Here is a 72,089-nt window from a genome sequence, read left to right as displayed (position 1 = left end):
GAAGGGGAGGAGACCGCAATGGCCTGGTGAGCCCTTCTGTTGCTGCTTTCTTGGCCTTGTTGGGGCAGGATGATTGCTCTTCAGCTGGTGCCAGGCTCTCAGCTGCTTGATGACCCTGCATGCCACATCTGAAGCACTTGATGTGGGCTCTGACTTGAGCAGTGGGGGAGCTGGTGAGGAGAGCTGTGGTTGGCTGCCATCCAAACTGGTGCCTTTCCTGGCTCCAGCTTCTTCCACAGCTGTAGATTGAGGTCTAGTGCTGTGGCCATTCGGTACCATTTATGGATCCATTTGGGGACCCTTCAATAGATGCAGGCTTGGAGCAGCTCTTGCTCCAATCCCTCTTTGATGTGGCAAACCAGTAGCCATTCCAGCTACTGCCTCAGCTTGCCAGCAACCCCACAGAAATCCCAAATATACTCTTTTGCCGGTTGGCCCTTTTGCTTCAGTCTTGAATCTCTGCCTCAGCTTGCAGGGTGTGGGACTCATTCTCAAATCTGCCACTTGACGCCTCCAGGAAAGTATTGATGTTTCCCAGCTCCAGGGCATCCTAATCATGGAGTCTTTTTCACCCACTCTACAACTTCTCCCTCAAGATTAGCAGCTACCGCATTCAGCATCACTACTTCCATCATATAGGTTAGAGCAATGTGGTCCAGGTGAGCCCACACCTGGTGTCAGGCCTGTAGCTATGTTCCTTTTGAATCTTTGGCCTACCACACTTCTATTATTCTACTATGCTGTTTCTATAGTGGGGAATTGGGAGGGGGGATAGTACGGAGTAGAATGTTATGTAGCCAAAATAAAATTCCTTTCTAGATTGCCAAGGTCATCCTTTGTCTTGGAACCTGGGCACCTGACTGAAACTGGATGAGTGGAATTGACAGCATGGCAGTAGAAGATTGGACCATGTGATGGATTGGTGAGTGTGGGGCCAAGATCATGAACTTTAACTTGTGTGGGAACTTGGGAAAACTGAGAAGCTCCAGATTTGGGTTTTCCCAGGTGTGCTAGCATGGCTCTCTTAATAAATTGGAACCTTGAGCAATACTTGGCCTTGGACTCTGATTTAATTTTGGATGCTCTCTGGAATGCTGACAACTGGTTCAGGAAAAACACTAACTTCTCCGGGTCCCTGTGAAAGGCAGCTCTCAATGGTGGAGGAGGAAGGGGTGCCCATTACCCATGAAACCAAACGAGGCCAGGGCAGTAAGGCTACGGCTGATATCCGGGCCACCCAGGTGGGAACTGAGGGTGTTGTATTGGGCTTATCACTCACTCTTGCTGCTGGGGGCTCTGCCTTAGGAATTATGAAACAAGGGATTGTTCTACAGTATCCTTCCTCCTGAATAGAGTGGGCAGTTTGGGATAAAAGTCCAGAGATAATACATCACTGCTTATATACCCCTAAGTACATATGTACCACCATTTTTCTTTTAATATCCCTTTGAAATGAGGGAGTTTAATTTCCAGGGAAACCTACAAGGGAATGCACAACTAGACATGGGCTCAAACGAGTTTGAGGTGGCTGGGGTATCCGGGCTGCAGTCTCCATCTGCAGCTCAAATCTGTGGACCAGCTCCACTCATCGAATTTCCATGTTGTTGAACCTCTCCCTCAATTGCTTGACCGACGGGCTCTGGATAGTGGCTAGGTTCCCCCTGCTTATTCCACTCAGTTGTCCATTTCTCTCTCCAACATAGGAGGGAGTCAGTTAGCACCCGAGGGGATGTCAAGGAACTCCGCTTCGGCAGCTTTTGGCATCCTCCAATGCCAGGCATCACCCTCTGCTCAGTAAAGGCTCCCATGGCTAGGACTTCTTCCCGCACCACTTATCTTTCAGTTCTCTATGCTCAGAACTTTGGCCTGGCAGTTGCCGGAGGGACTTCCTCCCCAGCTTGAACAGTCAGTTGTGCTCCACTAGCCAGGGCTGTGCTAGGCTTTGCGGGTGTCTCCCCTTTCTTTTCCATTTCAAAAACTTCCAAGACTTCTCCGTCCTCCCATGGTGGCTGGGTGGGCAGCCAGATCTCAGTATCAGAGGGTTGCTTTCTTCTCTCCAAAGCAAAATTTAGCAGAGTTGGTGTAATGTCAAGGTTCTCCTGTGCGCTGCTTGGAGAGTCCAAGCATGGGTTAACGTAGTCTAACTGCCCTAGGAGTGAGTGAGTTTTTTTCTTGACCACGCCTCCCTTTGCCTCGTGTAATTCAGTTTTAAAAACTCAGTCTGCCTGTTTGGACTGCAGCAGGGGAGCTCCTCAGTTTTAGGACAGTTACACTGGACTCCCCATAGAAAACAGCAAGAAATAATACTTTTATTGACACGCCTGAAGTACCTTATTCAATCCTTGAGTGCTGAGAGGTCTGCCAGACTTCCCTCGACCACTGTAGGTGAGCGGAGCACTCGGGCTGTGGGGTTCGTCCGGCGGCTGCCAGTGAGCTAACGGGGAGGCGGGAGATCCTACCTCCTCCATCTTGGCCCCTGCAGCGAGTCTTGCTGGCCGGGAGGATCGCTGAAGCTCTCCGGACGCAGCGGAAACCACCAAATTTGCCCAGCAACAGCGGCGGCCATTTGAAAGTGTTTCGCACGCTTTTCGCCGCAAACCCGGCCGCTCGGAAGGAAGGAGGCTGCGCGTGCAGCGGCGGCCCTTTCCCAATGCCGCGCGGCAGTTACAGTGAGCGGAGCCGCGTGGAGGACATCAATCGAGCCCTCAGCACTCGCAAGGGGAGAAGGGGAGACCTGGTCCGGAGAGCCGGCGAGGTCTGCCTCGATTCTTCAACAAGGCAGTAGAGACGGTAGCAGCGTGGAGAGGGCTTGTCCTTTCGGCTTCCCTCTAGCTGCTGGCTTAATAAAAGGGCATTTCTGGACCAGCTGGCCTCCGTCCTTCTTATCACTCCTCTTCAGTCCTCGAATGGTTTGTCTGTCCCTACTGAGTCCAGCTGGCTGGGATGGCAGACAAAGGGTTGGGGGCGCAAGAAGTGCAGGCTGGGCCCTCCTCAAAGCAGAGCAGGCTAGATCTCTCCCCTAACGGGAGTAAGGAACACAAAAGTGGAGCTAGGAGAGCATCCCCAGGCCCCTCAGGGGGCACTGACAAGGCCAAAGAGGGACCTCGCAAACAAAAGGCCCCACAGCCCCACAGGCATGATAGGTCTCCTGTACATGTGGAGCCATTGCCAACACCAAACCTGGTTCAAGGGGAAGGGGAACCCGGGTCCCCCCCAAGGGACAGGTTGGCCCTATCGATTGGGGAGATCTCCAGGGAATCCTCCCCTAATGCTTCCTGGGGGTACCCAGACTCTCCCAGTTCGTCAGTAAGGGAGGAGTTGGGACCTTTTCAGGGTACGCTTCCTGAGGAAGAGGAAAACTTGCAAGGGGGCTGGAGACGGTCGGCCCCATCTACATCCCGCCCTAGGGAGGACAAGGGCCCGGCCCTGTCCGCTGAGATGTGGGAGGTGATTGCACAGGCCATATCCCAGGGCATTTCCGAAGGCCTAAAGCAAAAGGAGACTCGAGTCACTGGCGTGCCCAAGTCTAAGCCTTCTACGGCTCAGGCAAGGGACCAGGCGCCACCCTCTCCGGGCACCTCAGTGGCTACTGAGGAGTTGGTCTGGGAAGAGGGCGAAATTGATGACTTTGAGTTGTCAGAGGACGAGGATCTTCCTCCAGACAAACCTGCCTTTACGGGTTTGTTCAAACCCTTCTTGTTTAAATCCATTCTCCACAAGGCCAAAGCGGCCACCGATTTGGGCCCTGCCCCCAAGGGGGCCTCTGTCACTCCTCCGGCCGCTAAAGACCACAAAGAGGGATTGTTTAAGGAACCTGCACCTACTGTTGATCTAATTTCGGTGCCAGATTTATTTATGGATGTGGTCCAAAGACAGTGGGTACAGCCAGGTACCCTCACCAATCCAAGCGGTGGGGATAAATCTGTACGCTGTGGAAAGTAGGATGGAGGAGGTACTTAAATTGCCAGAGGTAGATGCCCTGGTGGTATCATTAACCTCTAATTCAAACTTGCCAGCTGATCTTCTTGAAGGGCTCAAGGCCGAGAATAAGAGATCCGAGAAGGCATGCCACAAAACACACCAGGCGGCTGCCTGGGCTGTCAGAGCATCCACCTCCACCTCCTTTTTCACTAGGGCATCCCTACTGTGGCTACGCCAACTGAGATCTAAACCCCCTTCTGGGGGATCTCGTTGGAAACATGACATCAATAAAATTATCACCGCAGTCGAATACTCAGCCGACACCTCCTTGAATGCGGCTAAGTTCGCGTCCAGAGCTCTGGCGTCGAATGTCACATCTCGTCGTCTGCTGTGGCTCCGCCACTGGCAGGCAGACATGAAGGCGAAATGGAAGCTCGCTTCCGCTCCCTTCAAAGGGGGACAGCTATTCGAGGAGGCCCTGGATAAGTTTGTCATCGAAACAAAGGACAAATGGAAGATTCTTCCAGCCACCCTTAAAAAGGGTGAACGTAAGGGCTCTGGGTCCTTTCGGAAGCAATCTTACAGAGTGCAGGAACCTTCCCAGCCATCCACTTCTTCTACTTACCAGAGGTCCTACTCCCAGTCTGGAGATAGAGGCCAGGATAGGAATTTCTACGGATCAAGGGGGAGGCAACAACAGCAGCATTCCTTTCGGAAGCCCTTTCGTGGCGGAACTAACTCCTGCCAATTCCGTCGGGGGAAGTGACCATCACAGCATCCCTCCCATAGGGGGTCAGCTTCAGTTGTATGCCGACAGGTGGGAGGAGATAACGTCAGACAGGTGGGTCCTCAACACTGTCAGGAAAGGTCTAGTACTGGACTTCCTGGCCTTTCCCCCACAGACATTCATCCGGTGTCCGACTCCAAGGAACCCCCTGAAAAGGGAACTCATGCAGAAGGAGATCCTCCATCTGTACCAAATAAGGGCCATAGAGCCAGTGCCAAGGGAGCAGGAAAAGAGGGGATTCTACTCCATTCTTTTCTTGGTCTCCAAGGCCTCGGGGGTGGAGAGCTATCCTGGATCTGAAACGTTTGAACCAGTATCTGGCCTACAAACAGTTCAAGATGCGGTCTCTCCACTCCATCCTAGACTGCATAAGACAGGGAGATCTGCTCACCTCCATAGATTTGAGGGAGGCCTATCTGCACATTCCCATTCACGCAGCGCACAGAGTGCATCTTTGCCAACGGTTCAGGTCAGTGGCGATCGTCAAGCTCTCCCAGTTACTAGGCATCATGATATCGTGCCTAAAGGTGGTTCCCTGGGCAAGATTACATGCCAGGGAACTACAGTGATTCCTCCTCCCAATGCAGAGGGTGAAGACCAGCAACTCACCACGGCGCGTTCAGTTACCAACGAAGGTGATACGCTCCCTACATTGGTGGCGGTCAAAGGCTGTTCTGAAGGGTTGCCTATTCAAAGAACCCGACAGAATCGTGGTAACAACAGATACCAGCCTGAAAGGTTGAACGACACCTGGCGTCCATAAGAGCAGATCACATATCAGGAACCAGCAACCAGGAAGCGGATTGGCTGAGTTGGCAAACGATCGACCACTCAGAGTGGCAGCTGCACCTGTTTCAGCAGATTGTGAGGAGGTTCGACAAACCGCAAGTAGACCTTTTAGCCACACATCAACACACATCTACCCCGCTTCTCTCATTACAAATCACCGCTGGCGGAGGGGACGGATGCGCTGAGGAGCAAATGGCCCTCGGGACTGCTGTACGCATTTCCCCCTCTTCCGCTCATCCCGCACATAGTAGCCAAGCTGCTGACAGAGAGGGCCGAAGTGATCCTTGTAGCACCTCACTGGCCCAGGAGATCCTGGTACGTGGACCTTGTCAGCCTCTCCATTCAAAGACCGTGGAGGATTCCTCAGGAGCAGATCTCCCTCATACAGGGGTCCATCAGTCATCCAGATCCCCAGTGGCTTCAACTAGCCATTTGGCACTTGAGGGCGAGCTCCTGGGGAACCAGAGTCTTTCGGACAAGGTCATCAAAACGATCCAGGCTTCCAGACGGCCTTCCACTAATAGAATATATGAGGCCACGTGGACCGCGTTTTCAACCTCGTGTCAAAAGAGTGGCGTACAAGACATTTCCGCTTCTGTGCCACAATTACTGGACTTTCTCCAGGATGGTCTGGACAGTGGTCTTGCGCCCAACATGCTCCGCAGACAGGTGGCAGCCCTGTCCACCATTCTCACCTGTAACTCTTCTAGACCATTGAGTCAGCATCCGCAGGTCGCTTCCTGAAGGGCGCGGTGAACATCTGTCCTCAGGTGGTTCATCATTACCCGTCCTGGAACCTACCTTTTGTTCTGAAGGCTCTAACAGGGGCTCCTTTCGAACCTCTACGGAAGGCAAGCCTCCATCACCTGACTATTAAGACTGCCTTTCTTATAGCCATCACTTCGGCGCGCAGAATATCAGAACTAGCCGCGCTGTCCGTGAGGGAAGACTTATGCATTGTACATACTGACAGGGTCATCTTGAGACTCGACCCCACGTTTCTACCAAAAATTAACACTCACTTCCACAGATCCCAGGAAGTGATTCTTCCTAACTTTTGTCCCAGTCCAGTTCATTCTAAAGAAAAGACGTGGCATAAGCTGGATGTAAGGAGGGCAGTTCATATTTACGTCAAAAGAACCAAGGAATTTCGCCGTTCTGAGTCCTTCTTTGTCTCATTTCACCCTGGGTCGCTTGGTCGCAAGGTATCGTCTCACACGATTGGGCGTTGGTTGCGGCCCTGCATCAAGCTTGCCTACGAACATCAGGGCAAGGTTGCGTCGCGCCGGGTGACAGCGCACTCAACAAGGAGTGCAGCTACCTCAGCGGCATGGGTGGCCCATGCTTCCATCATTGACATTTGCAGAATGGTCATGTGGGCGTTGCCCACGGCATTCATCAAAAACTACAAAATTGATACCTTTGCCTTGGTGGAAGCCTCTTTTGGAAGACGGATTTTGCAAAAGATTGTGGAGGCTCTGGACTCTCTGAATTCTGCCCGCCCTGGGACACAATAGCTTGGGTATGTCCCATGCTTGGACTCTCCAAGCAGTGCACAGGAGAAAGACCGTTGGCTTACCTCAACGGTCGTTTTCTGAGCGCTGCGGGAGAGTCCAACCCCTCCCAGGGCCTGAGGTACGGCCAGGACTATGACCTTGCAGGAACTACGGAACGGCCGTCCAGTATGACTTCTTCGTTTTTAAAACTGAATTACACGAGGCAAAGGGAGACGTGGTCAAGAAAAAACCTCACTCAGTCCTAAGGCAGTTAGACTGCGTTAACCCATGCTTGGACTCTCCCGCAGCCCCCAGAGAACGACCATTCAGGTAAGCCAACGGTCTTTCTGACTAACAAGCCCAAGCAAATCAGAACTCCGAGACTCAGATCTCTCTCAAAGAATTTATTTATTGGGCACATCATATCAGCACGATTAAATATAAAAAACAATTCTGAATATTTCCCATGGTTTCAGTATAGTTAAAATAGTAAATCCCTCCCCAAGTGCCAGACTTGCACAAATTCTCTAGTGTTTTTGAACTTGGTTTGGTCTTAGACCCCACAAATCTGGATGCTTTCAACAGAAAGCAACATAGGACATTCTGACTGTTGCTAAATACAAAGGCAAAAAGCAGAGAAATATAGAATACAGTAACTAGATCTGTATTAAACAAGTGATTCAGATTTCCTATTTGATGATAGAGGATTGAAACTGAAACACCAGCAATATCATCAGCAATGAAATGATGTCTGATTTAGATATACAGTACTTCCTTCAGATCTTTACAGAGTGAAAATTGCAGTTAGAACTAATAAAAAACATTATGTCTCCGTCTCATTCCAAAGATTCCCAATATGTGTATTTCAGGGTAATAAATTATGCTCGGTTTTTCACCCTTCTATGCAAGTTGAAGATTTTCCTCTAGGCCAGTGATGGCTAACCTTTTTGTCATTGCATGCCAAAAGCATGCACACCCATAATGCAATGCATGCATGACCCACCCCCTGCGCTCCCCTCCCCCCACTCATGCACATGCAACCCATGTTCCCCCTCCCCCCACATGCATGCGCACCCCCTGCATGCACCCCATCCCCCCGCATGTGTGCATGACACCCCATGCTCCCCCTGCACATGTACCCATGACCCCCCTGGGCACCCCCTGCCCCCCACAACTCACAGCAGAGACCTGAAAACTAGCTGGTGGAGCTGATCTGGGGCGACGGCTCACAGAGGGCACTCTGTTTGCCATCACAGCTCTAGCCTCTAGGAATAAAAAGGTGTCCATTACCTTTATATCATTTAGGGACCAGAAAAGAAATGCTGCTTAAGAGTTGTGAAACCTGGTTTGTAAGTGTAACTTGAAAATTTTGGGGAGCAAAGACTAATGTTTGTATACCTCCTTACTTACCTTAGAGAGAAAGCAAGTAGTTTTAGTCAATAAAAAATAAATTAAAAGAATAAAAAAATACTGTTTTCTCTGTTTTCTTTTGGAAATAAGGCGAACTTTGTGGGTATTAGACTTCTAGCAGCTCAGTTTCTAAATGACTGATTAGGAAGAACAGAAATGATTATCTCTGAAGAAGCAAATATTTTATTCTTATTGGGAGAAGTACTGTAAATGACATAGTAACAGCATTATAGATACCTCCTTGCAAAGTCTATGCAAGAAGCTTTTCTCTTTGAAGGGAGAATTATAAGCCACATGAATTTTGCATTTCTGTCTCTCCCCCCCACTTACCCTTAACTCTTCTCAATTTCTATTGCTTTTTAGTATAAAAGCTGACTTTTCGCCACAAATTAAGCCACCTTCCTGAAATATTTTGAGCCACATTACACTCTGAAGTTTCAGTCTCTTCTTGGAAACTGGGAGTGACTTTTGCACAATTTTGGCAGACAGACAATGGGCATTGAGTTTTGAAGTACCTTTCCTGTCCGAACCTTCCAACTGTTGACACATTTTAAACCCATCCCCTTTGCAAGTTTTATATTTATTGTATAAATATAAAGTTTTATATTTATTGTATAAAACTTCAATTTGTGATGAAGATGTGCGCCCAAAATATCTTCTTCCAACGAGTTCCATGAAAATATAGAAGAAATCTATCTAATAAAATAATAAGTCACTGGGGAGGAAGGACAAAACATGATAATGGCAACAATTGGTTATTCTATTTTTGTGACTACAATTTTCAGGACTCATTGGGGAAAATATTTTACTAGACAAAGACATTCTATAGTAAAAAGCTTATGGTTTGCTCTTATAAAGAAGCTTTATAAATATTGGCAAAGTGCCAAGCCGTATATGGAATATATATATTTTAGGCAACATCCTTATTCTGTTTTAGTTTAAGCTAAAAATTTAGTTTTGAATTTGGAGAAATTCAAAAAGTTCTTTAGATTATGGGATATCTTCCTAGTCACTACAAGTCGAACTTCTATTTTGCTCCCCTTGCCATGTTGTGTCTATTGTCAGTCCCCTGTATATTTATAGGCAGCCAGAACAGATAATTATAAACCAGCACTAGCTAAGACCACATGCCAAATAGCTTTCTGTATGCAGCCTGCTCTATACTTAACAATTTAAAGTGCTCTGAAGATTTTACATAATTTAACTTTTTCCAGAACTTCAAATTCTTTGGGTGATGACCCCTCATTTTAGAGATTTTGAGAAAGACATAGTCCTATCAATCTGCATGAAATACACTCTTTCTATTATGTTTCCCTATAGTGTTTATTAATCCATCAATTTTCCATTAAGGTAGGAGGCCAAACACTCATGCCAGTGTTTTTACAAAACACTTCATTGTGCACATATCCCCATTTGCCTCCTCTTGCAGATACCTATGGTGGCAACACGTCTTCTGTTACATATGCACCTTTATTAGCCCTAATCCATCCATTTCATGTTTTCCAAATTTGTTGGCAGGCTGAAAACTATGTCCATTTTATACCTTTGAATTGAGCTTTTCTTTGGGCATTGTTTTGCTTATTTTAACAGAAATCTCTGTTTTGATGTAGAAAGTGCAAGTCCCTGATTACCAATTAATGGTCTTTTTTTTAGTTTCAATTGTTTTTGTATTTTGTTTCTTGGTATATTATAAGTAATCATGTTGGACACTCAAATAAATGCCTTGAATAAATGTTTCATAAGGCAGTCTAGTTTATTATGTCACATACTACCTGTTGGCATACATTTTATGTCATATTGTGTTATATTAAACATGTTCTTTTGTGTATCTTTCAACTTCTGCACTACTTTTGCATTCCTGTCTAATTGTGACAACTGTTTATCAGCATAGGTAGTAAACTATTTCTTCTTTGAAAAGGTTGGTATGTTCTACTGAATATAGTAGAAATTTATCCAAATGTTCTCCAACCTACTTAAGTTTGGTTTAGACTTTCTTCTAGGCAATCTTTTGCCTGAGGTAGATTGACTTTCTTTAGTTCCTGATTTTCAGATTATTTGGGAAGAAATGGAATTAATTACTAAATACAGCGATGGCGAACCTTTTTTGGCTTGCGTGCCACAAGTGGGGGGAGCGCAAGGGGGGTCGTGTGCAGGCGTGCCACACCCATAATGCAATGCATGACCCCCCCAGTGTTCATGCGCGCACAACAGGCGTGACCCCCCATTTTTACATGCTTTTTTCGCCCTCCCCAGGCTCCAGAGGCTTTATAGGAGCCTGGGGAGGGCGAAAAGAGCCTTCCCCGCCCCCCGGAGGCCCTCCGGAGGCTTCAGGGATCATCTGGAGGCTTCCCTGAAGCCTTCGGAATGCTTAAAATGACTCTCCAAGCAAACCGGAAGTCACTTCTGGTTTGCTCGGAGGGTCGTTTTGAGCGCTCTGAAGGCTTCAGGGACCGTCCGGAGGCTTCCCTGACACCTTCGGAGCGCTTAAAACGACTCTCCGAGCAAACCGGAAGTGACTTCCTGTTTACTCGGAGGGTTGTTTTGAGCGCTCCGGAGGGTTCAGGTCCTCCGGGAGGGGCGGGGGGCTCTTTTCGCCCTCCCCAGGCTCCTATAAAGCCTCTGGAGCCTGGGGAGGGCGAAAAATGGCTTTTAAAAATGGCGAACTCAGCTGGCCAGCGCGCGCATGCGCGCTAGCCAGCTGACAGGGCAGCACCTCGCGTGCCCTGACAAATGGCTACGCGTGCCACCTGTGGCACACGTGCCATAGGTTCGCCATCACTGACTAAATATGTCTTCTTAAACTTCTTTTTCAAGCCTACTAACTTGCCATTAAATTCAGTTATCTTTGAAGGTTTTCACTATTGCAGAAAGAAGAAAGAGACATTGTCACCAGCAAAACATAGGTAATTAAAATATTCAACACGGACCTTTATTTCTACCTTGGACCATTTCATCTTTTTGAATGTCTACAATACAGTACATAATTTGTAGTAAAAGCATAACAACAAAAATGCATATCTTTAATCGTTACTTTCAGCATTATATATAGGAGTCCAAGCTGATATGTTGTACAATTACTGTTACAATTAAAAAAATCAAAAAAATTTGAACTGTGTTAAAAACATCACAAATTAAAACAATGTTTACTGCTACCTTTCGGCAGCATAAAATTAAAAGCTATTTGTCAAGAAGGTACAATTGGGGTAAGATACTATGTATGGAGTATTTTAAGATACATTCTTGCTTTTTTACTGATAGCTACATTCTCCCCCCAAATCAAAGACTATATATTGTTCTCAATATTAATCCTTAAATCTATTTTCAATGCTACCTTTGACCGTTCTTTGTTTCCAATAAAATAATGAAACCATCGTGTTTCCCCCAAAATATGACCTACCCTGAAAACAAGCCCTAGCCTGATTTTTTGGGATGGGCCTAATATATTCCAAATTAAGCCTAAGTGAAGGGGGTGGGTGTGGCCAGCAAAGGAGACATCCTTTCCTTCTCTGATCACCTCATGGAGGCTCAGTCCCTTAATCACGGCCCTGTGGATCAGCTGAGCCAGCAAGGGCTGGTAGCTGTTTCTCATTGTGTCTCTCTGGTTGCCTGGAGGTGTTTCTGGCGCACTCTTGCCAGCCCTGGCTCTTTTAACACCATAATCGCAGGAAAATCCCTCCCATTACAGTTTGATTTTGCTTTGTGAAGCTTTGTGCCAAGAAAGTTCTGTGCTGTTTTCTTCTCTCCCCCCACCCCTCCAGCTGTCCACCTCAGCTTTCTTCTGACCTAGGCTTCCCAAGAGCATGCAGCATACTTTTTATCCGACAAAAAAACCCTTCATTTACTGTGAATTCTGCTCATTCACATCCAATAAAGTCTTCCAAGGGAGGATTTACAGTCACATACCTTATCTGGCTTGGAGAGCTGACAGGCCAATATCTATAAAACTTGGCAAGGAGTCTCAGTCACGAACCAATTCAGTGTACTGTCTCCTTCAAACTCCACTCCCTTTTCATTCCCTCTGGGAGGGCCATTTATCATCCACCTGTGGCTTTACTCCCAAGTCAACCCGTTCTTTAGCTGTTCTCTTCATCTGGCAACTCTGTACATGTGCCACTGGGAACAGACTCCAGCTGTTCATATGCCCCACTGATGTCTGCCTTTGAAGGCAGCTGATAACTGGCATATGGCTCTGTCCCCCTCTCTGCCTCTGACACAGAGCCCTCATCAGAGCCTTCCCCAAACTCTAGCGCTGGCCCATGTTCCTCCCCAACCTCCTCACTGTCTGAATCTACTACCAGCTCTGCTGGCAGACCACAACATTTCATAGGATTGCAAGGCTGGAGGCTTGAGAGAGAGGATTTTTGGTATGTGCATCTGTCCAGGGATCCTCAAGGAAAGGATGATTGGCAGGAAAATGGAGGAGGGATTTTCCTGCCGATTGCCCTTTCTTTGGGGAGCCCTGCAGACAAATATCCCAAAAATGCTCCCTCCGAAGCCTCCAGCCTTCCAATCCTGTGCAGGGAAGGCGAAGATTTATTCCAAAGCTGCGGCAGTGTCGCACTGGGATACCTCCGCAGGTAACATTTCTGAAATGTTAACTTTTAACTCACAGGAAAATCTCTCCCATCATCATAGTTAGAGTTTGCTTTCCGTGAAGCTTTGTGCTGAGAAAGGTCTGTGCTTCCTCCCCACCCCCTCCACCTGTCCATCTCAGACAACCTTCTGCCAGGGGTTGCGATCGAACTTCCAACCCCAACAGACCCGGTGGGCACAAGCTTCTCCTACCCAGAAAGGGGAAGGAGCTTTTGGGAGAGTTCTGGGAGATGAAATCCACAACTCTTAAAGTGGCTAAGTGATGTTATAACCTCATAGGGGCTTTTCAGTCAGCTAGGTTGATCCTGCCTGGTACCGGATGAGTCATCCCAATTGAAAACCTCCAGAGTGCTACTGGCCTGCCTGGCCCCTTGACAAGCTGCCGCTGGCTGTGCAACACAGACATGAGGCTGCCTCAGTCACCTTTCGTGTCTGCCTCACCTGCAGCGGCTCTGCAGCCACCTTGCCTTCTACCCAGCCCAGCCTACTGCCAATCCCGGCTGTTCCTCAGCAGTTTCCACTACCTCTCACTGAAGCTACCTCACACAGAGGCGGCAAGAGAGCTGCAGTGCGCCAGAGTCTGAAGAGCACCAGGTTCAGTGCAGCTGTACCCCAGTGCCGGCAACACCATGTACACATTCAGGCCAGTGCTCAGCAGGCCAAAGGTGGTGGCAAGCAAGATGGCACAGGTGACATGGCTCCACTTTCGTCTGGTCACGAAGGGGCCCAGGAACAGCCCAGCAGGGTGGCCGAGAGCAGTGCTGCTGGGGGGGGGGGGCGAAGAACCCCTGCGAGGCCAGCAGCAGAATGGGCAGCTGTGGCCAGCATGGCACCCACCACAGCTAAGAAGTGTCCCAGCGGCAGCTGGGCCAGCAGGCAGGGCGGGTAGAAGCTGTGGCGTGTCGAAAACCTGGCCTGTTGCAGTTGCAAGCAAGCAGACAGTGGTATGGAGAGGGCTGCGCTCCCACTCCTGTTGGCCCCCGCACTCGCAGCCTCCTGCATGTCAAAAAAATAAGACACCCCCCCCAAATCACCCAAGTGCTTATTTTGAAGCCCAAAAGAAAATAAGATCTGATCTTATTTCGGGGAAAACATGGCAATGAGGAAAATACAGTATTTGACACCGAAACAACAGTCTTCTCCAAGACCTAAGTCTTCTTCCTGTAAATTATAAATAATGAAAATGACAAATTATGCATTTTGGCTGAGGTTTTTGAAAAAACCAGAAAAATATAATGTATTCAAACTACGGCTGGGAGAAGGGGAACACAGGTATTTCAATTTTTTTTCAAGTGAAGAAACTGTTAACTTTTAAATAATCCAGAAACCCTGATCAATAGGGAATGTTCTAGTGATATAAAACTAACTGCATTCAAGTGAAATTTTCAGTTTTAGTTTTTAAGTCTCCCACAGAACCTGCTTGAAAAATGTAGAAAGTCAACACCCCACCACAATCCTAGAGGATGAAATATTTTGGGGAATATTAAAAAGACAGAATAGAATATTTTTCCTAAATAACAATTTAAAAAAATCTTAAGGGAGTCAGAAACCAACATCAATTTCTCTGCCCCAAGCAAAAACTGAGGAGGCCAGATTTTAGAAATGCAGATTTGGTAATCCACTCAGAAAGACTGCTAAAACAGAAACTCCAGATAAGCAATTAGGTTGACAAGATTAACTCAAACACCTAGGATTTGCATTTCCCCTTCTGCCTATAAAGCCAGCCATAACCCCATAGGAATCTGAAAACAGGCATTAGAATATTAAAGGACATGTTCTTGCACAGGAAGATTTTGTCAGCTGTAGCAGAATCACATGCTGTTGGTGGTTTTGCTTTATCAATAAACTAACTTTCTTTCCAACCTGCTTCCATTTTATTCCCGGCTTGAAAATGAACCTGAATATTTCTTCCAACAAAAACATTTCATTAGTTCATCAAAAACACTGATCTCTTGCTTACTTATGCCAGAATGTAGGCAAGTTTTTAAATAACTTACTGGAAAGTTTTTTTTAATGAGGAGACAGGATATAACCAGGTAATTTCTCTGGCCAGTGATTAGCCTACTATACATTTTCTTTTGTAGCTCAAAAGATATTTTAATATCTGGAGATTTTCAGTCATCCAGATCAGTGGTCTCCAACCTTTTTATCGCCGCAGACCGACCAACCTTTGATAATTTTACTGCGGCTCGCTGAAGGGGGGATGTTGATTGTTTATATTTTAGATTGTTTTGATTTAATAATTTTAATTTAATTGTATTTAAACATGCATTCAAAATAAAATACAGTTACACAAAAAAATGAATTTAAAGTGATTTAACATTTTAACTCACTAGAACGCTAAATCAAGGAGAACCCTGAGCTTGTTTCTTTGCAACGAGACGGTTCCATCTGGGGGCAATAGAAGACAATGACACCCGAAGTGTGCTGCTTATGTCCAGTTTATTCCGTTGTTTTGTTTTGGTTGCTGTCACTGCAGAAAACCCAGCTTCATACAGATAGGATGTCGGAAATGGCAATAGGGATTTAAGTGCTGTGGTGGCAATCTCAGGGTATTCTGCCATGACTTTAATCCAGAACACCAGCAGAGTTGTTGTCTCGAACGTAGTTTTAAGGCCGCTGTCATTTGCAATCTCCAGCAGTTGATCATCTTCTTGCACAGACATGCTAGATTTGCCTGGTTTGTTGACAAATGGGTCGCAGATCCATTCCTTACCAGTTCGTGGGTCTTTTGTGGTTGGGAAGTAGCACTCGAACTCTTTTAAAAGGAAAGACAGGTGATCGTGCACCAACTGGGAGAATGCTCAGGCTCAGGCTCGCCTAAAATCCCCGCTAATGTCTGAAACATGTCCAAAATGCCTCTATTCACGCGCTGTCGCCACAACTCCAGTTTGGCTTTAAATGCAACTACTTTGTCTGCCAACTTGAAAACAGTTGACATTTTCCCCTGAAGGGACAGATTGAGTTCATTGAGCAGGCTGAATATGTCACACAGGTAAGCCAGTTTTGCGACCCATACCTTGTCATTGAAATGTGCTGCCAGCGGTGACTTCTTTTCTGAGAGAAATCTTTGCAATGGCTCTCGTAATTCAAATACTCAGGTTAGCGATTTTCCTCTAGATAACCATCTTATTTCTGTGTATAAGAGAAGGCATCTATGCTCTGCGTCCATCTCAAAGCTGCTCAAACAGGCGCGAGTTAAGGGCATGTGCTTTGAAGTGGTAAATAACTTTAACGACATAGATCAATACGCTGTTAAACATGAGAAAGTACCAGTGAACAAAAAGAAGAGCGCCCCGATATCACGATATTTTGCGCATGCTGGTATTGGTGCGGCTTTAGGTGACGTCTCTCAGCTCCCGGTTAACCTATCGTCCAGGGAAAGTCGAACAAACCCGAGAGAAATACACCATAGTAAATAAAATGGAAATAATTTAATCTTCCTTGGGCGGCCTGGTACCATTTGATCCACGGACCAGTACCGGTCTGTGGCCCGGGGGTTGGGGACCACTGATCCAGATCATAGTTGTCTCAAAGAGTTTTTTTTCCTTCAAAAAGCAAAATGTTTTCTTTCTCCTCATGAAAAAACAGTCCAATTGCCTTTTGAAGAAAAAAGCACCCATGAGACATCCCATAGTATGGTAGTTTAGACAAGTGGATGAAAACAAGTCCTCTAAAATGCAAAGAAATATAAATCAATTAGCAGATAATTTTAAAAAACTACTTATTGAAGAAAAGATAAAATCAGAATAAAGAAGAGTATAATTATTAGGCCAAGCTAGATTTCGTTCCTGAGATGAATAACTCTGTTTAGAGATCACAGACTGAACAGAATCTTGTGCACTGGTCTTGGTGGTTCAGTAAACCAAAAAAATGAAGCAGTAAGTGGAATATTCCAAGGGGAAAAAAAGCAATGGAGGCTTTTTAAAAAAGTGGATACCAATTAGCTGCTTCCCACTTGCTCCTTTAATTCGCTGAGGCTCCTCTTTACAGTAGGCAGCACAATCCAACGAGAAAGGAATGTGTCCCACGTGCTGCCAACAAGCAAGCCTTTCTAGTCACTCGGGTCTAGGAATGAGGCGGTGCCACGTAGCAACGCGAGGAATGGAAGCTGGGGGTAGGGAGAAAGCAGCCTATCGGTGGGTTGATCTCCCGCCCTTCAGGTTTGAATTTTCGCTGAAGGCAACTTCGTTTTTCAAGTCACCATGGCATGGATTTAAACCAAATACCTTAAAGTCACGCTCCAAACCTTTTTGGAGGACGGCGGTACCGGCTGGTGGTCAGGCCTTATTTTTCTCACCCAAGGAAACTTGCGCCCCGCTTCCGCGTCCTGGCTCCGCCCATTGCTAAACAGCGAAGGGGATGGTAATTCCTCTTCACCCGCGCCCCCGCCATCCCACTCACCACGTTTGCAGTTTGGGGAAGCCGGGATTTCAGCCGAACTTGCTCTTGAATATTCTCCTCGTTGTGTTCGCTCCTCGCAATAGATATGCCGAGAATGCCGTCGACCGGGAGGCGGCGACACCGCTGCTGCTCGCCCCTGTTCCTTGCTTTGCTAGTTAGTTGCGTAGCATGCCAGGCTCCGCCGGTGCCGACTGGGGAGACCCACTGGGATGGAAAAGACGTGTTGATCGAGCGCAAGTACGTGCCGGACAAATGCCTGCGCACCGTTATTTCCGGCGACTTCGTACGCTATCATTACCATGGCACTTTGTCCGACGGCAAAAAATTCGATTCCAGGTAGTCCCACTTTTTCCTTCGCCGGCGTGGCGCTGCGGGCGGGGAGGCGGCCGCGGCCAGGTATAGCGCAAATTGGGGCAGATCCGGGACACATGTTTGGGTGATTTGACTCCAGAGGAAACTCCAGTTAATGGGCCCGGTGGCAGGAAGATGAACTCAAGTTATCAGTCTCGGGGAAGAACCCATCCTTTCTATGCAGAATCTCGGTTTCTGGTCTTTGGGATCCCATACAGCAACTGGCATTGGAAAGACCATCGCTTTATCAGACGTGGGAAAGTTATTGGAGTCCGAGTAGGAAAAGCTTTATGGTCATTAATCAACACAGAGGAAATCGATATGCATATATCCAAAGCTGAATTGAGAATATCGAAATAATTAGGGGAAGTACAGACAAAGAAGTTTGAGTAATTTTTTTTTACTAAAAGTAGATACGGTTACTCAAACTGCAGAAGAGTTACCAAGCTTTGGAGGTGGGGCAACATTGTAAGTTTACTCTTCCAGAACAATCAGAAAAAACCAAGAGCCACCCTTGGAGGGAATGCATACACACCACATCTTAATGTACAGTAATATTAATCTGATCTGGAAAGCTGGTAGAAGTGGAGAAGCCATTTCCAAGATTATCATTGTGGGAAAGTGCTGCAGATTGTAATTAGCAAATGCTGGCAGTGGCTGCATCTGTTTGTCTGAAAATATGCTTTTTTTTCAAATGGCAACTGGACTTTCTTGATTTTTCTTGAAGACATTTAGACATTAAAGACATTTCACTTCTCATTCAAGAAGTTTCTTCAATTCAGACTAACTGGTGGGGAATGGAAGGATTTATGGTCTTTGCAGTCAGCCAATCATTAATATTGAGGGGATTCTGAGGGTAGTTGAACCATCTGGCAGTTAATCTGTGCCATTAGAGAATAAATCCTTCCATTTCTCAACAGATAATTGAACTGAAGAATTTCTTGAATGAGAAATGAAATGTCTTTAACAAAAATCAAAGAAGTTTGAAAAAGCATCTTTTGGGACAACGTAGATGTTTATTAAACCAGATGATTGACAATTTCTATAGACATCTTACTGCAAATGCGTCCTCCAGGGAATATGATGGAATTTTAAAGAAAAGCTTGCTTCAGTTGGATTTTGGGTATGAGCATGTGATCTAAGCTTCTTTTTGGAATGGATCTAATTTCATGTATGCCGCTGATATTCTGAAAGATAATTATTTATCTTTATAATTTATATGAGCCACAATGTTTTTTTGGATGTAGTAAGCATCAGATTATGTGATTGTTGTTATTAGGCTGTTCATTGGAATTTATGAGGTATGTAAGGAACGTTTAATAGGGTCTTCATTATTTTACAGTCAGAAAGAACAAAAACTACAGAGGAAACAAAGAATCTGCATGGGATTTAGATGGAACCCAGTGATGTTCTCGGATGTAAAAATAATGCTGGATATAATATGCTTTGTAGTGTATCACCTTATAGTTTATATTAAAAAAAATTAAAGGCAAATATCAGGGAAGTGTATACAAAGTATCATGTCACACCTACCGTGTTTCCCCGAAAATAAGACAGGGGCTTATTTTCTTTTGCCCCACGAAATATGGCCTTGGGCTTATTATAGGGGAGGGCTTATTATTTCTGGGGCAGGTGAGAAGCAAGGCGCGCCTTTTACCTTTCCAGCTGCGTCGCGTTCCTCGCCATTGTGCTCAGGGAAGTGGCTGGTAAAAAAAAACACCTCGCGAGTTCAATCAAACATCTTGAAATCGCGAGAAGGTTTTTTTTTACCAGGGGCTTCCCTGAATACAATGGCGAGGAACGCGACGGAGCTGGAAAGGTAAGAGGCACGCCTCGTGGCCCAGCACCACCCACCTTGCCCCAATGGTAAAGGCAGCCTGCCTGGTTCCCTTCCCCGCCATCCCTTTAACGAGGGGTGGCAGGTGGGGGGGGGGGGGAGAAGCGAGGCATGCCTCTTAACTTTCCAGCTCCGTTCCGTTCCTCGCCCTTTCGCCAATTGAATCCCCTTGTAAAAAAAGCCTCATGAGTTCAACTCGCAAGATTTTTTTTATAAGGGGATTCAATGAGCGAAAGGGTGAGGAACGCGACGGAGCTGTCAGTCTCTGGTAGCGCTAGGACACGCGTCTCGCTTCTCCCCCCCACCTCTCCCCCCTCACTAAAGGGACGGCAGGAGAAGGAACCAGGCAGGCTGCCTTTACTGTTGGGGTGAGGTGGGTGGTGTTGGGCTGCGATGCGCACCTCTTTCCAGCTTCATCGTGTTCCTCGCCCTTTCGCCCATTGAATCCCCTTGTAAAAAAAAACTCATTAGTTCAACTCGCGAGGTTTTCCTACAAGGGGATTCAATGGGCGAAAGGGCGAGGAACGTGACGAACCTGGAAAGATAAGAGGTGTACCTCATGGCCCAACACCGCCCACCTCGCCCCAATGATAAAGGCAGCCTGCCTGGTTCCCTTCCCCACCATCCCTTTAGTGAGGGGGGAGAGGTGTGGGGGGGGAGAAGCGAGACGTGTGTCCTAGCGCTACCAGAGACTGACAGCTCCGTCGCGTTCCTCGCCCTTTCGCTCATTGAATCCCCTTGTAAAAAAAAATTCATTAGTTCAACTCGCGAGGTTTTTTTTACAAGGGGATTCAATGAGTGAAAGGGCGAGGAACGGGACGGAGCTGTCAGTCTCTGGTAGCGCTAGGACACGCGTCGCGCTTCTCCTCCCCCAACACCTCTCCCCCCTCACTAAAGGGATGGTGGGGAAGGAACCAGGCAGGCTGCCTTTATCATTGGGGCGAGGTGGGCGGTGTTGGGCTGTGAGGTACACCTCTTATCTTTCCAGCTTCATCACTTTCCTCGCCCTTTCGCCCATTGAATCCCCTTGTAGGAAAACCTCGCGAGTTGAACTAATGAGATTTTTTTTACAAGGGGATTCAATGGGCGAAAGGGCGAGGAACGCGATGAAGCTGGAAAGAGGTGCGCATCGCAGCCCAACACCGCCCACCTCGCCTCAATGATAAAGGCAGCCTGGCTGGTTCCCTCTCCTGCCGTCCCTTTAGTGAGGGGGGAGAGGTGGGGGGGAGAAGCGAGACGCGTGTCCTAGCGCTACCAGAGACTGACAGCTCTGTTGCGTTCCTCGCCCTTTCGCTCATTGAATCCCCTTGTAAAAAAAGATCTCACGAGTTGAACTAATGAGATTTTTTTACAAGGGGATTCAATCGGTGAAAGGGCGTGGAACACGACGGAGCTGGAAAGGTAGGAGGCGTGCCTCGCTTCTCCCCCCCACCCCACCTGCCGCCCCTCGTTAAAGGGACGGCGGGGAAAGGAACCAGGCAGGCTGCCTTTACCATTGGGGCAAAGTGGGCGGTGTTGGGCCGCGGGGCGCGCCTCTTACCTTTCTAGTTTTGTTGCATTCCTCGACATTATATTCAGGGGAGCCCCTGGTTTAAAAAAAAAACCCTTCTCGCGATTTCAAGATGTTTGATTGAACTCGTGAGAAGTTTTTTTTTCACCAGCCGCTTCCCTGAGCACAATGGCGAGGAACGCGAGGAAGGGAACCAGGCAGGCTGCCTTTGCTATTGGGGTGGGCGGTGTTTTTTTGCACGAGAAGGAACAGGCAGGAGGGGGTGATCACATTGCTGGCCTGCCGCTGTTTTTGCGGCGAGCCCTCTTTTTGCCCCGGAAGCTGTACCGGTAGGTGGTACAGTGTTAATGGCGGGGACTGGGGGCGGGCTTATTTTCAGGGGAGGGCGTATTATGGCGCATGCTCTGAAAAGCCCGATTGGGCTTATTAGCAGGGCGTGGCTTATTTTCGGGGAAACACGGTATTCTTAAATTGTAAATTGGCTTAAAGGAAATAAAAAATTAAGCTATGTAAATGAAATGTAATATTTGAATGTTTATTTAACTGACCTAACAATTCATTCTTTTCTAGCTATGACAGGGGCTCTACATTCAATGTTTTTGTGGGGAAAAATCAGCTTATTGCTGGGATGGAGAAGGCTCTGCTTGGCATGTGTGTAAATGAAAGGCGATTTGTAAGGATTCCATCCCATCTTGAATATGGAAATGACAGAGTTTGTAAGTACAGTTTTCTGTGCTTTTTGATGCCTAAATATAATGAGTCAGGGTAGGTTTATTAAACTGTAGGTAAAATGTGAGGCTTTAAAAATTAACCTATGTATTATGGATTTATTGTTGCCCAATTCATCTCATATTATCTATAGCTTTGAATATGACAGTATATTCAATTCCCAAATTCTGAGTATTCATAATTTCCAAGGCACTAAAAACATATATAGATCAAGGATTGAGTCAATGATTTTATCCAGTTCCTTTTTGTCTTATGTTTGAAAGCATACATATAATATTTAAATAGCCTAGAACAGTGATGGCAAACTTTTTTTGCCTCCAGTGCCAAAAGCACGTGCACCCGCGCTATCGCGCATGCTCGTGTGCCCACCCCATAATTTAATGCCCCTCTGCACATGTGAGTATGACCCTCCCTGCTACCCCCATGCATGTGCACACAGCTTCTTGGAGCCTGGGGAGGGCGAAAACGGCTTCCCCTGCCCCCCCCAGAGGCCCTCCAGAAGCCGGAAATGGCCCGTTTTGTGACTTCTGGTGGGCCTAGTAGGTCCTCCCCAGGCTCCAGGGGCTTTCTAGGAGCCCGGGGTGGGTGAAAAACGGCCCAACATGCAAACTGGAAGTTTGGGAACTGACTTCCGGGTTGTCTTTTGGACCATTTTTCTTCTTAAGGAGGCTTCCATGAAGCCTCCAGAGGGTGAAAAGTAGCCCAACTTGCAAACTGGAAGTCCATTCCCAAACTTCCGGTTTGTATGTTGGGCGGTTTTTCGCACTCCAGAGGGCAAAAAACAGGCAAATATCAAGGCCAAAAATCAGAGCAATGTCTCGTGTGCCCTCAGAAATGGCTCCGTGTACCACCTGTGACACGTGTGCCATAGGTTCGCCATCACGGGCCTAAAGAGTCTTATTAATATTGATGGTGCTATGATGCCCTGCTGGTTTAATTTTATTGAAAGAAGACATTTAAGTTCTCGGTGTTCAAAATTTTCTCTCCTTCAATTCCTTTCTAAAATCATTGAAAGGACGTGGTGAGTATTTTGATAATTTCTTTAGGAAAAAAAGGAAGTAGTTTTGCTGTATTTGTGCAAATAATGCACAACATTTCTTAATGTTCTACTATTCTTTAATGCAAAAAAAGATTGCACCATGATTAATACAGTACAGCCTTCACCTACTTTCCAGCATTGGAAACAGAATTCTGAGTTGCAAACTGAAGACATCTGAAGAGGCCAGTTTCTGAAAGTTATAATATAGTGAGATGCAGTAGCAGTATTCGCTGCCATGATAGTAGGCCAAATAGTCACTAGCCATTTGTGTTTAAACATTACATTTATTTTTTAATTTAGGTATTAAAATGGAATTAAAATGGATGATAACACATTATATACATCGTACACAACACATTATTTTTCGGAGGCACCTTGAGGTACCCCCAGGAGTCCTAAGACCACATTTTAAGAAACAATGTTTTAGTGTAAATTTGTAAGTTGTATAGATTCTGTTATTGTGTTAATTTAGTCATACTTAGAATTGAATTCTTGAAAAAATAAGGTCCAAATTCATTGTGTTAGCCTAATGGATGGACATTAGATGATTAAAAATGGTGTATTTATAAAAAATTACTGTAATTTTCAGAAATAAAATTGTATTATGAATTATCTTTCATCTAAAATATGATAACTAATACCGTGTTTCACCCACGGCAGGGTTCAAGGAAATGGCGATTGGCAGTAAAATCCCCTCCCCCATTTTCCTGCCAATTGTCCTTCCTTGAGTCCAGCACAAACACACATCTCAAAAAGACTCCATCTGAAACTTTCGGCCTGTTCTTGAAGGGGGTGTGAGGCCCAGGGAGCCTCCTGCCTTTGCAGTCAATTGAAGCTGTGCTTCTTGGAGGTGACAGCAGGTGTGCACACACAGATCAGCTGTTTCAGAAAAGCACTTGGTGCCTTCGCTTGGTCTCCTGATCAAGTTGTTGGTGCAGTAAGACTGCTATTGAAGAGGGCACGGGGGGCATCCTGCTTTTGCAGCCTCAATCAGCTGATCATCCACAGATCAGTTGTTCTGTGGACCGAGCTACTGGTAAGACTGTTAGGCAAGGAGGCATGAGGGGCAGCTTGCTCCTTCCTCCCGGTACATGGGGGGGGGGGATTACCATATTTTTGGCGTATAAGACGCACTGGAGTATAAGACGCACCTTAATTTTGGGGGAGTAAAACAAGAAAAAAAGTTTCTGCCTCTGCCTACCAGCATCCATCAGTATTAATCTGGCTAGCGTCCTTGCAGCAAATAGCGGGTGGAATCAGCTGCTCCAGGCTGCAGGGATTGCCACATACCATTTCTACCTCTGTGCCTTGCATTTTTGGGTGGTTCCAGGCTGCGGGGAGCCTCACTTTCACTCGGATTTTGATAACGATCTTTTTATCCATTTAAAACAAAACCTATCACCCTATGCTATTTAGCTGGAGTGGGTGGGGTGGGATATGATTTTCATGGAGGCAGAAAAGGGACTTGCCTCTACTCTCGAGATGCTCCGTTTACCTATCTATAACTGCAGGCATTGAAAGCCTGGCTTTCTTGCAGCAAGCCCGATAGAGATGCAGCACTTTAGTCCTTCTGGACGCTGCCATCTCATAAACATGTTGATGGGCTTCCCAGCAAGCCCCCTACACCTTTGCTGCTTCCCAAAGCGGCCCTGGGAAGCATGAGGGTTGTGATTCGGTTGGCGAAGTGGGCACTGCGCAGGAGGCGTAAGACAGTTGCTGTGATCTCCACCACCTGGAATGCCTTTGTTTCAGATCTGCTGCCTTCTGCATGCCCGGTTGAAGATCCATCACCCTCTTCCTTACATACTGTATTTATACAATAAGACAGCTTTATTATCATGACAGCCATTTACCAGGAAACTTTGTAATGGGAAGAGTGGTGGTGGGGAACTCTCCTGCTGTGAAGATTTTTGGTATCGGGAAAGAAAGCTTTTTCAGGTGGCAACACCACTATTCCCTCCCCAATTGCAAAAACGGCCTGTGTGGAAGGTGGTGGATCTGAAATGAAGGCGTTTCAGGTGGCAGATCTGGCCAGGAGGAAAGAGAAAGTGAGTCTGGAGTGCCCGCGTTCGGGGAGGGAATAGTGGCGGTGCCACCCAAAAAAGCTTTCCTTCCTGATTCCAAAAATCTGCCATGCAAAAGGCTGCTTTGGCTCCTGTCGCCGAGTACAGGCTTCACAGCAGAAGGGTTTCTCTCCCCCCCCCTCCCATTATAAAGCTTCCTGGTAGGAGAACCACACAAATTGCTCCCCTGACAGCTGGCCTGCAAGGACTGCTTGATCAGGATTGGGGGGGGGGGGGCGATGGATCCCCATTCCACACTCTTTCCCCCTTGCCCAAGCTCCTCTCTGAGCTCTTCCCCACCACACACGGACAAAGGCAAAGCAGCCAGCGGCAGGGGAGAGGGGAGCCTTGCGGTGGGAGCTTGCCCATGCAGATGGAGCACAATCAGAAGCGGAGACAATTCACCTTTTGCTCAAATGACTGTCATGATAATAAAACTGTCTTATTTTATAAACATGTAGGGAAGAGGGTGGTGAATTTTCAACTGGGCGTGCAGAAGGCAGCAGATCTGAAACAAAGGCGTTCCAGGTGGTGGACATCACGGCAACTGTCTTATGCCTCCTGTGCAGTGCCCGCTTCGCCAACCAAATCACGACCCTCCTGCTTCCCAGGGCCACTTTGGAAAGCAGCAAAGGTGTAGGGGCTTGCTGGGAAGCCCGGCAACGTATTTGAGATGGCAGCATCCAGAAGAACTAAAGTGTTGCGTCTCTTATTGGGCTTGCTGCAAGAAAGCCAGCTTACTGTTATAGGTAGGAAGTCTCGGGAGTGGAGCCTTTGGTGCCAAGTCCCTCTTCTGCCCCCATGAAAATCATTCCCCACCCCACCCTCCAGTTAAATAGCATAGGGTGATAGGATTTGTTTTAAATGGATAAAAAGATTGTTATCAAAATCTGAGTGGAAGTGAGGATCCCCGAAGCCTGGAACCACCCGAAAATGAGATGTGCAGATCGGGCGGGTGGGGTTACATTTGGAGTATAAGACGCACCCAGATTTTCAGTCTCTTTTTGGGGGTAAAAAGATATGGCTTATACTCTGAAAAATACGGTAAGGCTTCCCCGAAAATGAGACTTGGTGCCTTTTTTGATGGCCCCAAAAATATAAGATGCAGTCTTATTTTCGGGGGAAATACAGTATATTTGTTGCATTGTATATAAATCTAAAAAAAAAAAAGAATTCACATTCTCTGCATTTCTTTCTATTGCTAGTACAGGATGTTGAATATAATAATCAGAAAAATAGCTTTAAAAAAATACTTGTAGCTGGTGAATAATTAGATTCAATTCCTTTTTAATATTTTTGCATCCCCAGCAAGTGAACTTCCTGCAAATTCTGTCCTGAATTTTGATGTCCTTCTGGTTGATGTTTGGAATTCTGAAGACCAAGTTGAAATTCAGACTTATCACAAGCCAGAAAATTGTACAAGGACAATTCAGGTGTCTGATTTTGTAAGATACCATTATAATGGAACATTTTTAGATGGAACACTATTTGACTCAAGGTATCAATAAAATATTTTGCCTTTTTCATATATTGGTGGGATATAAACATATATAATTGTACAGATATACAATGCAGATCCCAAATGAACAAAGATACAGTATTAGCTTTTCTTCTTCCTTATATCCTTTCACTGGATGACATGAGTGTTATCCAGTCAAATTAAATGTTAAATCCAACTTGGAAACCATTTGGTTTTGTAAATTTCTACTAGAATAAAATCTTAATTCTTTAATTTTCAGTGATTTGTTAAATAAGGTTAACATTTACACTGCTTGAATAGAAATATATACATCTTATTATATTGATTTATACTGTGCTGATACTTGCAGTTAATATTTATGCATTACTTAATTTTTTAAAAAAAATTAAAATAATAGTCATTTAAAATGTTGAAATATTGAAAAACCCTAATAATGAAGTTCAGTCTTATTTAGTTTGGTAATGCTTGTAAATTTCTTGTTTATTTCCTCTAAGGCCCTTTTTGTCTCCTTTTTCCATTGTTTGTGTAATATTATTGCAAACAATAACTAAATACTATAAAAGACTAATAAAAGGAAGAATTTATGAAAAGTTCAGTGTTTTTATTTGATGGCAGAAAGGTACATATACCTAATACCTGTTTGCAACTCCTGAAACAAATGTGTTTTTTCTAGATTTCACAATGCAGCTATAGAGGACTGTTACATGGATCTGAACAAACATATAGTGCACCAGACCATGTGGAGGTACCAAAGTAACACTGTCTCCAACTGCTTACAGTTGGAGACAGTGTTACTTTGGTACCTCCACATAGTCTGGTGCATCTTTCTTCCTTCAGATCTAAAGCACAAAGTATTTTTATTATTAATTCAGTGTGTAATTAAAAATATTAACTTTTCTGCCACCCTTAAGACTCCTTTTCATGATGTATTGACTTTTATGCCATCCATGACTCTTGGATTGGACCTTTAACGACTGTTTGTCCACGCTTTATGTAGTCTTTTGAATTATACCATGAATAGCTCTAGTAACATAGAGAAGAAGTCAAATACACATTCTCTTGTTTTGTTACATTTCATTCTCTTGTTTTCTTACTCTGCACTAAAATGAAGAGATCTGGAATTCACTGATACTTATTTATATCTTCAGTCACAATAGAATGCGAACTTATGACACTTATGTAGGAATTGGGTGGTTAATCCCTGGAATGGACAAAGGTCTTCTTGGAATGTGTGTAGGAGAAAAGCGCATAATCACAGTACCACCTTTCTTGGCATATGGAGAAGATGGAGATGGTAAATTATTTTGCTTTTTTGCAGAGAAATCAGCAGGATTTTTTATGTATTTTGATTAATCTGAAAGTTTACTCATTCCTAATTGGCATTCTAAAGCAGGGGTCTCAAACTCAATTTCATTGAGGGCCGCATCAGCATTGCGGTTGATTTCGGGTGGGCATGGTCAGGTGGTCACCATTGACTAGGTGGGTGTGGCCAGTTCAATGTTGCTCGCATTGGGGGCTGCCTATGGGGGACTAGGCAGGCCTGTGAGGGATCCAGGTGTCTCCAACAGAGGGGGGTGGGACCAGGGCTGATGCTGGGGCTTGATCCACCAGAGGAGCAAAGACAGATGGTGCAGTCACGGTGAGGCAGCCCAGCTGGTCACTGTCACCACCAAACTGTGGCCCCTGTGTGCTCAGCCCCTGCTGTCCAACCTAGTCCTCCAGCAAGCCTATTCCCTGCCGTTACCCATTTGCCAGGGTCATTGGGGATGGGTGGGCAGGGGACAAGCTTGCAGGAGAATGAGGATGAATGTTGGGGGCTGAGTGTGCAGGAACATGGTGTAGAGGTGATGGGGACTGGCTGGGCTACCTCACCATGATCCCAACATCTGTCTTTGCTTGCCCAGATCATGTGCCTCCTCCTACCAAGCCTCTGCCTGCTGCTTGGAGGATCGGCCCAGCGGTCTCAGTGTTCTGTCTCACTTGCACTGTGTGGACTGTGGAGTCTCAGTTGTCTCTTGGGGATTGGGGCTCCCCACCATTTCTGTTTGCTGGGGCCATCATGGTGGGACAGCGGGTGGAAAGCTCATCATGATCTGAACCTTTTAGCTCATTCTAACTCTGTGTGGCAGAACTAGAAGATGAGGTTGGTTGACAAGGGCTGAGTGTGCAGGGGTCATGACGTGGCATCAACCCTGCCCCGCCACCTGCCTGGCAGGTGGGGGAGAGGCATGGGGGGGGGGAAGCCAGACGATCTAGCCATCTGGACACTTGTTCCGTCCCAGCTGCAGCAGCTACAGGCAAGTGAAGACAGGTGGTGAAACGGAGCAGGTGGGTAGGTGGCCGTCCAGTGTTCCCCGAACACCTCTGCCTCCGCCTGCTGCTTGGAGGGCTGGCCAGAGGTATAGTGCTCCGTCCCCCAAATGAGCTATGTAGGCTGAGAAGGGTTGGTGGGCTGCTGCTGCTGCCGGACACTGCTAGCCCCTACATGCTTGCTGCCTCCTGTGCATGTGCTGTGGGGGCGTCCAGGTGCGGTGGACTGGCGGCAAGGGACAGTCCCTCACCATCTCCAGGGTTTGTGTCCATCATGGGCCAAATCTGCCCCACTGGCCTTGTGTTTGATATGTGCTCTAATACAAATAACTTATCATTGAACAACATAAAATTTATTTGTTGTTAACTTTATTAATTAATTTGTATGCTGCCCATCTGACCAAGGATTACTCTGGGTGACTAATTTTATTAGTTAAATTTATATGGCTGCCCATCTGACCAAAGATTCTCTGGGTGGCATGCAATATTTCATTTAAAAAAAAACAATGTGTAAGCAAAATCATCACATCATATACAATCATATACATTTATAAAAATCAGTATTACAAATTAGATATTATTAAAATTAAACGCCATTGAAAGTAGTGGAGCATCTAAAATTTCATCCTTTTTTCCTCTATTATATGATTTACACTATTTTTTACATAATTCGTTTCGTGATGTTGCACATGGTGTTTTTGTAATTCATTAACTTTAATAAACATCTTACTTTTAACTTGCTTAATACAAAGACATTTTTAAAGGATAACTTTGTTTTTCCTTGTTACAAGAGAGAAAGGGGAAGGAGTATAATAAAGAAACGTCACCAAGAAAGAGGAAAAATAACAGCGGACTCCAGAAGATGACTTCCCCATTATTTTATCCCAAGTCAGATTTATTTGCATTTAATTTAAAATGAAATTGAAACCACAGAAACAGGAAAACTTGGAAGCCTAATTATATTATTAAATTTAAATAATAAACATAAATAAATATTTTTTTAAAATAATATGAGATCCCTTTAAATTTGGATATATATCTTGTCTCCATGAAGGAACATTGCAATAGAGATGGACTAATTAATTTCATTTGGAGGTGTTCATGTAGGGTAGCAAGGCCTTTATCTACTCAAGAATATTTGCATAATTAAAAACAGCAGAATAAGTTCTAAAAGTTCCACAACAAACAGGAGATCAAAACTGGATATATGCCGGCTTTATTCCTTCCAATAGTGAACATTATACATATAGCCTCAAACTGATACCAAAAGAAGGTACACCAAATGTTTGCAAATGATATTCAAAAATTCATTGTTCGTTTATTTTCTGTATACTTTGTTTACAGGGAAAGAAATACCTGGTCAAGCTTCTCTTGTCTTTGATGTAGCTCTTCTAGATCTACACAATCCTAAAGACAGGGTTAATATAGAAAAACTGTTTGTGCCAAAGTTGTGTGAACGTCAAACCAAAATTGGGGACTTCCTCAGGTATCACTATAATGGTACCCTTCTTGATGGAACAGTGTTTGATTCCAGGTAATCATGTAATTAAGCATAAAATATATTCTGTATATATTCTTAGCACTCCTTGGCTACTTTTTCCAGTAGTTTTTTTGTTAGAAAGCTTTTTAAATTTCTGGGTATAAATATATTAGCAATTAATAAATAAGATTGATTATGTACATTAAGTTGGTGTGAATCTTACCAACCATATAGATGGATTTTCTCCAGGAAATAAACAATAAACCAATAAAATAAATTAAGAATTTCACCCAGATACTTTTGATGGGAGCAGCTTTTCCCCCTTAATTTTCTTCCTTTAATAAAGCCATTAGCTGAGCCTATAAAACATTAAATATACAAATTTAGGAACATCTACAATTTTATAAGTAAATGGTTCAGTAATTATTAGAATAATTTTAGTGTATAAATTTTTGCATTTTCTATTTATTGAATTAATGAGTGAGAAAAATACTGTTGATAAATGTAATGTAAAATAAATGTCAGGACACTCTTTTTTTCAATCCAATGGGCATACTTGTCCTCTGAGTTATGTTCATTCCAATGCAAGTAAGTAAAGTAATAGGAATAGCACTTAGACATATACTATTTTACAGTGCTTTACAGCCCTCTCTAAGCAATTTACAGAGTCAGTATATTGTCCCGAACAATTTGGGTCCTCGTTTTACCAACCTCTGAAGGATGGAAGGCTGAGTCAACCTTGAGCCAGTGAAATCCGAACTGCCAAATGCTGGCAGCTGGTGATCAGTGGAAGTAGCCTGCAGTACTACGTTCTAACCACTGCGCCACCTAAAGCCTATCAAATATACATAGAGCAAGAATGAAAAAGGAATTTAGATTTAATTATATTAAAGTATGTTAAATTAACTAAAAGCACTCTGTCTTTCTGTTTCTGTCTGTTTGCTTGCCTGCCTGCCTGCCTACCGTGTTTTCCTGAAAATAAACCCTGCCCCCAAAATAGGCCTACTCCATTGTGCCTGATTGCATGGGGTGGGCCAAGGCACATGGGTAAAAATCAAGCTAGGACGGAGATGGGGATGGTGGTGGAGCTGCTTACCTTTGGACAGTTGCAGCCAGGGCTTGCACACCCCAACACCTGCCTCACCTTGCTGGCCCACTTCTGTGGCTGCTTGCCACAGCTTGTGCCCGTTGCTGTTATGGCCCACCAGTGGAGCTGGTGGCAGACCCAGACAGTGAGGAGGTTGAGTTTGGGGCAGGGTCTGGCGAGTGCTCTGCGTCAGAGGCAGAGATGGGGCCAGGGCCGTCTGACAGTTATCAGCTGCCTTTGAAGTCGAACATCAGTTGGGCAGAAGAACAACTGGAGCCTGTTCCCAGTGAATGGCCTCTCCCATAGGGAATGAAAAGGAGCGAAATGGGAGTTGAATTTGCAGGAGGCAATTAGTTCAATTCATTAGGGTGAAGATCTGTTCCTGACTTCTTGCCAAGTATTGTCTGCTACAGAGTGGCATTTGGAAGATATCGGCCTGGCAGCTCTCCAAGCCTGATAAAGGTCTGTAGTTTTGAAATCTCTTGAAAGACTGTTGGCTGGGACTTTGTTGGAGAGGAATTCACTTTAAACTAAATAAAAAGGGTTTTATCAGGATGATAAAACTTGGTGCTTTTGGGAAGCCTAGGTCAGAACAGTTGCCCCCTGGCCTCTGTTTAGCTGCCAGAGGCTTCAGGAAAGGCCTTTGTAGCCGATAAAAGAGCTTTGGATTGACATGTGGGTTTCTTGGCTGCAGAGGCCTTTCCTGAAGTCCTCTAACAGCAAAATAAGGTTGGGAGCACCACACATGTAATTCCAGAGCCTATTTTCTGGGCCTTTCCTAAAGGCATCTGACAACGAAATGGAAGCTGGGGCCAACAGCCGAGCAGCAGCAAGCAGCCTCAGAAAAAGTGGGCTCTTGTTAGGCGGGGCTGTCAGTACTGCTGCCATCGTGAGGTGAGACAAGAAATCTCCTGAAAATAAGACCTAGTGGCTCTTTTGAAGGGAAAAATATAAGACTGGGTCTTATTTTGGGGAAAATGCACTGTCTGTGTCTGTCTGTCTGTCTTTCTGTAATAAAGGAGAATATTAGCTCAGGGTTAAAATGTGGGATCCTTGGTGCTCTCTGAGCTTGCTTGTTTTCTTGCAGATGTTTCATTACCATATCATCAGTACTAATAAGGAGTGCTGTTTGCTGTCAGTTTATATTCTGGTGACATGCTTGTTGTCTGTGTGGCTGGCAGTGGTCAGAAATTTTTTGGTTGGGCTGTTTACTGATGGCTGTTTGGCAGTTTCTTCTTTGGGGTATTGTTATCTTGATTGTTGGCCTGAAGTTGACCTTAGAGTTAATATATGCTGATCTGAGTGCTGGTTACTGGTGGAGAGGTGGTGGAGTCTTTTTCTCTTTTGGGCTGGTTGATTGTCTCTTTTGCATACTCTGTGGATGTTCTTAATGTCTATGTGTGCATTGATAGCTGATTTGTCAGAGTGCCAGGCTTCTAGAAATGCCCTGGCATTTTTGAATTTGGCCTGGTCTAGGATTGTCACATTTTCCCAATTGAAACTATGGTTAAATATGTCTTTATGTTATGAAATTAAAGTACCCCAATACCCCAATCAAGAAACATGCCAAAGAACCATCAGTAAACAGCCCAACCAAAGAACCCCAAGACCGCCTCCCCCCCACAGATAGGCAAGACCCAGAATATAAACTGACAACAAACAGCACTCCTTAGTAGCACTGATTATGTTACCTAGTTAGGCTAATGAAACATCTATAAAATTATAAGCAAGTTCAGACAGCACCAAGGACTCCCTCTTATCTTATCTTATCTTATCTTATCTTATCTTATCTTATCTTATCATCTTATCTCTATCTCTATCTATCTATCTATCTATCTATCTATCTATCTATCTATCTATCTATCTATCTATCTCTTCATCATCTATCAATTCCCTTCTCACTGTTATGGTGTCTGTGTCTTCCTTGATCTTGGTCTTCTATCAGAGGCCAGGGAGCTTGAGAGTTCTGCACTGTATCTTAACTGTTCCTAGCACTTACTCTTTCTCTTTTGGGCAGAGATGTTGTACCTAGGTTCTGTTGAAGCCACCCAGATTAGGAGACAACAGCTCCAAAGTTCTACCATCACTAGGACCACTTTGGCCTTAACTTTCCACATCCTTTCCAGTTCCTTTTTATGGTACTTCTTTCAGGTACTTTTCCAGTTTCTCTAATTTCTCATACTCCTTCCTCCTATGTTACTAGCATTTGGTACTACCACTGCTTTCTTGTCTTTTTTAAATATCACAATGTTTGGTTGATTGGCATTGCTTGTCTCTCTGGCTGACTGGATATCATAAAGGATCTTAGACCTCTTATTTTCCACAACTTTCTGTGGGAACTCCCATCCAACGTAGGAGAGCTTAGCCCATATTCTTTACAGGGTTTAGCCGATATGATGTACATATTCTGTACAATGGTCTGTACACAATACAGGATTGGTTGTTCTGTTCAGTGTATGCTGTTTCTGTCTGCATCTTTCATCTTTCCATTACAAGTGAATCGTCTTTAAGGCTTATTTGCATAGTCTGCACCTAAGGTCCTGCCTAATGTGATAGATTCCTGCTTCTGTAGATTTGTGCTTAGCACCTGTTCTTTTTCCCCCCTCATTTGTCCACATGTTTTTTTATTTTTAAACATAAAAGACAACATTAAAAAGTTTTCATCCATTACATACAGCATGTCGTTTGGTTACAAGTGCTTTTGCATCCGTATTTTCAATTACATATACAATCCCAGTTTTTCCATCCAATATAGCCAAAAACCTCACTTTCATTGTGCAGCATATGTTCAATTACAATTAATATTTCTTTCTTTTCAATAAGCTTAATTCTCTTACATTCTTAATTGTCTGCTTAACAACAACTACCTTTATACAATCATTGTCTCATTTTAAATATTTTTACAGTATAAAAGAATTTACCAAGTGTTTATATTTGTATATCTTTCACTGCTTTCAACAGGATATCTTTATGGTATGCACTTAGAGTTATGTATTATATTACCAATCTTTTATCAAATGTACATTAGTTCATTTATTATCTTTATCCTTCATTTTATAACAAAAAATTCTAAATTATTCATATATATGTCAGTGTTTCATTGTATTATTGTTAGTCTAACAAGATTATTATGTTTTTGCTTTTCTCCTTCAATTAAAACATTGTATCGTTATTAGTCTATTTAACAACATTATTGTATTCTCATTTTTCTCCTTCAATTAAAACATAAATAAAACATTTTTCATGTCCAGGTTCTTTTTTCCAGCCACTGATAAAACAAATCCCATATCTTATAAAATTGCTCATCTTCTTGTTCTCTAATTTCAAATGTCAATATGCTCATTTCAGCGCGCTCCATTATCTTTCGAATAACTTCTTCCTGTTTTGGTATCATTTCGTTTTTCCAGTTTTTTGCAAATAGGATTCTAGCTGCTGTTAAAACATTTAGAATCAAATATTTTAAGTCTGTGTTATAAATTTCTGGTATAATTCCCAGTAAAAAGATCTCTGGTTTGAGGTCTATGTGTTTGTGTATCATTTTCTCCAACCACATGTGGATTTTAGTCCAGTATCTTTTTGCTTCAATACAAGTCCACCACCGGTATCTGATGACATTTCCAACACTTTTCCGATTTATTCTTGGACATTCTTGTAATTCTCGTTGGGGATAGATGCCACCTGTAAAACATCTTATACAAATTTTCTCTATATGCAGTTGACATTGTCATTTTATAATTTTGAGACCACAATTTCTGCCATTTTTCTAAGTCTATCCCATACCCAAAGTTTTCCCCCAAGCTATCATAGTTTCTTTAACTTGTTCCTCTTGTAATTTAGTCTCTAATAAATATCCATATAGTTTTTTAATTACTTTTTCATCAGTACCAATTTAAATTTTATCTAACTCAGTCATTTCATTGTAAAGACCTATTGATTTTCTATCTTCATTATATCTAGATTGTATCTGTAAGTATGAATACCAATTCATTTCTATTCCTTCTTGTTTCAACTCATGAATAGATTTGAGTTCACCCTCTGTATTCAATATTTCAACATATCTTACTGTTTGTTCCTTTTTATATATTATTGGATATGAAAATGCTTCAATAATTGATATCCAGGCTGGAGTTTTTAAGTAGTGTAATCTTTTAATCTTTTCCCAGTTTAATAACAAGGCCTCCCTTATTGTCTTCTAAAATAACCATGTGCTTTCATTCCCTTATACCATAAAAAAGCATGCATTCCCAACAATAAATCATGACCCTCTAACGTTCAATAATCTGGAATTTTTTAGTGTTACCCACTCCTTAATTCACATCAGGTTTGCTGCTTGATAATATAACTCCCAGTCAGGTAGGCCCAGTCCTCCTCTTCTTCTAGCATCTTGTAGCATTTTGAGTTTTATTTTTGCTTTTTTCCCTTGCCAAATAAACTTCAAGACTATTTTATTTAGGTCTTCAAAAAAGTTCTTGCCTAATCTAATTGGGATTGTCTGGAACAGATATAAAATTCTAGGTAAAATGTTCATTTTAATTGTAGAGATTCTTCCTAACATTGATAGTTGCAGATTTTGCCATTTCATCAAATCAATCGCAATTTGTTGTTTTAATCTAATATAATTATCCTCCTTAAGAGTGCTACATCTAGTTGATAGGTATATCCCCAAATATTTAACCTTATTTGTAGTTTGAATCTGCAAAGCTTCTTCCAACTCTTTCTTTCGTCTTAATGGTATGTTCTTTGTCAAAATCTTTGCTTTGTCTTTATTTATTTTCAAGCCTGCTACTTTTCCATACTCCTCTATTCTTTCCAACAGTTTGGGTGCTGTCTCAAATGGTTCTTCAAGAATAAATACCAAATCATCTGCAAATGCTTGTAGCTTGTATTCTTTTTTAATTTTCATTCCTTTTATTTCTTTTTCTTCTCTAATCTTTCTATTTAAGACGTCTAATGTTAAGATAAAAAGTAACGGTGATAATGGGCAACCTTGTCTCGTACCTTTCTTTATTTCAATAGAATCTGTCAATTCTCCATTTACCATTATCTTTGCGGTTTGTTTGTGATATACCATTTGTATAGTTTGGATAAATTTCTTACCAAAATTCATCTGTTCCAATTGTAAAAACATGAATTGCCAATTCACATTGTCAAAAGCATTCTGTGCGTCAAGAAACATCAAAGCCATTTGTTTTTCAGGATGGGCCTCGTAATATTCCAAAGTGTTCAAAATCATTCTCATATTATCTTTAATTTGTCTCTTTGGTAAAAAACCATTTTGATCAGAGTGGATGAAGCTATTTAAATATTTCTTGAGTCTGTCTGCTAATATAGATGCGAATAACTTGTAATCTGAATTTAATAAAGATATTGGTTTATAATTCTTGGTTTGCGTTAGATCTGTCTCCTCTTTGGGTAGCAATGCAATATATGCTTATGTCCATGATTTAGGTATTCTGCTCTCTGATATCACTTCATTTATAACTTCTAACAGAGGGAAAGACAAGATTTCTTCGAATGTTTTGTAGAATTCCACCGGAAATCCATCTGGACCTGGGGCTTTTCCATTATTTTGTTTTTTGAGTGCTTCCGTTAGCTCCATCATTGTTATTTTACTTTCCAGCATTATTCTAGTTTCATCTGGTATCTGGGGAAGATTAGCATCCTGTAAATATTTTTTAACTCCCCCCTCTTCCATTTTCTCTTGTTGATACAGCTTAGCATAGTAGTCTTGTATAATTTTCTTTTTCTCCGCATTTCCATAATGAATTTGTCCTTGCTCGTTTCTTAGTTGGAGTATTTTCTTTTCCTCTCTCTCTTTTTTAAATTTATATGCCAACCATCTGCCTGGTTTATTTGCGTTTTCAAAGTAATTCTGTTTAGTGCCTCTAATTTTTTGTTCCAGTTCTTCCTTTTCCAGTAGATCTATTTTATGTTTGATTGTATCCATTTTTATTTTAACATCTTTTTTTGTGGCAATCTCTGTAACACTTTTTCAAGTTTTTTATAGTCATTGTCTAGAGCTTTATGCGTTTGTCTTTTCTTTAGGTTTCTCTTCCTTGTGTAGTCTATTATCAGGCCTCTAGTAACAGCCTTCATTGTATCCCAAAGGTTCTGCATTGATGTGTCTTCTTTTCTATTTTCTTTAAAGAAGAAAGCCAATTCTTTTTCCATTTTCTGTGTAAAGTCTTTTTCTTTCAGTATGGTATTATTTAATGTCCATCTAGATCTTATCCTTTGGCCTTTCCATTTAATCGTGATTGGATTATGATCCGCCCACCTGTTCTTGTGCTGTTGTGATCACTACCTCAGTGCTATCTTTTAATCCATCCCATTCCAGCCACTTATAGGATTTCCCAGTGTTTTCCATCTCAGTTATCTGTCAAAATATGTCTCTTGCCTTGCCATGGCACTTCCTTTGCTTGATCTTGTTCCCACATCTGCAGTTACCTCAGGCATTCTCTCATTAGCAGTGGCGTAGCGTGGGTTGTCAGCACCCGGGGCAAGGCAAGTAATTTGCGCCCCCTAAAGCGAGGGCGGCCCGACTGCAGCTGCCCCTGGGTCGGCATCAGTCAAGTGAGGCTCTCCATGCTGGCCTCCTGCCTTCCTCCCGAGGAGGAGCTCGAAGGGCAGCGGGAAAAGGCTCGACTGAAGGGAAGCAGGTGCCGCGGGGGTGGGAGGCGCACCGGGGGCTTCGGGAAGGCGCCGGCTTCCCGGGGCGCTCCAGGCGGAGCGGGAGGATGCGGTGGCGTTGCAGCGGCGGGCAGACGGAGCGCAGCGCAGCGCCGCTCTCCTTCGGCTCCGCCTGGAGCACCCCGGGAAGCCGGCGCCTTCCCGAAGCCCCCGGTGCGCCTCCCACCCCTGCGGCACCTGCTTCCCTTCAGTCGAGCCTTTTCCCGCTGCCCTTCGAGCTCCTCCTCGGGAGGAAAGAGACGGCCACAGTCCGGCAAAGGGCGGCGCAGGGCGAGTCAGGGCGCCCCCCCAGATGTTGCGCCCGGTGCGGCCGGCCCCCCCTGCACCCCCCACGCTACGCCACTGCTCATTAGTAATCTTTGAACTGATGTACTGCTGGATGCCATGAGTTTCTTTCATGATAGTGGCTTTGACACTCACCAAACCCTGACTGGCCTCTTTCCATCTGATGTACTGTTTCTAGGTATTGGGGACCTGTGTACATTTTTGGTCTCCACACTGGCAACTTCCTTGTCCTTTTTGGCCAATTTATTATTCCTGCAAATTGTCTGATGACTGGCAGGGCATTCATGTTGATAGTATGGATTTTATTCATCCCATTGAGCTGGCTCTTCAGTACTTGTCTGATCCTTCGCTAATATTTGCATGTTGATGTCTTCCTTGCCTCCTCATGGTTCCTATATAACTGTGGGATACTAAAGTACTTGAAACTGGTCTGTATGTCTATTATATGACCTGCTGGTATTTCCTCTCCATCCTAGCTATCTCTCTTGATTACCATCCAGCTATAGTCCCAATTACTCTGAATGCTATCCCAATGTCTTCACTCTAGGTCCATGTCTGGTGGATCAGCAAGTTGATCTCTTGTTCATTCTTTGCATATAGCCTGATATCATTCATGTAGAGAAGGTGGCTAATGGTAGTTCCATTTTTGAACGTGTATCCATATTCAGTCTTCATGATATCTATCTCTTTCTCTCTCTCTCTCTCTCCCTCCCTCCCTCCCCCCTCTCTCACACACACACCAGGGGAGACAGCATTGTCCAAAGTTGTTTCTATGATCATGTGGCCAACATGACTATACATCATGAAGCATGGAATGCTGTCACATTCCCACCAAGGTGGTACCTCTTTATCTACTCACATTTACATGCTGGGCAAGTAACAAGACTTCACTCCTGGCATTTGGGTCTTGAATCCAGGCTGTTAGTTTTTCAACTGATAACCTCAGCATCTTTAACCGCTGAGATTCTGCACCCACATTCCTATTATACTTCTCCTGATATACCAACTCTCACTTCCTTATGAGCAGAATTGCTCTCTTGTACACAGCTATTTTCTCTTGCAATTTCTTTTTTTCCTATCAAAGACAACTAACTTTAGTTCTCTGGTCCTTGTTCCTTCAAAAAATCTGTACCAAACTTTTTGCAAATCAGTCTGATTCCCAGCCAACCTTATGGCAGATGTGCATATAAACATGTACATTTACATTCCTAACTAATACATATGTAATACCACTACAAACATTCTTTAAATATGTATACACTGGTGTTAAACAACACATACTTGTGAGAATTAATTATTCTATATTCTAAAATAAACATCTTGCTACTAGCTCTGTCAATGATCTATACACTAGTCAGATAGAAACCAAATTTTCCACTCAAAAGAAGGGGGCATCTAATCCATTGTGTGTGGGCAAAAGATAAAAATTGAATCTTGATTTCACTATAAATAGAGCTTACATTTCATATTCAGCAATTACTGAAATTCTTTTTTAATGGCTTTCTAGCTTTTTACAGGAGACATTTCAGAAAACTTGGAAGTCTTTCTTTTAATAGGTAGTCCTCGACTGACAACCATTCGTTTAGTGACTATTTGAAGTTACAACAGCACAGAGAAAAAAGTTACATACAATTAGTCCTCGCAATTATGACCTGTCAGTCTCTGCTTCGCTATTTGCTTTTGGCTGCCATTGAAATGGGGAGGGGGGCTTGGTATTTGGGAGGGGAAGTTTTAGTACAGGAGAGATTGTAAAAAGGGAGTTTTGTTCTCACCGTCTACTGCGCATGCTGGAGACTGGTGCTTGGTGTTGGTCAAGGTCAACCGTCCTGCATACCAACCTGATGCTCCTTGAAGATGAACTATGATTTCGCGCGCTTTTGCCTCAGATCTTGCTTTGCTTAGCTGCTATCTTTTCATAACCAGTAAAAGTACTCTGAATTCTGCAAAATAGAGTTAAGTGGTTTCTTTCTTGGTTGCTGAGGGAGTCCGGCTTGACATGACCATTGTAGCATCCCCAAATTTGGCCACAAGGCAACTAACATGTATTTTTAATAGTTGCAGCATCCTGGGGTCTTATGATTTGTTTCCTTCTCAGCTAGCTTTCCAAAAGCAAAGTCATTGGGGAAGCTAAATTTGCTTAACAATGATATGATTCACATAACAGCCACAATAATATGCTTAATAACTGTGGCAAAAAGATCCTAAAGGGTAATAATGTACACTTAAGGCTTTGAAAATCAAGAATTTTTTAGTTTGCTGTATTGTGGCCATAACCCATCACTATTCAATAAGCTCCTGGCTGAGGTTATTCTAGTAAAATTGTTTTAAAAGCAAATGCTCCATTAGTTGAATACGATTTTCTAGGTTAACAGATGAGATGATGGTATTGTGTAAATGAAATGAATCTTTCTCTCTCCAGTAATATATATACATTAAATTGTATATTGTGAATGCCCCAACACTGGAAGTCTTTAAGAAGATATTGGATAGCCATTTGTCTGGAACGGTATAGGGTTTCCTGCCTAGGCAGGGGGTTGGACTAGAAGACCTCCAAGGTCCCTTCCAACTCTACTATTGTATTGTATTGTATTGTATTGTATATAGATTACATCTACATTTTGTCTATATTTGCCGTCATACTCAGTAAATTGTAAATCTGGTACAATTGATGGTAACTGCAGTAAAACAAAGTGTCTTCTATAGTTACTCACGAAATCGAACCTATGACACCTACATTGGCAAAGGTTATGTGATTGCTGGGATAGATGAAGGTTTGCTTGGAGCATGTGTTGGAGAGAAAAGAAGAATAATAATACCACCTCATGTTGGGTATGGAGAAGAGGGAAGAGGTGAGTATAAGTTTTATTTCAGGTACTTTATTAAATACTAATGTCCTGTAGCTCAGTTACCATTTTAATATATTGAGTATATATGTATAGTATATATATTAAGCATGTGAATAATACCAGATTTGACGATATGGTACTTTAAAATGAAAGCATTTTCCACGGTCAAGAGGGATAAAGTCAGTGCACCTGATTCCTGCACCCCATGTGAGAATTGTACCAAATTTATAGTGAATTCTGCTAATACCAATGGTAGAATTAGAATCATATAAGCGAATCATGGCTTATTTGATGATATTTGCTTGAGAACATTTTCTTCTATAACTTCTCAGAAATAGATTTGTGATTGAAAGAATTAGTAACACAATTTGTTTTCATAAGAGTGACAGATACCACAGTTACTGAGCTTCCTAGGCAAATCGTTTATTTTTAGATTTTGCAGATACTTACAATAATTCTACCTTTGGAGATAGTGGATACCTTCAAGTTATCTGGAAACAATCCAGATAAGTTATTAAGCTTTGTCACTTAACATTAGCTGGACACAAAAGGCGCTTTTTTACATATTTGGAATGAATGTATAAAATCATTATATTAATATAAAAGATCCTATATTAGACATGCAAAAGATGTGATGTTGTTTTTCTAAATTGGGAAGAACACAAGAGGGAAGACACGTTGGGATCTTAAGGCTAATCCAGTCATTGGTATTAAAAGTATTGGTATGCAAAGTGGCTTCCAAAATGGGCAACAGTAGTAATCTCCCCAAATACCATAGTTCTGAAAGAATATAGATTTATGCTGTTGGAAAGGACAAAATGTCATAAACATTAGCATAATTTAGGATAATCTTTGTAGATGCTTTTGACTACATCTTCTTTATTTTCACAGCATCGATTTTCAGTAGATGATTTTGTTGTTTACAAGGTGTAAATTCAGTATGAGAAGAAAGGTGAACAGCCTATTACTGTGTGATTGCTTATTATTGTAGGAAACATTCCAGGATCTGCTGTGTTGGTATTTGAAGTTCATGTGATAGATTTTCACAATCCTTCAGATTCAGTTGCTGTTACAACCTATTACAAACCTACTAACTGTTCAGTGCTAAGCAAGAAAGGTGATTACTTGAAGTATCATTACAATGCTTCTCTCCTAGATGGCACTTTATTAGATTCAACGTAAGTATATCATCTGGCCAGAAGTAATTTTGCAAACATTACAATTAAAAAAAAATAGATGTGTTTCCTTTTTTTTTTGTTAGCTGTTTGAATTTTTTAATGTAACTGAAAGAAGTATGGGATATCTTACATGCAATCAGAAGGTCTATAAATTATGAAAATAAACAATGGAAGTTATTTTTCTGTCTCCATGCCCTCATTTATTAAACAAATAAATAAATGTTCTGCTTTTATTGGTTTTACAAATAACTCAATATGACAGACATATCCAACAACCTCCCTCTTATTTTCCTCACAACAACAATCATTGATGAATTGGGCTAAAAGAGTGACTGGTCCAAGGTTCCTCGGTTGGTTTTCATGACTAAGGCAGGACTAGAACTTATGGTCAACTTTCTAGCCTGGCGCCTTAACGACTAATGATGCCAGTGGTATCATGGTGCCTTCATATTTTTGTTTCATATCAGCTACTTTCCCTATTCACACACACACATACGTACGTATGTATGTATGGAACAGAACATTCTTTATTGATGAAGAGTGATTAGATGCACAAGAAACTTGTCTCCGGTGCTCTCAGTATACATACAAACAACAAAGTGATAAATCATAAGATACAAATGACAAAGTGATAAATCATAAGATATCAATAGGAGAAAGTAATAAGAAAGATGAGACAGATAATAGCAATATAGTTATACTGCATGTTTAGGTATAAAACAGTGCTATGGGAATTATGTGTTAGCAGAGTGGTGCATGGGAGAAATTTGTGTCTAGTTGTTTGGGCATGCAATGGCCTATAGCGGCATCATAAGGGGAGGAGTTAAAACAGTTTATGTCCAGGATTGAGGGATATCTTTGTAGATATTTTCTCAGTATTTCTTCTGACCTGTGCAATGTACAGATCCTCCATGGAAGGTAGGCTGGTTCAGTAGTTTTTTCTCAAGACCTAATTATCTGCAACTGTCCTGTTTGATTGCTGTGCCAAATCAGAGAGTTATAGAAATACAAATGACAGACTCAGTAATTCCTCTATATAACTGAATCAGCAGCTCCTTGGGTAGTCCGAGCTTTCTGATTTGTCACAGGAAATGGTGCCTTTTTAATAATAGTTCTAAAGTTAGATGTCCATGTTTAAAATTAGATGTCCATTTCAAGTCCTGGGAGACTATAGAACCCAGATACTTGAAGTCTCTACTGTTCATACTCTGTTGCTTAATGTTATAAGAGAGAGGTCCCCAATCTTTGTGGCCTGGCTGATGGGGAGAGAGGAATCAGGCCATGTGAGTGGTGGCCCAGAGCGTATGCATGTTTAACTCCACTCATGCAAGAGAGAAGATTTTGCAGCATGGTCTTGGCCAATGTTCCCTCTAAGGTGCGCGGCTGCGCACATGGCAAGAAAACACCGCGCAACAGTTTGCAACTGCCACACAGTGATTTCTACTATCACAGGCTCCGGAAGCTGGGGAGGTCCTTTGCAGGCGACTAGAACTGGCCGCTCGCAAAGGACCTCCCCGGACTTGTTTTGATGAGCGTGTGGCGACTGACGGTAGCTCAAACTATTGTCAGTCGCCCTGTGTTCAGCAAAGCAAGCCTGGGGAGGTCCTTTGTGGGCAGCCAGTCCTAGCTGCTTGCACCTGGCGCTGTGGCTGAAGTCAACCCCCAAAGCCCCTGCCATCACTAGAATAACTGCTGCTGCCACCTCCTCCTCCTCCTCCAACAGCACCACCACATTTGCTGCCTGACGTGGCTGAGGTGAAGCTGCCAAAGCTCCCGCTGGCGCCCCTGCCCGTGGCAGCGGCGCCTCCCCCTCCACTTGGAGCACCTGAGCTGGGCCCCGCGTTACCCCTGCTCCCTCCTCCTCCGCCGTGCTTTTGAGGAGCCATGAGGCCGCGGAAGCCAGTAGGAAAAAAGGCCTCATAGCTTCTCAAAAGCACGGTGGAGGAGGCGGCGGCAGGGGTAACACGGGGCCCAGCTCAGGTGCTCTGAGCGGAGGGGGAGGCACCGGCGCCGTTGCCACGGGCGGAGGCGCCAGCGGGAGCTTTGGCAGCTTCACCTCAGCCACAGCGCCGGGCAGCAAATGTGGTGGTGCTGTTGGAGGAGGAGGAGGCGGCAGCAGTTATTCTAGTGGCAGCGGGGGCTTTGGGGGTTTATTTCAGCCACAGCACCGGGCAGCAAATGTGGTGGTACTGTTGGAGGAGGAGGAGGAGGCTGCAGTTATTCTGGTGGCGGCGGGGGCTGGTCGGCATCTTCAGCAGCAGCCCTGCCCTCGGTGAAAAAATCCAAAGATGGAGCAGATCCACGCAGATGATGTCGCTGCAACATGACTGGAGGAGGAATTCTGGGAGTTGAAGTCCACAAGTCTTAAAGCTGTCAGGTTTGAAGACCCCTGGGTTTTTTTTCTAAAGGGTTAGGGGTGCAAGGATCTTGTAACTTGACAGCTTTAAGACTTGCACACTTCAATGTCAGAGTTCCCGAGCCAACATTTTGGTTGCTAAGCAGGAGCGTTGTTAAGTGATACTGATATTATATAACAATTAATTAAGCGGGTACCTTGAATAAACATAACTGAGTTTCAAATAATCAATAATCAATACTGATTTAGTTGTTTTCTTAGGTGACATCTGTGAAAAAAATTCAGGTGCTCAGGCATGAAAACGTGCTGCTCAAACACTATACTTTTCTGCTCACACTGAAAAAAAATTAGAGGGAACATTGGTCTTGGCTCCTTCAGGCTTCTCCATGCCAAAAGCTTTTACAAAGGGATGGAAGGCCTGAAGAAGCACGAGATTGCTCCCCCAAAACCTTTCGTCCATTTGCAAAAGCTTTTGGCATGGAGAAGAAAAGCCATTGGGTACACGGTCTTCAGACACATTGAGACTGCCCGACGCTCCAAAAGCGGATTGAGAGTCCTAGGCAGACAACCTCAGTGAGTTAGTGAAGCTGAGCACTCAGCCTCTGCTCTAACTGCACTGCTTTTGCAGCATCGGGAGCAAGTGACTTGGCAGCCCAGCTGACAGGGAAGAGGGGAACTGGGCTGCACAAGGGTGGGCTAGCACATGTACATGTGCAGCTCCACTCATGCAATAGAGAAGCCTTTGGGGTGATGCTCGTGTGAGTTCGGTTGTGAATAAGCCATGGCCCATGTAAATAGGAGGAATAGAAAAAAATGCTAGAAACTGGAGGAGTTGCTTAGAATTTTTTGTGAATTACATTTTTCTTTTTCAGGGTTAGCCTTGGAAAAACATATAATATAGTTCTAGGTTCTGGACAAGTTGTATTGGGAATGGATATAGGTCTCCAAGAGATGTGTGTGGGAGAAAAAAGAACAGTTGTTATTCCCCCTCACTTTGGTTATGGAGAAGCCGGAATTAGTAAGTATATAAGTTTCAAAGATCTTTAAATACTCAAGTATACTGAAGGAAAGAAATTAATGTGAGCTGACCCAAATTTCTTCAGAATTCACCTGCAGTGGTGCACATTCACTTCTGTATGTACTTTGTTAAATTATACTTAAAGATCTATAGGTAGTTTCAATATGATTCATATCCTTGTTCCTATCTTCTGCTTTCAGTGGAATAAATTGAAATGAATGGATGATATAACAATTATTTGGAACTGTTATTTGGAATTTTGAAGCTCACTCATTAAATAAGACTTGAGCTTCAATTTAACTTAAAAATTAGCATAGAAATATATTGTCCACCTGTAGAATTGTCTTATGCATTTTATGTGATGAATCTCTTAGAATGTTGAGCTATATAGTCTGCTGTCATAAAGCAATGAGATAAGCAATGTCTGAACAAATGACTGCATTAAAACTTAAGGCTAAAATAATCATATAATTTAGTGTCTTCTAGAAAGAAAATAATAATAATGTGCATTATTGACCCAATAGATGTAATTTTTGCGTCCTGTCATTCTTTGCTGAAATGATATCTATAGTACAACTTGCTTATTCTGCTAGGGGTGAATTTTTATCCCCCACTCCCAGCCCTCTACATTAGGGATAGCATCACCCATATCATTATCCCTGATCATTTCACTCTCATGAAGCCTTTGGCAAAATTATTTTTCATGTTCATTATCTATGAAATCCTCAAAATGGATCATTTTCAGATCTGCTTCCCAATGACATCATTGAATTTCTCGTCATGCCCTTGGCAGGAATGTTTTAAAAATGTAACCTGGCTTAGCTGGAAAATTGCCTGCTTACACTGAAAATATAGAATAAAGCAAAACATTCCCAAAAACAAATATTAAGATTTGATTTTTGTCATTTAATGTTGCAGAAGGAGAAGTTCCTGGAAGTGCTGTATTACTGTTTGATATTGAGCTGCTTGATTTAGTATCTGGCTTACCAGAAGGCTATATGTTTGTGTGGCATGATGACGTATCACCAAACCTCTTTGAAGAAATAGACAAGGATAACAATGGAGATATTCTTCTAGAAGAAGTAAGAAGCTATTTTGGGGGAGGAGGGATACACAAAATCTGATTTATAAGGATTTTCTTTGATGGATAGTAACAAATTGTTAGGTATACTAAGTTCTATACAGATTCTTTAATTTACTTCTCAAATTGCAATATAAATTTTATTTTTTATAGTATTAGCACAGTATAATATATAATTATAATACTGTGTATTATTTGTCCCTAGAGATGATAAATGAATTTGCATGACTTCCTTTTCATCTTGTGTTATGGCTAGGCAAAAATAAATTATTAAATTTAATAATTAATTTTTAATTGATAAATTGCATAAAATGGCAGAATCATACATTTTTATATAATATTAAAACATTTTATTTGGAATGTTAAAAAAAACCTTATTAGTTAAGGGGTGAGATGAGTTTGCTTACTTTTGTATTAGTTCTGAAATCTGGGTTTCATTTGTGAGGCAATTATTTTCACTTCCCATTCCAATTTATTTTTTTGATTGTTTTTTCTCCAAAGTTGTAATTTGTGAAAACTCTGATTCATACAATTAGAAAGAAAATTAATATTTCCTTGACTTTTTAAATTAATCCTTTGAAGTAGCCTGGCATACTATCTATACTATAAAAGAAAAGACAAACAGGGTAGTGATTTGCTTCAGTGTCAATTTTGCAATGATATGAGAAATCTGATCAGTAGTTATTGCCATTCTTCCATATTGTGAGAACCGTATTTTTTTGTCTATAAGACACACTCCATCCCCCCAAAAAGTGGGTGGAAATGTCTGTCATCTTATAATGTTGCTGAAGACCCAACCACCCGCCAGCCCCCAGCCTTTGCCTCCCAGCAATTTGCCTCCTTGCAGCAACAGCAAGCAGCTTTGGTCAGCTTCAATGCAGCCTGATTTAGCACAAGCAGCTGATTGGCGGTTGAATCGGCCTCCCAGAATCCTGACAAACAGCTATTCCAGGCTGCAGGGATCACTGTTGTTGCCACCCATCACTGCCGTCGCCCATCGCCGCATCTGTGCACCCAATTTTTGGCCTCCAGGTGTCCCATTTTCAGTCTATTCCAAGCGGTGGGGATCACTGCCGACACAGCCCCCTATCGCCACCTGAAATGTGCTGAAAATGGGCCACACAGAGGCCGAAAATGGGACGCGCGTAAGCCAAAAATGGGGCATGCCGAGGCTGAAAATGGGGCTCGCAGAGATAGCGATGGGTGGCGGTGATCCCAGCAGCCTGGAACAGCTGATCCGCAGTATTTTGGAAGGCCGGTCCAATCGCCAGTCAGCTGCTCCTGCTAAATCAGGCTGTGCTGAAGCTGACCAGGTTGTTTGCTGAAAGGAGGCAAATTGCTGGGAGGAAGAGGCAGATTTTTTTTTTCCTCCCCAAAAGCTAGGTGCGTCTTATGGCTCGGAGCGTCTTATAGTCTGAAAAATACGGTGATTATATTCATTCACCATAGTCAAGGAAAAAAACAGAAAGGATAATTTTTGTGCGTATACTTTGATAGAACACTATTTTTTATCTTATATCTATTTTTATAAGCGGCTTTTAGAATGTTGCCAGTTAACATCAAAAGTGGGAAAAAGAAGTAACATATCTTGCCATGGGTATGAAAAAAGGTTGAAGTGGAGCCTCATGAGCTTGTCTAGGATTGAGGGAAATTTTCTCATGTCAGCTTAAACATTTTAATATGCTAATGTAATGCCAACAAAACTGCTTCTGGAAGTAAGCAAATATGCCAGTTAGAAAGTTGCATGTAACTTTTGCAGTTAAATGACAGTCATTGTGAACATTCAGTACAATTGGAAAGGTCAAGCTTCTTTGCAAAGATGAGAAATCAGTCACAATGAATATGAGTCATGGAGTAAATAATTCATGAAGAGGACTTGAGTAAACTCAATTCTGTATAGTGTGGCACTGGACTATAAAAAGTCTCAAGACGTCGAACAAAAGCTTTTGCAACTTGGACCACTTTGATGACGCACATGCCCATCAAATAGAGGATTGTCATGCAGGCTCAATAATGATTAACTTATTTTAGTTTTAGATCAACATGGTGAACTCCAGATGTAAACCAGCATTATTACTATGTCTTAGTACTAAATGCAGAGGTATGGAAATGCATTGTGATATATGCAGCTTTAAATTACAATGCTGAAACTCATTTTATTTCCCATTCTTATTCATCATTTAAATTCTAGTTCAATAAATATATCCACGACCAAGTCAATTCTGGCAAAGGAAAGCTAGCCCCTGGTTACAATTCTGAAACAATTGTGAAAAATATGTTCAACAATCAGGACCGAAATGGAGATGGCAAGATTACTTCTGAAGAATTCAAACTGAAACACCAGGAGACACATAGACATGATGAACTGTAACTTAGTTGGATTTTATGAGTTGAACTGATGTTAGAAATAATCTGAAATCCCTATGCATAGTTAAAAAAAGCGATGTGGAAATGAATACATGTGTCTTGATGTTGATTAAGACCCAATAAGGTATAAAATTAAGATTTTTTTAAAATTAAGGCATTTATATTAAAAATGCACGATGCCTTAAAATGCATTTTAAAGATTTAAAAAAATATAATTCCACCATAGTGACATATTCAGCTTTTTTTCAGAGATGTGAATTTTCTGGAAAAAAGCAAACATTTTCAAATGCAAATTAATATGATTCACATTTGTTTATTTTTTTCAATATTTATATTTGGACTGCATGATTTGTGATGAAAAAAATGTCCTAAACTTGAACATTATTTTTTAAAAAACCCTATGTGATAAAATCTGACATCAGGTTATCTGAGTTAATGGGGCTTTATCACTTTCTTGTCTTAGTAGGTTTCTGCAAATGGTTTTTACTTGTTTAGGACATTTTCTACATTGTGATTTACCATAGGTGGTTATTAACACTTAACACTTACCATATTTTTGGAGTAAAAGACGCACCAAGGTTTTGAAGAGGCAAATAAAAAAAAAGGGTTTGCTCTGCAAACCTCCCAAAAATGGTCTGTTTTTTACGAAAACGGCCCCATTTTTTTTCAAAAAAAGAACATGAATAGGCTTTAGCAGGCTTGTATAGTGCTCCGGGGAGGAGGAGGGGGCAAAAACGTGCAAAAAATGGCCCTTTTTTTGCGAAAACAGGCCCATTTCTTTGTCACAAAAAGGTGACTAATAGCCTTTTGGAGGCTTATAGAGTGCTCCTGGGGGTTGGGGGACAAAATTGAGCAAAAATGGTCCATTCTTTGCTCATTTCTGCCCTCCCAAGCCCCCAGCAGCTCTTTGAAAGCCTCCTAAAAGCTATGTACGGCCATTTTGGCAAAGGGGGTGGGGTTTTGGGAGGCAAAAAAGGCTGTATTCAGTGTATAAGATGCACCCAGATTTTCAGCCCCTTTTTTGAGATAAAATAGTGCGTCTTATACATCGAAAAATATGGTAACTGCTTCATGACTATTACCAAATGCTTTGAAGGTTTTCTGTTTAGTTGTAGAAAAGAATTAGAACTCTTAAAGATTAAAGCTATGGTGTTAGCAGTTCTATTTTAACAAAAGCAATAATCACAAGATTTAAATAATGTGGAACAAAATGCTAGCAGAGAAATTAACAAAATTTTGCCAGTAAACTCAACAAAATCTGATGAATATAGTATGAACGTCAAGCTGCTTTTCCACAGCAAAGAAGAATGACCAATGGAATAAATGTTACATAAGTCATGCTTTTACTGTATGAAGCTGATGATCAATTGTTCAGCTTTGCATTGAATATTCAAAATGTGTTTTTGTCTTTTATATATTTTAAGAAAAAGAAATAAAAATGAATTGTAAGAATATGCATGAAGCTGTTGATTGCACCTGGGTAATTTAACATGGCCAGTCCATCTAACTCAAGTATTTTGAAGTGATTTTCAATCCACTCTCAAATACTGGCTTGGCCAATAAAATACATTGTCAAATAATAAACAAATTAGGACAGAAAGTTACTAAAGAAGGGAACGTAACGCCTCTACCATGACATTACTAGAAAATGTATATTTCCCGAGATAGTGGGACATGTAATTGTAGAAAGGGGTTATTTTACAGCACTCCTTTTTAGTTTTATAAGAAGTACAATTGTATGGGTTTTCTATGATATTAATACTAATACCACGTTCTGTCAAATGCAATGCATTCTAGTATTAAATAAAATGCTGACAAGTACATTGGACAAGATGCTTTATTTATGTATGAGTAAAGGTAAAGGTTCCCCTCAAACATATGTGCTAGTCATTCCTGACTCTAGAGGGTGGTGCTCATCTCAGTTTCAAAACTGAAGAGCCAGCACTGTCCAAAGACATCTCCCTGGTCATGACTAAACACCAAAGGTGCACAGAACGCTATTACCTTCCCACCAAAGGTGATTCCTACTTGCATTTTTACATACTTTTGAACTGCTAGGTTGGCAGAAGCTTGGACAAGTAACAGAAGATCACTCTGTTACGCGGCACTAGGGATTTGAACTGCCGAACTTTTTGATCGACAAGCTCAGCTTAACCACTGAGCCACTGTGTCCCTTCTTATGTATGAGTAGGAAAAGGCAAATAATTGATGTTAAATGTTGCACTTTGATTTCCTGTATATCTATAAATAGATGGGTGTTATTGGGACATATTGTATGATATCAGGTCATATCCACAGACCAAGAGAAACAAAACTGAAGTGTCGTGCCCACGTTGGAGCCTGAATCTGCAGAGGAAGACCAACTGGAATCTGAGCTGACAGAAATTAAGGGGGCAGCTTCCTTGGCTGCAGTGGAAAATGGGGAAGGGCAGGACCAGTCAGGCTAAGGCATTTTAGGATTAGAACAGCTTGTAGACAGGGAGGGTCAAGATGAACATGAGAGGCAGAGCTCAGATGATGAGCAAGGACTACCCTCTCTTGATCGTAGACCATGAAGAGAAGGGACAAGGCGAGAACAAGGCAGAATGAGCTAGCTACAAGGGAGGAGACTGCCCCACCCCCTCTCACAAAGTACACCTGGGGGACTGAGTTGTAAGGAGATGCTGATGGGAAGGGAATTTGTCGGGAACAAGCATTGAATATGTGGAGCCTTGTGTGCACTTGCTGACGCCTAGAGAGAACTGCTGTCTTGGGTTTGCCTGCTTCGCTGAACTTTTTGCCTTGGTTATTACTTTGCAAACCTTGCTTACTGGATTGCTGGCCCTGGTTACTGTTTTGCTAACCTTATTGGACTACTTGTAGCTAGAGGCTGTTGAAGGTGCATGTGAGAGCTTTGTTCCAGGACTTGTAGTAAATGTGGGGACGCTTGAGAGCAAAGTTGGAGCAATAAAGGGGAGTCAGACCTGTGGTCTGGCTGTGTTGCTTTTTTGCTACGCCCCGGGTCAACACATGAAGAAAAACCTCTTAAGTTATTGTATAAATAGTTTCTAATTATTTAGGATTGTCCTATTATGTCAAGTTCAATTTGAAAAGCTTATTATAGGGGGCATATTTAAAACATTTTTTGTTTCTTTTTTATCATTAAGTAGTTATAGACAGCCATTTATAGATAGCCAGACTCACAAGAATTAGTGTCGCTGCTTCAACACAATGCTTCTCAACTAAGCTTCCTTAACATATGTTGACTTTAACTACCAGATGCTGGCTGGGGAAATTGAAATCCACATATTTTAAAGTTGCTAAAATAAACGCTGGTTTAAGATATTGAGAACTGGTATTATAATCATGCTCCTGAGCGCACTAAAGTACTATTTCTAGATGGAATCTGAAGTGCTGCACAACCCCAGTGTATCAGTGATAAATAGACCCAAGGATTGTATGAATTTACAGCTATAAATTAGTAGCAATCAGAGTTTGTTTCTGTCTGAATTTGAATAATTGGAAATTGTACTATTATGACATGCATTCTCCCTTCATTATTGAACTTTTTAGAAAAGGGAAATCAAACACAGTTACTTGGATTATGCATAAAATGAAAAGCACTTTGCCTCGAATGGAAATCAAATCCTTGCATTCTCAAAATTTTCATGAAGTGTTTGGGTCTTTTTATTTTTTTTAAAGGAAACCTGGAGCATCTTTTAGAATCAAGGATCTCATGGGATAAGTTCATAAGACTTTGGGTTTTTAAGGTTGCTTTGTATTTTTCTTCTGTGCAAACCAATCTGATTCTTGGACTTCTTCAGGACCTTGCAATTTTCTTGGCAAGGTTTTTCAGAAGTGGTTTGTCATTGCTTCCTGTCTAGGGCTGAGAGAAAGTGACTGGCCCAAGGTTATCCAGCTGGATTTTTGTTTTAAGGCAACACTAGAACTCACAGTCTCCTAGTTCCAACCTGATGCCTTAACCATTACACCACTGATTCTCAGTGGGATATGCAGGGCAAATCTAATGTACATAACTACATTCGTATAGCAGCTCCCATTCAGTATATCCTCTCTATCTGCTCCACGTTTTCCCTTTCTTCCTCTCCACTTCCAGATGGCATCTAACAAAGTTATGGAATTCCAAAAGAAATTAGGTTGGGTTTTGTTCAACAAATTATATTTCTATGTATTTCAACTGCAAACTATGCTTGTGAGTTTTGGATTGGTAAACTTATCCTCTTAACCTAAACCAGCAACCTTTTGTAACAATTCTTTTCACATCCCAATTCATATCTGATACTTGTTTAGAAGCTAGGTGATAATCAAGAATGTATTCATCAGAGAAACACTTGAGGATCTGACTAGTATAGGAGAAAATTCTTACTTTTGTTGAGTAGTGGCTTGTAAATGGAAAATTAACATCCTCCTGAAGAAAAATTAAAGCAATAATGTTTTGTCTAATTTTAAAGGAGGGAGGGAAATTTGCCAGAAATTTAGAGATGAACTCCCCCCCCCCCCCCCCGATAAAACACTTTTAAAACTTGTTTTCATGAAAGTTTGTGTATGGGAAAAAGTGATGAGAATTCTAGCACTTGACATTCATGTTTAACTTATAGCACAATGCAATGAAATATCTTTTGGTAGAATTGCCTTTCAAATTTCAATACTATTAAATATGACTTTTTTGTTAAAATACTGTAAAAATTAAAATATCTACTTTATCTTAACCTTGTTTAAGCCAATATGGCTTTAAAATGTTTAGCAGTGAGCTTTATCAAAGTGTAGTGATTTACACAAATTTGTATTGCTGAACCTCAAAAGATTTGATATTTATTGATTAATCAAATCATTTGCTTTATCACACCCATTTTTCTCTAATTTTTATAACAATTCCACAAATCCTGAAAGTATGAATTTTATTGTGCAGAAATAAAGATATTTTTTCAAATAATCATTATTTCCATTGGAATTAATAAATAGGGAGATAATAAACAGTGAAATATAATTCAACAGCATGGAGCAATATAATGAGAAATACAGTACTTTCTAAATGAAGTGGCAATAGTGTGGAAAGCAGCATTGGATTATTGTTTTCCTAGTGGATCATGCAAATTTGTCCAATGGGTTCTTTTAAAGGAAAACAATGATAATATATTACAAAATCTTTTGCAGGATTGAGTTGGCCACATCCAGAGAGTCATCTTTTACCAAAACAATATCATAGGATTCCATATATTTTTCCAGCAGTTCTTCAACCTAGATTTTAAAATGTGAAGGAAAAAATAGTATGAAAAACCTAACTGATATTCTTTATATATTTCTTTTCCTCAGTATAATTTTTTTCTATTTCTCTTTTCCTTTTATCTTTTCTATACCTTCTGCTCCTACTTTGTATTCTTTCTTTTAGTTTGTATTTATCTTCAATAAAATTACTATAAAATGAAATAGATAGAAAGGAGCAAGCACAAATGTAAAACATTTGATGAAGAAAATTTTATTCTATTCATATATAAATTAGATTGAGTTGGGCAATCACATCATTTTGTTGTTTGTCAAGTAACGATATAAATATACTTCTATTAGTTTAGAACATGATTAAAATCTAAAGCCACAAATTAAAGAGCACTGAAATTATTTGTACTTTTTCTTTTTCTTTCTTTTTAAATGAAATGTAGAGTTTCAGTCCAAATTTAGAAATAATTTTATTTTGTTTAATTTAAAGGAAGGGAGTTGAATTTAAAGATATTTCCGTATTTTCACTTGTGCATTATATTTGAACAAAATAGCCGTGGTTTAGGGAGGAAATACAGATATTTTTTAAACTAAAGCTTTTTAAAATGTCGGGTTTTTTCTTCACATTTTAAAAGTTGTGAAAAGATCTTTTATTTTCATATATATAATTCAATTCCCTTTCCTTAAATTAGACAAAAAATAGAGCTTGATTTCTTTTTTTTTCCTTCTTACAAGATTTTTAAATAGGCTTTTGTCACTCTCTTGTTTTATTGTTGACATATGCCTTTTAACGATTAAAATACTGGGTGGTTTCTTTAATACTCTTACATCTTTTTTCATATTGTTCCTGTAGTCTGTCATACTATAATTGTAATAATAATGTAACAGTTTATAATGATAAATTGAGCTTATGTCTTCTCCTTTAACTATAAACTTTAGTTCTGTCTAGTGTTCAATTTTTAAAATCTTACTTTAAAAAAATCAAAAGTATTTTCCCACATGAAATATTCTTTATAATTAATTCCAAAATCTTATTTCAAATTTATCTATATCTTACTTTGTAATTTTTAAAATCAAAGTTTTATTCATCCTTTTGTTGTTTATTCCATTTTTAAAAGTTGTTAAAATTTATCGTGATTTTTTCCCCATTAAGGATTAAAGGGAAATTCACCCAGTATTGCCAAACGTGTTGATTCAAAAATTTCTAATCACTAAAAAGGACTTAAGTAATTTCCAAAAGTGATTAGAACAATATGAACTTAGTGAATATGTGAGCCTTTCAAAGATGCAAATTGCAGTTTGGGCACAATGGCTATTCCCTCATTTCCCCAAGCTCTAGACCCACTGGAGGGCCATTTTTTGGCAAGCTCCTCAAGAAGAATAGCTGTCTGGAGTATTTGTGAATGATATTCCAGAATATCAGTTATTTCCAGATTCAAAGAGCCAGCCTTAGGAAGAAGGCTTGTCATGGCCTGCAGCTGCCTGTAGGGTCAAGTTGGATGCACCTCATCAACATTGGAAGATAGTGGTCAACTGAGTATGGCAGGCTCCGTGGAGCATAGGCAGGTGGGGCAACAGAGGGCTTTATTCTATGGTACTGGGATGGTTAGTGACGGTGGGGCATATCTTAGCAGCAGTGATAGTGCTGTGACTGAAGTAGAGGCCTGCAGCTAATGGCAACTGGCTGAGATTGCTGAACACCCGGGCCTCTATTTCAGCCCTAGGCCTGGCACTGTTGCTGAGGAGTGCTGCAGTGCAGGGCAGCCAAAAGGACATAGGTGAGAGGAAGATAGAAGTGTGGAACAATTAAAGCACTCCTGTAGTCATAAATGTGGGTGGATTTCCAAACATTCAAATTTTGACCATGTGATTGTGCAACAACTAACTAGGAACCAATCATATCCATTTTTTTCAGCACCATTACAATTTCAAGTAGTTGCTAAATGATCATATGTCAAGGATTACCTTTATTTAAAATCCAGCTAAACTGCTAAATGTCTCCTACATAAGTATTACCTGCTGCTGGCAAAATAAGTATTTGGAAGTTGTCTGAATACTCTTTGAAGATGACATTATTTTAATAATTTATCTAATTTGAAAATGGACCCATCCTACTAAGCTGCAATTGGATTTAGTGTATTTTAGCTCTATCTTTGTATTTTTTTCACAAAACATTCATGACAATCAACGTGACAACTTTTTACTTTGGTTTTATTGATCTGGAACTTTGAATAGTTAATTATTTTTTAAAAATGATTCTATTTTAGCAGATAGCACATGAATAATATCAGCAAGTAACTCAACATCACCATTCTGCAATGAATTGAAACAAGCCATTGTCACATACTGTATCTTCTATCTGCCAACTCTTAATTGCAAATGTATTGAAAAGGTTATGCTGAACTAGACTTAGAAGTAGGTAACTAATTGAAAAATAATTCCTATAAATATACAAAACGGAGAATATGAATATTATAATAGTTTTTATGCTTATCAATCACCTACTTACTTTATCATTGAGATACCCAACCTTAAGAATATGTTCAACATTTGTCACTCCATCTGCCATTGTTAAGTCTCCTTGAGAATCTCCAAGTAATATGATATTGCTGTTGTCTTTTAATTGTTTAAAGTATTCTGTATTTTTCAAGGCTCCATCATGTTTGTTGTAAACATGAATTAATTCTCCTTTAAATCCTTTCAATATGCCCTATTGAAGATGAGAGAAGTTATTCCTAAGTAACCATGCAAAGAAATTAATCATATATAATTTTAGAATGCTTCCAAGACAATTTTCTCTTTCCACCAACTCTTAAACATATGTTCATTACATGCATATAATACTGAGAATAAAATATTTCTATTTAAGCCTAAATAATGGCTATTTTATTTATTTCTATTTATTTCACATGCATATAATACTGAGAAAGGGCGTTGGTACTTACCTGATAAGCCTCTTTTAATAGGGTGGAGATAGCATCCATGTATGGGTTAACACTGTCCATTCTCTGATTGGACTGAGTCTGATTAATAATTAATTAACAACCTTTGTAACCTGTCCTGGTTAGTGACTCCACCCAGCTTTTGGTGAATAAAAGACATACAGACTCAGCGTGTTATCCAAGAACTCAACTTTAGTAATTAGCAATTTGAAGACGTCCGCACCTATTATAATGTCAATCCAGAATATCAAATATACACATAATGACAGGGAAACCTCCCTGTTTGGCAATGGGGACCAGTCTCCCTACAGGGTGGGGCTGGATGCTGTCTCCACCCTATTAGAAGAGGTGTATTAGGTAAGTACCAGCGCCCTTTCTCAATAGAGGTGGAGATAGCATCCATGCATGAGACATACTCAAGCGTGACCGTCCCGTCGAGAGAGAGGAGACTGGTTCATATTACCAGTCAGAATGTACTGATTGTAGAACTCTATGGACAAAAGCTGCGTCTGCTGAGGCAAATTTGTCTAGTTTATAATTGTTTATAAAGGGCGAGTGGGATGCCCTTGCAGCTGCCCTGCAGATTTCTCCCAGGGAAGCCTGGGCATTCCACACAGCAGTGGTGGCAGAGCTCCTGGTTGAGTGGGCAGTGACACCCTGAGGGACCAACTCCTGATTAGAGGAATAAGCAGTGGCCTATGGTAGCGACTGATACCTTCTGTCCCAAGGAGGTGGGCTGGAAAGAAACAAAAAGGCTCTCGGATTTCCAGAATTCCGATGTCCTGTGAATATAGATTTTAAGGGCACGCCGGACATTGAGCTTATGCCACTATTTTTCTAGCGGCCTGGTCGGGGACGGACGAAAGTCTGGCAATACAACCTGGTTTTTTTTTTAAAAAATTTTATTTTTCTTTAAAAAAGACAAAACAACACATACAGAACAAGAGCAAGGAGAAAAAAAACACAATTTCATCAAGCATGTCGTCTGGTTACAAGTTTTTGTGCAACGGTTTTTACAATTAAGAATAAAATCACTGATTATCCATTAAACATAGTTAAATATTTCATTGAGCATTGTGTGTTCAAGTTACCATTAATATTCTTTCATTTGTGACAATTATTTCCTTACATCCATAATTATCTACTAGGTAACAATAAGTCTTTATAAAATTATATCACCAATCTCTAAGAAATAAGAATAAAGATTAAGTCAAAAAATTCCCATTAATTCATATTACACATTTCTACTTTCCGTTAACCATAGAGTTTCCAGTCATCCACAACTCCAAATATAATTTTCCATTATTTATTGTCAATCCATGTGGTCATTAAGTATTTCAATCTATATTTATATCCATTATTCATTACATCATCGTTATTTCATTTTATATTATAAAATAGTCACCAGCTACAATCATACCTAACAATTTAAATCATCTCACTCTTATACATTAAGTACATTATTATTCTTATATCGCATAAGTAAGTAGTCTGTTTCATAGTAAAAACTTAACATATATAAAAAGAGAGAAAAGAAAAAAAGATTTTTTCAAGCAATACAACCTGTTGAGCCCAGTGGAACTACGTGCTAACTTTGGGCCGAAAGGAGGGATTCAACCTGAGTACCACTCTGTCCCCATGGAAGGTACATAAGTCCTCTCTAACCGACAGGGCCTGAATTTCTGATATCCTGCTGGCAGAGGTGATTGCTACCAGGAAGGAAACTTTCAGGGTGAGAAGCTGTAGATAAATAGTCTGGAGCAGTTCAAAAAGTAGCTTGGTGACTGCTGTGAGAACCTTTGACAAATCCTATGTGGGATATCTGCGCACTGTAAGCGGTTTGAGGTTGGTAGCCTGCTTCAAAAACCTCCAGACAGCGGGTTGATGTGATAGTAATTGACCCCCTCCCCAAGACAATATAGTAGCCAGGGTCGCTACCTGCCTCCTAATTGTATTGGGTGATAACCCCTTGTCCAAACCGTCTTGGAGAAACTCCAGGACCTAGGAAACAGATGGAAGATGTAGGTGTTATGTCCTTAGTAGAGCACCAGGCACAGAAAATCTGCCAGGTTGCATTATAAATACGGTCTGTGGAAGGTCGTCTGGATGCCTGTATAGTGTCGATGACCCTGGAGGAAAATTTGTCTAGTCTTAGATTGTCCTGCTCAATTACCAGGCAGTCAACTGGAGCCACTGAGGGTCCGGATGCTCCAGCAACCCGACTGAGGGACACCTTGTCCAGTGGGATCGTCCAGGGTCTCTCCACAGATATTGCTTGGAGGTCTGCAAACCATGACTGAAGTGGCCAATGCGGGGCAATGAGGATGACCTCTGCATTGGCGGAGATGACCTTGCACACGACTCTGGTTATTAGCAGAAGTGATGGAAAAGCGTACAGGAGCCCCCAAGGCCAGGGACAATGAAGGACATGTTTCCTCTGCACCTGCTGTGTGGAACCTCGTAAGGTACCTGGGTAGTTGTGAATTGGCTGGGGAGGCAAACAGGTCCATGACCGGAACCCCAAAATGGTGCGTGATCTCCTGGAAGAGAGAAGAGTGGAGTCTCCATTCTGCCTGGTCAAGTGTGGACCGACTGAGCCAATCAGCTCGAATGTTCTCAACCCCAGAAATGTGTTCAGCTGAAATGGAAAGGAGGTTATCCTCCACCCAGTGACCCAGTTCACGTGCCTCCCTCATCAGCTGCTTTGACCTGGTGCCCCCCTGCCTGTTCACATGTCCTTTAGCTGTCATATTATCGGTCAAAATTAAGACATCCTGCCCCCTGATGAAGTGGGCAAAGTGTTGGAGGGCGAGGCGTATGGCTCTGAGCTCCAGCAGGTTAATGTTCTGTGTAGCCTCCTCTGTGGTCCACTGGCTCTGCGCTATATGTGTGTCCAGGTGGGATCCCCAGTCATGGAGACTCACGCTGTGGTGATCGTGAGTCTATCTTCCACCCTAAAGTGACTCCCCTTAGTAACTGCAGGGGACCTCCACCAATGCAAGGACTGAATAACCTCCCTCTGTAAGGTGACTTTAGCCAGGGAAGAGCTGGTCCACTTCTTTTGGAAGGACAGGAGGAACCACTATAGATCCTTGGTGTGTAGCCTACCCCAGGTAGGTACAATAGAAATGGCCAATATCATCTTCCCCAGCAGCTTAGATAGAGTAGCCTCTCTATCTGGGCTACCAGGTGGCATAGACTGTCCCGCTTCTCCTCGCCCTTGTGTCAATCCAAGCCCCCAGGTGCATGATCCGAGTGGTGGGAGTAAAGTGACTCTTGTCTCTATTAATGGAAAATCCATGCGACTGGAACACCTGTATAGTGGTATCTAGATCGAGCCTGGCCCTATCCAAAAAGCGTTATTGCAACAAAATGTCATCGAGATAACACATTACCCAGATGGGTATGGTCATCAGATGTGCTGTCAGGGCGGTTAAAATTTTTGTAAAAGCTCGGGGGCGGGCGAAGAAAGACCAAAGGACAAGGCCCTGTACTGATAATGACAGTTGTCATAACAAAAGCGCAGAAATTGACATCTTGGAGGATAGGTACATGCCTCTGTTAGGTCAATAGATGTAAGATAATCCCCTTGTCTCACCCCTTCCAATATTGATTGTAATGAGTGCATTTTAAATCTTCAGTACTTCAAGTATTTGTTGAGCCACTTTAAATCCAAAATAGTCCTCCAATCTCCCAAGGACTTGTGGATAACAAACAAAATCGAATAGAACCCCTGATGACGTTGGTCCTCCGGCACCTTCTGGATGGCTTCGATGTCCAAAAGGTGCCGAATGACCAAGTTCATCAAGCGTTGCCTCTGCCTATTGCTTGAAACTGGGGAGCGAATGAAAAAACTCAGGGGAGAGGAGAGGAACTCAAGGGCTAAACCTGCCCTAACTGTGGATCTGACCCAACAGTCAGAAGTAGTGGAATCCCACTGATCTGCAAAATGCAGTAACCTCCCACCAATGGGGAACCGATCCTGGGGCTGATTATAGTTTAAGGTAGTACCGGTTCTCCCCATCTCGAAAGGCCGCTTGGTTTGATTGCCCCTTTGCTGCCGTAGGGCTGCTGCCATTGGCCAAAACCCCCTTCCGACCTGAAACAGGGGGAAGTATAATCCAGATTCCAAAAGGAACCCCCGTATTTCTGCTGTCTAAAGGGTTGTCTCCTGGGGTAGGGGCCCAGGCGGTAAGATCCCTTCTTATAAGTTGTGGGTAAAATCTTACGCTTATCTTTTCCCTCTATTAATAACGGAGTGAGGGAATCCCCGAAGAGAGTCCCCCCCTTTGTACGGCTCGGATGTCAGACGCCATTTGTGCCTCAAGTCAGTTTGCCACTGGCATAACCACAGGAGCCTGCGGGATGCCATGGAGGAGGCCATGGCTTGTGAGACAAAATTGAACCTCAGCTACAATCTTATTAAGGTCTTGGTAAGCTCTGGAATCACCAGCCGGGATCCTTTCCTGTAGTTGCTGTAGCCAAAAAAGGCTAGAATGAAAGAAAAAGGACGCTGCTGTAGAGGCCCGGATCACCTAGGCCGCCTCTTGGTGACCACGCTGGAGGGTCTGGTCCGCCTTCTTGTCCTCTAGCTTGAGGACCTCTTTCTGGGAGCCTGGCAGCGTAGTATTGGACTAGAGGGCCAATATTGGTGCATCCACTGTTGGCCAAAACAGTAACTTGTCAGCCCGTCCACAAAGTTGTAGAAACATCTATCGGCGCTGGAGGGAGCTGTGCCAGATGTAGGTGTAGCCATTGCCTCTGGACCACAAACAGCTGGGAGGTCTGCCTCGAATTTGTGTTCTGGAAACCAGGCACTGGCCGATGTGGTTGGTCCAGGGATCGAGGAAACCTCAAAGTGTCCTCCCATTTTGGAGAGGTGGCCTTAGAATTACTCAACAATGGCTTGAACAGGGCCAGTGGAAAAAGCCCTACAGTGATAGGCTTGTCAAGGGCCGCACCCTCCTCTTCCGATAGATCAGCCCCCTGATCTCCCCTTCCTCAGAGATAGGGGACTACGATGAGAACAAACAGGAGATTGGTCCTCCCCTAGTCCCGAACCTTTCTCTCTTTGGGTGGGTGCAGGAGGGACCGGTATAGGGATTGTTTGGGCGAGTTCCTGCATTCCAGTCGCAATCCTGTTTGATGGTCTCTGTTATGATATACTGGAAATTAGGAGGCATGGTAGGCATTGGACCTCGGGGCAGAGGCCTGCTGTGGTGGGCATGAAGGTAGCTTCTACACACCTGCCAGGTGGATGTGGCGCTAGGGGGCTGTAAGCGTCTAGAGCTTGTCCCCACAACCCGGTCATATTAATAGGCAGCATTGGGCTAAATGGCAAGCCTCCAACTGCAATGGGGACCTGTGACTGCCTGGCAAGTGGTGAGGGAGGGTAGTCTTGGCCTTGAGGGTGGCCTCTTTGTCAGAAGGCTTAATGGTCTTCTTGGATTTGGAGCTCTTGCTGGCAGTCTTAGAGCTCTTATTTTGGGATCTGGGCCCACTACCTCCCTGAGAAGTGGAAGGTAAGGTAGGAGAATTGGGGGCCCTCGCTATGGAGAGCAAACCAGGGCCTGCCTCTTGGATCTCCATATTCTGCCCATGGAGAGGGTCCACCACGCTGCTGTCCACCATCTTGATGTTACTGGAGACCGGAGCAATCAAAATGGCGGCCGTACCTATCTTCGCACTCAAAGCAGCTCGAGGCTAGATGGTAGTACCTCAGCGAGCCTCTCTTAAAGAGCCCCTAGGTCCCTAAGGGCTAAATCGCTGGGCTCTGCTGTCACAAATCCACTTTCTCTCCTTCAAGTAACTACTTACAGCCAGCCTCAGAGCATGGTCTGTCTTATTTGATATCAACCAAAGTCCAAAGTCTAGGAGATAACTGGATAACACGACTGTCCCAGAGTGGACTGAGTCGAAAGCTTGGTGGAGTCACTCACAAGGGTGGGTTATAAAGGTTAATTAATTATTAATCAGACTCAGTCCAATCAGAGAACGGACAGTGTTAACCCATGAATGGATGCTATCTCCATCTCTATTGAGAATAAAATATTTCTATTTAAGCCTAAATAATGGCTAATTTATTTAGTTGTATTTATTTCACATTCCCAAAAATTCTGTATAACTTATGATCCGAAATATCACTGAATAACCCCCCTCTCAAAGTAATATATTTAGACATGCATGCATGTATGTATGTATGTGTATATATATATGTATTTGTGTTACAACCCCTGGTATGCCTAAATATTTATTTATTTATTTATCAGTACAAATACAACATTATATATGTATGTATGTATGTATGTATGTATGTATGTATGTATGTATGTATGTATATGTATTTGTGTCTAATCCCAGTAAGGGTATGGCTAGCTGATGAGACCTAATTAGCTCGAAATAGATCTATACTAGTCTCCCTTTATTTATTTATCAGTACAAATACAACACACATATATATAAAATATATACAAAATTATAAAATGTATTTAAAAACGGGCCGTTTTTCGCAAAAACAGAGGCTTTTTTTTGCCTTCCCTCAGCCCCCAACAGCACTCTGCAGGCTTCAGAAAAACAAGGACAATTTTGCCTTGCCCCAGCCCTGCTGAAGCTTGCAGAGTGCCACTGGGAGCTGAGGCAAGGGAAAGAAGCCTCTGTTTTTGCAAAAAACTGCTGTTTTTCTCAAAAATGGGATGCGGTGGCTGGGCTTCAGGAGGCCAAAAATAGCTATATTTGGTGTATAAGATGCACCAACATTTCCATGCTCTTTTAGGGGGGGAAAGGTGCATCTTATACTCTGAAAAATATGGTATATATAGGATCTTCAATGAATTGATTACAGTATTCAACCTGATTGGACAGGCAGATTATTGAGATAACCTAGGAGAAGGGATCCAAAGGATGTTAGGGAAACACCAGGTAAAACACACACTAAACATGCCTGAAATTTAGTGTTACAAATAGATAGCTTCCCCCTCCCCTGCAACTCCCTGGGATGTAAGAAGGAGGTGTACTAGATGACCAGGCTGAACACAAGGGCGAGGTCAAAGACATCATCAGTTTGGAGTCACTATGCTTCCAGAGAACTAAGTCCAATCCCTCTTGAATTCCATTGCTTCTTATCTAGGATCACTTTTCCTTGACTGTTAATAAATCAGATTCTTGTGTATAGGTTGCATGTAATATACTTGAAATCCTTTGAACTAAACTCTTCCTGGTTACTTGTGCCTGACAGAAGGGAAGGAAAGCAAGCACACTTGCAAAATTTTATTTTATAGTTCTGGTGGTCATAAGGAGTCTGTTCCTTGATCTGGTCTATGCTGAAGAGCTGACATATATCCATTAATGTGAAGGCCCCCAGATTTTGTATCAGTTGTAGCTTCCAAGACAATCACATGTAGAACACTTTGCAGTAATCCAAGTGGGAGTAAGAAAAAGGCATGGATACATGAGAGTCAGTTTGGTGTGGTGGTTAAGGGACCAGGCTAAAAAGTGGGAGATCATGAGTTTAAGTCCCACCTTAATCATGAAAGCCAGCTAGATATCCTTGCAACAGTAACTCTCCCTCAGCCCAACCCATGTCAAAAGGAAAAATAGGAGGTGGAAGATTTGAAACACTGAAACCTAAGCTGAGGGCGCCATCTACTGGTGAAGGAAAAATATACCATACACCTACAAGCCTAGGAAAATTTCTAAATTTCTAATAAGAGAAATAAACACATTCATCTGGAGAACTTACTGTTCTATAACTATCTACTTTATGATTACTGAAGACTATTATGAGAATAAGGAAAACTCTTAAATAAAGTAAGGGGGGCAGTGGATTACCCCTCTAGGAAGTAGCGGTGGAGAAATGAATGCTAATATAAATAAAAAACTCAGCAAATAGTTTTGGGAGGATGTTCTGAAGAAATAGAGAACGGTTGATAGAGTTGACTGCCAGTAAAAAACTTAAATTTGAAACCGATATTTGAAGAACTGATATTTGAAAAACTGATCTCTGATCAATGACTGAAAAACTGATCTCCAAGATCTCCCCCCTCCCCGCTTCCTAACTACTCTTTTAAGAAACAACAGTGCCAGCTAGTGACAACAGAGAAAGAGAAAATTTAACCTTGAACACTTGTTTTGACTGATCATAAGAACTACCGTGTTTCCCCGAAAATACGACATGTCCTGCTAATAAGCCCAGGCCTGGTTTTTGCCTGGTTTTTGAGGTGGGTGTAAATATACGCCCTCCCCCGAAAATAAGCCCTAGTGAAAGGGTGCCATGGCAAGTACAGGAGAAAGCCCTTCCCTTCCCTAGTCACCTCACCGCTTCTCGGCTCCTTAATCGGATCAGTTGAGCCGATCCGGCTGCCATTCAAAAAACAGCTGATTTGCGGGTGCTGCTCAGGCCGTGGCCTCCGGCAAGTGCGGCTGCCTTTGCCATCGATTACGGCCACAAAAGCAGCAGGAGGCCAATAATGCACCCCACACTCCTCGCCCCGGCCTTCCGAAGGGTACTGTAGCAGCAGCTATCCACAATTTTTAAATCATTATTTCGTCCCGACCCACGTGGCCCAGTGAGCCACGTGGATCAGGACAAAATAAGGGTAAAAAAATTATGGATAGCTGCTGCTACAGTTCCTTTCGGAAGGCCGGCTTGAGTCTCATGCTGCAAAAGTGGCTGCGCCCGAGACTGCTTTTGGGAGAGGAGGCAAAGGGGAAGCAATCAGCTTCATCTCGCCCTTGCCCTCAGCCCCCCCTTCGGCTGAGCTCAAGCAGAGAAGTGGCCCGCAGGGTTTCAGGAGCAAAGTTGAGGCTGACAGGAGTCAGGGCAGGGGGGAAAGTCCAGTGCGGCCCCAGCGCTCTTCTTTCCTTGGAAATGGAATCTTGGGAGTGGGAAACAGCATTCCCAGGAAGGGTGGGTATGTCGGTATGTGTATAAAAAACACAAAGCGAGGGAGCCAATAGCCGCGGATTAAGGAGCTTTGTGAAATGTTACATCTACACTCAAAGTTTGGCAAGGAAGGGAGAAGAGATACTTCCCTCCCTTGGCAGTGTTTTGCTTGAAAATATATGAGAATCGGCCAAAGAGAAGGAAGAATGAGACCTGCGAGGAGATGCTGCCGACACTGCTGCCTGCAGAGGCACAGACAGAGCGAAGTTCATTGTAGACTTCTCCGGCCAGCCCACAAGACTATCTGAAGGGGGAGGGGGAGGAGATTTCCTGCACATTGGCAGCAGCATCTTCTCATAACGCTTCTTCTGACATCCCCAATTGTATGGATTTCCATGCCTTCCTTTACGGGATGTTGCTTCGCACCTGGGACATTGGGAGAAGCCCTGTGAGGAGACGCCACTGCCAATGTGCAGGAAATCTCCCCCCCCCTTGCAGATCATCCTTTCAAAACGTAGTTTCACCAGGATGAAGAGGTGGCTGGAGGCAGCGTTTGCATCGGGTTGGGCTTTCTTTGCAAGGCGGACAATCTGGGGAGCAAGAGATTTAGGAAGCCTGGGCTGGCATGTGTCCATTTCTCCAGTGAAGCATCTGATTCATCCCCAGGGGTGAACGTTTCACCCTTCATCATCTCTCTGCCCTGGCTTGGAAGCTGCAGAGGAAGCCTGCTATGCCTGGGGAGGGGTGGGAGAAGTGACAGCAAGAGGAGCACATCTCGCTCCACACCTCTTGCTTCTCCCCCACCCCACCTGCCACCCGTCTCTCTAAAAAGATGGTGGGGAAAGGAAGCAGCCTAGATTCTGTTAGCATTGGGGCGGGGTGGGAGGAGTTGGGCTGCGAGACATGCATCCTACCCGAGACTTGCAGCTCCGTCGTGTTCTTCGCTGCTTTGTCCAGGGAAGTTGAACTCGCGAGATTTTTTTTTTACAGGGTGCTTCCCTGGACAAAACAGCGAGAAACACGACGAAGCTGCAAGTCTTGGGTAGGACGCGTGTGTTGCAGCCCAACTCCTCCCACCCCGCCCCAATGCTAACAGAATCCAGGCTGCTTCCCTTCCCCACCGTCTCTTTAGCGAGAGGGGTGGCAGGTGGGGTGGAGGAGAAGTGAGAGGTGTGGAGCGAGACCTGCCTTCTCTTGTTGTCTCTTCTCCCCCCCTCGCCGGGCATGGCAGGCTTCCTCTGCAGCTTCCAAGCCGGGGCAGAGAGGAGGCAAAACGCTCACCGCTGGGGATGAATCAGATGCTTCACTGGAGAAACTGCCCCACGCCAACCCAGGCTTCCTAACTCTCTCACTCCCCAGATTGTCCCCCTCGCAAAGAAAGCCCAACCCGACGCAGGGCGGTAACAGGACACATCAGAGCAGTGCCGGCCACTCGCTCGGCTGGCACAAATAAGACCCCCACCCCACCCACCCCCGATAATAAGACCAAGGCCATCTTTCGTGGGTCAAAATAAAATAAGACCCTGTCTTCTTTTTGGGGAAACACGGTACTACATAAAACAAAACACCAGCTGTGGATTCAGCTTGGATGTTTTTGCTTTTTCACTATTCTGATTATAACTCTGAAGCTCTGAAATTGTTTTGGAACTGTGGAGCATTTGTTTATATTAAGAATGGAAGCTATTTTCTTCAGGTGAATCTGTACGTGCTTTTATTTTTAAATCAACTTTTTTTTTAATTTACCTTGTAACTTTCCACCTAATGGGTATTTATTGGATTTTTACTTTTTATTTTTCTCTCTCCTTTTTTCCCCTTCTTCTTTCCTCCTTTTCTCTCCTACTGTTAGAGTTAGAGGGAATAAAGGGGATTAAAGATATATTTTTATTTTACAATTGTGGTCATTTTTAAAAAAAATTACTTTTGCTCTCTCTGCTTTCTTTGTAGGAATTTGGTTTTTCTTTTTGTTGTTTGCTCTTGTTTATGTTTTTTATCTTTCCACTGTAATTGGATTAAGGTAAGAAGAACCTGACGTTTGGAAGAAATAAGGGGGATTAAAGTCACTTTTATTTCACAATTGTAGTTAATTCCTCCCCCCCTTTTTTTACTATTTTATGTTGGTGTCCTTTTTGTTGGAATTTGGTCTTTTCTTTGTCTCCTCTTCTTCGTTTTTTTTCTTTGATTCTACAATTGGATTAAGGTAACAAGAACCTGAAGCTTGGCCCACCAGAAAATTAAAGGCGATTATAAAAAATTGGTGATTTTTCTTCTTCTTTTCTCTTTTTTGACATTTGGATTATAAAAATAAATCAACAAGATGAAGAAGATAACAGCATACTCCTCATCGACAGCAACAACCTCCAGTCATACAGTCCAAAAATCATCAAATATAACAACACAACAAGATAAAGCTAGTATGAAATTAAAGAGTATGTTACAGGCTATATATGAAGACCTCAAAGAAAGAATAGACAAAGTGGATGAAGATCTGAAAGAAGTTAAAGAGATGATGGGAAAAAATGAACAGAGATTGCAGAAAGTAGAAGAAAAGGCGGAAATAACAGAGAAGAAAATGGAGATGAATTATAGAATGACAACAATAGATAAAAAGCAAGAAAAAAGAAATATTCTGTCAGAAATGGACAAGACTGATTTTTACTTAAGATTCCAAAATATCAAAGAGGAAAAAGAAGAGAAATCTAGCAGAAAAAATAACCAATATATTGGCGGATGGACTGGAAAAATCCAAAGAAAAGTTGCTAAGTGGAATTGATGAAACTTACAGGGTCTATACAAGATACGCTATAAGAAATGAACTACCCAGAGAGATACACATAAGATTCACTAAGAAAACACTGAGAACAGAGATCCTGCAAGCTGCAAGGAATACTACAATAAAATATAAATCTAAAGAAATAATAGTCCTTAAACAAGTGCCAAGAAAGGTGAGAGATTTAAGGAGAGAATGCCAATTTCTGACCAAATATTAATAAAGAAAGGAATCAACTTCAGATGGTGAATATCAGAAGGGATACTAGTAACTTGGCAGGAACAAAGGCATAGGCTAGACACAGTAGAGAAGGCAGAGTTATTTTATGAACAACACTTTGGACCACAAGAAGAAGAGAGACGGAGAGAGGAAAGAGGAACAAAACTACAAAAAAAGAATGAGAAAGAACAGAGAGAACTAGCTAAAGAACAAGAAGAAAGGGCATTAAGAGAAGGAGAGATGAAAGAACAAATGGAGGTGAAAGTGACTATATCAACTAAAATGACAAAAATTGACATGGAAGAAGAAATAAAAATAATCTCATTAAACATAAATGGACTAAATTCGAGCATAAAAAGAAAGAGGACATTTAATAAATTAGAGAAATTGAAATTAGATATAATATTTTGCAAGAAGTACATATTAAAAAAACAACACAAAAATATCTGGACTATCTGAAATTGGGGAAGCTATATATGACACTAGCTGATCAAAGCAAAAGAGGTGTGACACTGTACAACAAAAGACAATACAATCCAAAGAAATATTTGAAGACGAAGATAGAAGAATACTGATAATGAAAATAATGATGAATAATAAAAAAGTATTGATGGTGGCGATATATGCGCCAAATGACAATCAAGAAGAATTTTATGGAAAACTCCACAAAAAGATAATAGAATATGAATATGAAGAAATATACATATTAGGAGATTTTAATGCAATAGTAAATAATGAGCTGGATCATAAAACTACAAAGTTGAACAAGAAGTTAAGGAGAACAGTGCCTAAAACATTCTCTACAATGATGGAAGAATTAAGTCTACAAGATGTATGGAGAAGACACTTGAGAGAAAAACAATATACATTTTACTCAAACAGACATACGCTTGGTCAAGAATAGATATGATTTGGGCAACAACAGATCTAATTGCTAAAACACAAAAGATTGATACAGAAACACATATATGGGCAGACCACAACCCAATAATAATGACATGGAAGGGTCACAGGAAGAAAATGAGATGGACATTAAATCAAAACCTATTAAATGAAAAAGAATTTCAGCAATATATGGAAAAAGAATTGAACTTTTTTTTTTAAGGAGAAAAGAAGGAGGACACATCCTTACAGAACGTGTGGGATATCAGCAAGGCATATATTAGAGGACTAGTAATGACTTATCTAGGAAAAAGAAACAAACAAAACAGACTAATACGAAAGAAGATAGAGGAGGAACACAGGAGTCTGGAAATAGAACTACAAAGAAACCCACAAAATGCTAAAATTAAAAATTTGATGGACCTAGAAAAACACAAACTGAATGTAATGGAAAATGAAGAAGTGGCAATAAAGTAAAAGCTAGAAGACAAAACGTTTTTGAAAATGCAAATAAACCAGGATGATAGTTGGCATACAAGATGAAAAAAGAGAGAAAAAAAAAACATAAATCAATTATTAGACCAAGAAGGGAATATTTGTTACCAAAAGGAGGAAAAAGAAAAAATAGTAGAAAAATACTATAAGGAATTATACCAGCAAGACACAACGGTAAAGGAAAAGATAAAACAGTATTTAGAGAATGCAGAAATACCTAAGATTCCAGAAAAAATTTATAAGGCACTAGAAGAGAGAATAACAATGATGAAAGTAATAGAAGCAATAAAAAGAGAGAAAAAAGGGAAAACACCAGGTCCAGATGGACTATCAGCGGAATACTATAAAATGCTACAAGATGTACTAAGCAACACAATGTTAGAAGCATTTAATGAGCTGTTATTGAAAGCAAAAATACCAGATTCCTGGTCGGAGGCTTATATAACTTTTATCCCAAAAGAAGAAACAGACTTGCAACAAATAAAGAACTATAGACCAATCTCTTTATTAAACATGGATTATAAAATCTTTGCATCGATAATGACGGAAAGACTTAAAAGACTGTTAAATGAATTTATACACTCAGAACAAAATTATTTTTTTATCTAAGAGACAAATTAGAGATAATATGTGAATTATATTGAATGCACTAGAATATTATGAAACACATCCCGGGAAACAAATGGCATTGTTATTTTTGGATGTACAGAAAACTTTTGATAATGTAAATTGGCAATTTATGATAATGCAATTGCTAATAATGGATCTGGGGGAGGGATTTATAAATATGGTTAAAACCATCTATAAGGAACAAGCTAAAATAATAATAAATGGAGATATGACATAAAAAGTGCCGATTAGAAAAGGGACTAGACAAGGGTGTCCGCTATCTCCACTATTATTTATATTGTCATTAGAAATTTTGAACAGAAAGATAAGGCAAGATAAAGATATAAAAAGAATGAAAGTTAAAAAAGAAGAATATAAATTGCAAGCATTTGCAGATGACTTGGTATTCATTATTGAAGATCCAATAGAAACAGCTCCAAAACTATTAGAGCAAATAGAAGAGTATGGAGGAGTGGCAGGATTGAAAATTAATAAAGATAAAACAAAAATGTTAGTAAAAAACATAATAGAAAAACAGAAAAGAGAAATAATGGAGAAATTAGATATTCAAACAGTAAAAAGAGTGAAATATCTGGGAATACAGTTGACTTCGAGATGCGTAACTATTAAAGAAGATAATTACTATAAATTAAGAAATCAAATTGAAATGGATATAGAGAAATGGAAAAACTTAGTTATCACTAATGGGAAGAATAGCGGTAACTGAGATGAATATACTACCAAGAATACTATTTTTATTCCAAACAATACCGATAAACTGGAAAAAAAGTACTTTGAAAAACTAAATAGAATAATAGGAAAATATATTTGGCAAGGAAAGAAAGCGAGAATTAATATAAGAATGTTACAAGATTAAAGGATTAGATGTGGATTTGGTGTACCGAATTGGGAATTATATTATCAAGCAGCAGTTTTAACATGGATAAAAGAATAGATATTATTAAGAAATGCA

At 42.0% G+C, this 72,089-nt stretch overlaps 2 protein-coding genes across 6 annotated transcripts in view; one reads left to right on the top strand and one right to left on the bottom strand.

Moving 5' to 3' along the window:
• Positions 1-17,347: 17,347 nt before the first annotated feature.
• FKBP9 (FKBP prolyl isomerase 9) lies at positions 17,348-50,938 on the top strand. The gene is made up of 10 exons (XM_081971282.1): positions 17,348-17,736; positions 21,669-21,814; positions 26,238-26,427; positions 27,558-27,703; positions 30,064-30,253; positions 40,965-41,110; positions 42,099-42,285; positions 45,514-45,659; positions 46,578-46,741; positions 48,932-50,938. Exons 1-10 carry the CDS (start codon positions 17,486-17,488, stop codon positions 49,109-49,111), a joined length of 1,746 nt encoding a protein of 581 aa, XP_081827408.1. The 5' UTR covers positions 17,348-17,485; the 3' UTR covers positions 49,112-50,938.
• A 3,050-nt stretch (positions 50,939-53,988) lies between these two features.
• The window catches only part of NT5C3A (5'-nucleotidase, cytosolic IIIA), a 103,802-nt gene continuing 85,701 nt past the window's right edge, over positions 53,989-72,089 (bottom strand). For all 5 annotated transcript variants that reach the window (XM_081971268.1, XM_081971270.1, XM_081971267.1 and 2 more), the window contains 2 exons: positions 56,831-57,031; positions 53,989-54,345 (listed from right to left, as the gene is read on the bottom strand). In XM_081971268.1, the coding sequence (XP_081827394.1) occupies positions 54,244-54,345; positions 56,831-57,031 (303 nt within the window). In that variant the 3' untranslated portion in view covers positions 53,989-54,243. The remainder of the gene's footprint in view (positions 54,346-56,830; positions 57,032-72,089) is intronic.

Source organism: Natrix helvetica, assembly GCF_964273705.1.
Source record: "Natrix helvetica genome assembly, chromosome: Z".
NCBI classification, from domain to species: Eukaryota; Metazoa; Chordata; class Lepidosauria; order Squamata; family Natricidae; genus Natrix; species Natrix helvetica.
This window is presented reverse-complemented; position numbering and strand designations above follow the sequence as displayed.

Excerpts from the sequence above, each read along its gene's own strand:
- FKBP9 (XM_081971282.1), top strand. The coding sequence starts at position 17,486 with ATGCCGAGAATGCCGTCGACCGGGAGGCGGCGACACCGCTGCTGCTCG. Across the intron at positions 41,111-42,098 it reads GTATGGAGAAGAGGGAAGAG|GAAACATTCCAGGATCTGCT; the intron begins GTGAGTATAAGT and ends TTATTATTGTAG. Across the intron at positions 42,286-45,513 it reads GGCACTTTATTAGATTCAAC|GGTTAGCCTTGGAAAAACAT; the intron begins GTAAGTATATCA and ends TTTCTTTTTCAG.